Below are 72089 nucleotides of genomic sequence, written 5' to 3'. Positions count from 1 at the left end.
GCTATCATTATAGAATACGCATAAAATGCATCCTCCAATTGCAACGTCTGCCTAAGCCCACATATATTGTTTAAATAAAATGTAAGATTTTTAATACCCTCAAACAGGCTAATTTCAAAATAGACCATCATCACTGTCAATCAGGAATTATAATTCTTCAGGTTTTACCAGTGAAACATCCAAACTGCATCTCCATACCAATCATTAGATTGATCTCAATCAGTTTCCTGGGAATATGCATTTAGATCTGCTTGAATTACTTTTTCGTAAGCGAATTAGAGCAGATGGTGTTAAACTATTAGCGTTTCTTGTATTTTATTTCAATCAAATAAATAGTATGTCCTGCCTAGTGGTTGTGGCGACTTTTGGGGAATGATAAAATATATTTGACTCTTCAGCTTCAGCTAACCATCCTAAAATCTCATTAGAAATTAGGGGTTTTTGGTGTAACAGTAAAGTTATAGGCCTATGCTATGGTATTATATTTGGTTATGTTATGTAAAATGCTAATGAATCATGATGTGATCTTGCGAGACATTGATTCATTGATCTAACTTTACTAAACCATTGTGAGAAGTGCTAATCTTCCATTTGTAATAATAATAAATATACTACTAAGTGATGAGTATGACATAGATGTAGGCAACAGAACTTGATGAGATGTAATTTTAAGCAGTTGGAACACCTTTCGTGGTGCTGAAAGGAAAGTGCCAGGTTTACGCAATGTTAAAGAAGTTGAACCAACTTGGTGCTGAAAGATAGCTGGTGCTGAAAGATAGCTGAAGGATAGCTCTGTCATTCGGCAAGTTCAGGAACAAACAACAATACAACTACGTGATATAGCTATTTGTAGACTATAGCCTAATGTAAATACAAATGCATATAGCTTCAGTAGCTTAATATCCTTGCACTGTATGCGAGGAGAGATGTATTGCGAGCAGGCATTTCCTTGTATTTTTTATCTTACACGTTGTATCATAAATAAACTTTGATTTTGATTACATTGAACATATTACAAAATACCATATTACAGAATAAAAGAAAACAGAGAGGTAAACTATCAATTCATATAATTTATTTGCATAGATTTAACATGCAATCAAAACAAATGACAAAGTAGTGAAAAAAATCTTTACTACGTAGAATTGCAAGACCGTTGTAAAACAGCCATAAAATCAAGCTTTGGTGTGGTGTATTGATTGTCATTCAAAATCCTATTTTCCCTAACCCCTAGCCCTAAACCTACCCCTAACCCTTAACCTAACTTTAACTTTAACTCCAACCCTAACCTTAACCGCAAACCAATAACCCTAACTCCTAACCCCTAATTCTAACCCTAACCTTGAACCTAACCCCTAAGCCTCAAATAGCCTATTTCCTTGTGGATAGGCGAAATGTACCCACTTGTCCGAATTGTCCTTGTTTTACTATCCTTGTGATGACTTCTGGTCCCCACAAGGATAGTAAAACAAAACAAAAAACACACACACACACACACACACACACACACACGCACACACACACACACACACACACACACACACACACATGTGAAATTCACATAGCCTCAGAGCCCCCACCTGCACTTATCCCCTGATCCCATTTATACCCCTATAGTCCCTCCTGCACAGCTCCCTTCTATCCTAGCCTGGCTGCCTGTGTGGCTGCCTGTGTGGCTGCCAGTGTGGCTTAGAAAGGCTCATGCCATACATTATTCCCAGGCAGGAGAGCATTAAATATTAATCTGAGCGGCTCCAGCTCAAAGGGGAAGACTCTGACCCCTGGAACAGCTGCTGAATTATGGAGAAAGCTAATAAAGTTGTTTGCCTTTGATCTGATTCCCAGCCTCTTCCAGGTGAATGAGATGTACAGCACACACACACACACACACACACACACACACACACACACACACACACACACACACACACACACACACACACACACACACACACACACACACACACGAAACACACACGTTACCAGAAAAACATATACTCGCACAGACACACAGACAAATGCCTGCAGACATACACACACACACACAGGCACACACACACACAGGCACACACACACACTGTCTTCAGAGGATGATGATGATAACATTCAGTTGCTTTTCCCAAGCTCCATGGGTGTACACCCTCACCCTGGACCCAATTATGAAGCAGGTTTGAACTGGACAACAGTTAAGAGGAGAACACCTAGCTAGATGGGGGAAAATATTTGCTGTAAATGATTAAATTGTACCTGTTCCCATCCCACAAAGCCCATTATCCTCCTCCTTACATGTGCAAACTGCACATCTTCAGGTTTTACTCATGTGGATTGCTGCTGTTAGTTTCCAGGGATACAGGTAGCAGAAAAATCTGAGGATACAGGATTGTTTCCTAATTAATGGGGTGTGACCATACCTCACTGGGTGTTGTGTTTTGTTGTCAACAGACTGCATGCCTTCTCTCATGAATTTTGGTGGTGCTGAAAAGTTCAAACAACACACCAAAATGAGTATGTCTACACATCAGCACACATGCACGCGAACAAGAACACAAACACAGACACAAACACAAACAACAACACATGCACACAACCTCTCCCTGACCGAGTCTGTAATAACTACATGTTTCAAGCAGACCACCATTGTTCCTGTGCGCAAGATTGCCAAGGTAACCTGGCTAAATGACTATCGCCCCTTAGCACTCAAATCTGTAGCAATGAAATACTTTAACAGACTGGTCATGGCTCACATCAACACCATCATCCCAAAAACCCTGGACCCAGTCCAATTCGCATACCGCCCCAACAGATCCACAGACGACACAATCTCTATTGCACTTGACACTGCCCTTTCCCAGCCTACAGCGAGAAACAGCCTACAGCGAGGAGGTCAGAGACCTAGCAGTGTGGTGCCAGGACAACAACCTCTCCCTCAACGTCAGCAAGACAAATGAGCTGATTGTGGACTAGATGGAAAGGAGGGCCGAGCACGCCCCCATTCACATCGACAGGGATGTAGTGGAGGGAGTCAAGAGCTTCAAGTTCCTCGATGTCCACATCATTAAGGACCTATAATGGTCCAAACACACCAACACAGTCGTGAAGAGGGCACTACAAAGCCTCTTCCCCCTCAGGAGGCTGAAAAGATTTGGCTTAAGGCCTCAGATTCTCAAAAAGTTATACAGCTGTACCATTGAGAGCATCTTGACTGGCTGCTTCACTGCTTGGTATGGCAACTGCTTGGCATCCGACCGCAAAGCACTTCAGAGACTAGTGCGTACGGCCCAGTACATGACTGGGGCTGAGCTCCCTGCCATCCAGGACCTCTATACCAGGCGGTCTCAGACGAAGGCCCAAAGAATTGTCAAAGACTCCAGCCACCCAAGTCACAGACTGTTCTCTCTGCTTCTGCACGGCAAGCGGTACTGGAGCGCCAAGTCTGGGACCAAAAGGCTCCTGAACAGCTTCTACCCCCAAGCCACTACCTTCTTGCATTTGCTCTATGCACAGTCACTGTACTCTTATACGTACTACACTGACACTCCAGCACAGACATACACACACACACTCACTCACACACTAAATACGCTCATGCCCACAAAACACGCACACAAACATGCATATTGACGCCAAACATACATACACAAACACATAGACACACATTCACACTGTTTCAGACTCTTTACATATGCTGCTGCTACTCTGTTTATTATGTATCCTGATTGCCTAGTCACTTCTACCCCTACCTGCATGTACACGTTACCTCAATTACCAACTACCTCGTACCCCTGAACGTTGACCCGTTATTGTTATTTTATTGTGTTTCTATTTACTTTTTTATTTAATAAATTTTTCTTACTTTTACACTCTGAATTGAGAATATACAGACTACACCTATTGTATTCAGCGCATGTGACAAATACATTTGATTTGATTTGAAACGCACCCACACACTCCTGGAGTAACTAATTCCCTGTTCAGTTGTTACCAGCCAGGCAGGCCAGCTAGTGTGTAGTGTGTAATGTGTGGTGTGTAGTGTGGTGGTAGTGTGTACTGTGTAGTGTGGATGCCACTAAAGGTCGGTTGTTGTTGTGGAGGAGCTCAGAGATTTTGGAACCAACAGAAGTCTGGGCACTGGGAGCCTGATTCCTACACATAACAAGATGGATACTGAGTGATAAATTATCTGGTCAAGGGCATGTTCTTGGCAAGAGGGGAGCACCAGGTGTGGGGAGAGTTTGTTAGGTGACCAGAGGGTAGCGAGGTTGGGGGGATGATGGTGTCTAGTGCTGTGCCTGCTGAAGCAAAGCAGGAAAAACAAGGTGATAAAAAAAGACATATGTTCCAAGGGACAATTATTTGTGCCATCAGAGGGACGAAAGTCAACCTTCCAATGTCAGGTGATTCAGTCTGGGGATTCACTGTGACTTTTTATGTATGTGTGTTGGGTTTTATCCCAGAGGTGCCCTGACTTAACATTTTTTACATGACTTAAGAGCTAAGAAAGATGACACAGTCAAAGTTAACTTTGTATCTTGTTTCGGAAGTGGGCTATATGACCACAACAAAAGCATGCTTTTTTTGTAAACCTGATTTCGCTTACCCTGATACATTCATTATTTAGCATATTGTGACATCACTGTCAACATATTTGCAGTAGAAATAAGAGGCAACAGAAGACATTTCAAAATCCTATGAGTTAGTATAAGCATACATATTGCCAATACAAATTGTCCCCATATCATTCCAACGTTTTCATGGTGTAGGCTATATGGCTGGAATGTGTGACTGGGATACATGTCATCCTCTATTGTTGATATCATAATAAGTCTATCATGTTTCATGTGCGGCCTATTGTGCACTGTGTTTTTATATATGGGAGCCATATATTACAGTCCAATAGCGTCCGCAGCATTCCACTCAGAGAGGAAGAGGCCATGTGTGTAATAAAGGACAGCTTGATGTCTCTAGAGCCTGTATGTATGGCCCATGTAGACCACTACACATTAAAAGACGATGGAACCATGAGGGAGGGGAAAAGACAATGTGTTGTGATCAGTAGTGGTGCGTGTGTAAAATCACTTGGGAAGCCAAGCCCCCCGTCATAAAAGCCATATTACAACCTATGTGTTGTGATAATTGCGTTGTTTGCTCTAGAACCTGTTAGCTCATATGTCTTGCGACCATGAAATATAGGCCTAAAGGCAGAGACAAATAAAATAAAATAAAAACAATAAGAAGACACAGTGGCAGAATAAATTCAACCTCACCTTTGTTTTATCGCAAAACCGGATAGCAACCTCTGTCCAGTGAAGTCCACAAAGCATATTGCATGTACAGTAACAGACCATTACATGAGCTACAGCATGGTCAAGCAAGTTAATGTTTCCTGCATTTTCGTACGACTAAACAACTATTGATTTAGAACCACAGAGATTTACCGCAAGTCGCAAAGAAAACAGGAGCTGCCTCCACTAATCCAGCACCATTTCAGCATCATCAAATCATTTCTGCTGAGTCTAATACAGTGAGAACTAAAAGATACCAAAAACAATGTAGTCCAGTCAACGTAAGCTAAATATGATATGGCTGTCCATAGTTCTGATTTCTGTGTGTGTGTGTGTGTGTGTACGTGTGCACTTGTGCAAGTAGAAAAACATTTTGACTCACCCTACTTGTAGAGAAAGGCCAATGCCATCCTCCTTTCTTTCATGTTAACGAGACAGTCTAGCACTCTGTCATACAGTACACACTTGTATTTTTTGTTATCCTAGGCTACCTGGCAAAAATGCGTGCTCGCTAGCCTAACTTACATTCACGGGCAATGTTAGCTAGTTCACATTAGCCTTCTACATCTAGCTACGCTTTGACGTTCCATCCTCTCAGGCCAGGGGCACAACAATGTATGAATTAATGGTTGGATCAGAATCGCCGTTAAATTCATTGGCCAGTATGGAGAATTATGTAAAACCACAAGTCCAAATCCCTATCTCCATCCATGGCTAATTTAGGAAACGGTCAATGTTAGCTAGCTGGCTAGCTAGCCACCGGAGGACAACACAACGAGATGTAACAATTCAAGTTTTTCTATCAATGACGTATGCTCTCAATGGGATTTGATAGGAGTGACGCAAAATCCAAGCTGGCTTCCTTTGACAGTTTTTTTGGTGCGCCAGGATCATTCACAGTTGAGCTCACTCAGTTTAGCTCAATGCTGATTGGCAAATTTGTTATAATTTTTTTGTGAAGGGAGGCCAGATGCTCGCTGGCTTCCCTTGCTTTCAATGCTATGGGTGGCAAAAATGTCATAATTGTTTGGACCAGAAAGCCTTAGATAGATAGCCTACACATAGAGAGACAGAGGGGCGCTGTTTTGCTTTCTTGGATGCTTTCTCCTGTGAGATACATTCAGCCTCTTGCGAATTGAAGGAAAATGATCAAACACAGAGATGAAAGATTACAAAAAATGAATTGGTACATTTTCTTACAATGCCTGGCATCCCTTGGCACCATGAATACACACCACTGGTGGTGAACACACTACTGCAGTGTGAAAGAGTGTCATAAATAATTATTTTGTATCTTTAACTCTGCATTGTTGGAAAAGGACCTGTAAGTAAGCATTTCCTATTAGTTTACACCTGTTGTCTATGGGGCATGTGACAAACAAAATTTGATTTGATTTGACTTACAGAATGGAAGGGAGTCATTCGGTTTACACGTTATTTTCTAAAGCTGGCTTGAAAGACAAAAGTGGTAACACTTTCTTGACAGTCTAAATGTACAGATATGTGCAGTGGGTGACACCAACTGGGAGGTGATAGAGATGAATGTCAAATGTTCCAATTAATTGGGATGCAAGGTGTTTTTAATTTAACATTTACCAATTTGTTTGTTAATCTGGAAATCATGGGAAAAATGTCCTAAAGATATTAAAGTACAGAATTATAACAACAAGCTAGTTATTCTATGCTTTAAATTGCAACTGACATATTAAAATATTATCAGTATGATAATATATTGATATGACAGTGATATTCTATGCTCATTCCATTTAATAATCATATATTAAGTTGAAAATGTTACTGTGCATGCATCATCATTCTCAGTAATAGTCTCTTTACGTTTAGGCTGTATTAAGTTGATTAGGTAGGGTATAGAGTGGGAATCATTCACCAGCACTCATATCTAACCATCAGCTCTTTAACTTGCATAATAATGTGTGTTGCTTGAATCAGCAGTATGTCTAATGTAATTGGAGTCAGGCAGAAGTGCAGGTAAATAGATAAAAAGTCATTCTGGGTTTTATGTTTCCAATAAATGTACCATTCAGAATGGTTTATAACAAAGCCTGTCCTATATAGCTTGATGGATCCAGGTTTTACAATATTGTATGGCTCCTAACGTGAAGGGAATAGACTGTATGCAGCCGCAATGTCACACTGAAGGTCATAAACAGTGTTGCAGCTTAGATGATAATTGTGTTGACGGCAGTTTCCACTCTCTCAACACCTCACCCCTACTCCTACGTCAAGCAGCCACAACATCGAACATAGTATTAATTTTTTCTAAGTGTATGTGTGTGTGTGTGTGTGTGTGTGTGTGTGTGTGTGTGTGTGTGTGTGTGTGTGTGTGTGTGTGTGTGTGTGTGTGTGTGTGTGTGTGTGTGTGTGTGTGTGTGTGTGTGTGTGTGTGTGTGTGTGTGTGTGTGTGTGTGTGTGTGTGTTCTGTGAGTGTTTACAGCCTCGTGGAGTCAACCCCAGATGGTCCCCCTTTCGAAATGTCTGCTTTTGTCACCCTAATCTGTAAAATAATTACAAAGCAAATGTATTTAATTTGATTACTGTGGGGCAATGGTTCCTAAATGGCGCATGCGATAGCGCTATCTCCATGGCCATCTGATAGAAGGAGAGTATGTTTCAGGTCATATGAGCCTACAAGACCCAATCATAACCACCTAAGGTATATACTCTCACTGCACAGTACAGTAGGCTACAAGCAAAGACAATGGACAAAGTGAGATGAGCTTAGACTCTCAGACCAAATTCAATATCTGTCTGTTCTAGCTTCAGTTATATAACATGCTGGTTATTTGACACCAAAATCAGGGAGTTGAAAAAATTCATGTAGTCCTTTTTTTGAATAAGACCTATTCAGTCTGTCAAGTTCATACCTGACATGATAAAGACAGTTAGGCAGGTAGCTTGTGACACGTGGTTACATTATATTAATGTTAGGTAGCTGCCATGCATCTGCCAGTGTTCAGCACATGTCCTCTATACAAATAATGTATTGTCTCCAGCCCAGTGAGTCAATACTTCCTGGTCAACCTCTTAATATTGTTCCATAATTCCTGTCCTCTGAACTGGGTGATTCTGAGACAGTGTTCCCCTAGCCTGCGGGCACAGGCAGGATTACCCTTTTGTGGATGGCTTTTACACTAATAACAGAGCTTTCCTGAATTATATTGATATCCATCTCCATAACGACCTAACCTTTCCAGATATCCACTAATAATATTACCTTTCCCCCCTCCTCGTGGGGCGTGGCAAGTGGGCTGCAAGGCTGCTTACTAGCCTGAGCTTAGGGACTCTTTAATATGAGTTAATATCAGAGCAAGAGCCCAGCACACTGACATGCAATCACACAAACACACACAAACACACACAGAGATAGGTACTCGCACACACACACACACCTCTCAGATCAATGTGATAAGGATCTCAGAACAATTGCCTGGCTCTACTGGGAAAATAAAGACGAAGAGGGTAAAATGGAGTGAGATGAATGAAGAACGTGAGAGAGATAGAGATTGTGTGAGTGAGAGAGAGAGACAGAGAGAAAGAGAGCAAGAGAGAGAGAGAGCCCTCAAGCCATACCATAAATAGTAACTCATTCTGCTTTCTGCTTGATATACAGTACAACTATGTTTCCCATGGTATCCCATGGATCAAGTCAGAATCACAATCACTTTATTTCCCAAGTGCATTTACACATAACCAGAATTTGACTTAGTGAATAGGTGCTGCCAGCAATAGACAATGTACAAACAGAATACAGACACAAGTCAACATAGTCAACATACAGAATATACAATATTAAAGGGATTCATAGGCATACTTCCCCAGAGTCAGATAAACTCGTGGATACCATTTTTATGTCTCTGTGTCCAGTATGAAGGAAGTTAGAGGTAGTTTCGCAAGCCAATGCTAATTAGCATTAGCACAATCACTGGAAGTCTATGGGTATATGCTAGCATGCTAAAGGACCACATTGCCAAAATCCCAAAGAATCCCTTTAATACACTAAACATAAAACATAAAACTCTGCAGTTTAAGTTGATTTACAGTGAGGATATACAATTTACAGAGGGGATGCACTGTATCTCTATATGCCAAGGGAGGGATACTGCCATATAAATATATACAGTGCAGTATTGTTCAGAGGTGTACAGTGAATAGTGTAAATGCAGTATAGTACAGTTATTAGCATTACAGGTCAGTGATGACAAGGTGCAGTGATCAGCTCAAATGCAAAGTCTCGTAGTCTCTTTGAGCCTGATAGCCGGTTGATGAGGGCCACAGCATGGGGAAAGCAACTTGATGGAGGGCAGGTGACAGCCAATGATCCTCTCAGTAGATCGGACAATGCAAACTAACACAAGTAAGTCACTGCAGTGAAAACATCCCCTAAATAATATCTGGCTTTGTCAAAGTGCCTAGGGAAGTACACAGGATGCTGGTGAAAGTGGCCGATGATGGAGAAGCTTCTCCCTAAGCCTGGCGCACTGCATGTTATCATGAGTAAGAATAGCATGCTCCTCCACTCGAGCACATCAATGCTCAAATAAATGGGTTTCCTGGAAAAAAAGATAATGCTATAGTTCAATAGAGGAATAATTGTATTTGTTGCCTTGTGGAGGTGTTATTACTGTGGGGGTGTTAGTCATTTGTGGGGAATGAAGAGGGACATCATAAAGCGTCTGTCTTCCAATCTCCTGCCCCCTTCTCCTGTTATCTTCCATGGGATCAAGGATAATGATTCTCAGAGGGACGTTTCTGGAAGTTGGTCATTATGTAGCCATGGTGAACAAGCCGCTAATACAGCATCCCTGTTTACCAAGAAACATTCTGACATGAGCTGTTGGAAAACAACTTTGCACTTAGCCTATAGCACGTATAGATTATGTCCTTTTTACAGAGATACACATGCACACACAAGCAAGCACACAAGCATGCACCAACAGACACATGCACCCATACATGCATGCATGCACACACAGACACACACACACACACACACACACACACAAACACCATTTACTATGTACTATAGATGTAAATGAAACAACTACTGCTCTACCCATTCATCCGTCCCTGAAACACTGCTGGTTGCATCTCCACACGTCTCCCATTGAGGCTTCATGTTTATAAATCACCAGCAGGAAGATGCTTGGAGAGACAGAGAGGGATTTCTCCTGTGTTTTTACTAGAAGCACTCAGCTCCACACTCATTCCCTACCATCCCTGTTGCGATCAGGGATGTGGTCGTAAGAAAACGATAGTTACTGTAGATGCTGAATACAGGTTGAGATTATTTCTGAAACAGATGATGAAAACATAATGCCTGATCTATATTTTAACAATTAATATTCCTTTATAATTCAGCACGTATGACATTGGTTTAAGGCCTCTGCACTGGCGGCCTATGAGTTTAGAATACATTTTAATTTCTATTGGTTTTTAAATCAATCCACGATTGTGCAACCCAATGTATGTCAGACATGCTTTTAAGTTATGTAGCCAGTAGGTCCCTCAGGTCCTCTGGCACTGGCCTTTAACTATCCCAAAGCCTAGAACAAAGAGGCATGGAGAGGCAGCCTTTAGTTATTATGTCCCCAGCCTCTGCAATAGCCTGCCCGAGTACCTGAGGGGGCCGCTTTGCTTTTCCTTAGGGAGCTTTTTATTTGTTCAGTTTGTGTCATTCTTTTTATCCTCTTATGTTTGTTGTGTGGTAAATATTTCAGCTTTTATTTGAAAAAAAATGTGTTTGTTTTTTTCCCCTGTAAAGCACATTGCCTTGCATTCCATGTCTGAATGTCCTTTATAAATTAAGCTTGATTTGACCCGTTGTTTTGTAGTTTGTCCTTGGGTGAGTGTGGTACCTCTCTCCCTCCATACAGCAGTAAGCTGATGAATGGAGAGCCTTTTAAAAGCTATACGCCTTTAAGATGGACCAGCTCTCTTTCCCCAGCAGAAACACAGCAAACACCATTATCACCCAGGCTGTTAAGGCTGCTGTTAGCTGCTCTGCTCTGTCCTTTCAGCCCAGCGGGACTCAACCTGACACCAGAAGGCCAAGATCAGAGAAGTGAAAACAGCATGGTGGCCAGAGATGTGTGGCTGTAATTTAACAGGTTGGGCGGTATGTGGGATTGATAGGACAAGTCTGGATGGTTGATTAGTCTTTCATTGTGTTGCCACATGACGAAAGAGCAGAAGTGTATGTGTCTCCATTATTATGCATTTGATCTGAATTGTGTTGCACCCATTTCTATTGGTGTCTTTCTTTACATACTAGTTCTACACAGATCTAATGTGCTACCAAGTTGGCCCCCATACCTCACATAGTAACACAGCAGAGTTGATGAGTATGGAAACAAGGAGAGACTTACAGACACGCACACATGCATTTAAACAGACATTCACGTGAGCACTCCTTTCCGACAGTTACAACAAAAGCCGCAGGCAAGGCTGTGCCACGTACACTTAGTTCTCACCGTCTTTCTTTTATTATACACCCTCCCACAGGGCAGCACTCAGAGACAACCAACTCCCAAACACTTATTTACGGAGTTTGTTTTAGCAAGCCACAGACAGTGAGGTGTTGGGTTGTGACAGGCTGTCATCTGCAGGCTTTTCCTGTGTTTATGGACGATTAAAACATTTGGACCTCGGGCCAGGCACAGCTGTGACAAGACTATCAGACTTCACAGGCTGACCGCAATACGAACAAAATAAAACCTAATGAACCTTTTAAACCCCCTTGACCGCCTGTAGGCCAGAGGGAGCATGTGTGGGACAGTGATGCTGGGAGACAAGGGGAGAATAGATCTGTTAACAGGGAACAGAGAGGGTAGAGGGGCTGTCACTGACTTGTCAAACACCATGATCTACCTCGGAGGGGACAGATGCTTTAGAGGTGGCAAACTGTGGCTGGAGAGGGTGGATGGGTATTTGTGATTGTGTGTGTGTGTGTGTGTGTGTGCGTGTGTGTGTGCGTGCGTGCGTGCATGCGCGATATCATGGCAATATTTGCTTCACGATTGATTTTAACAAGATCCTTTTCATTCAATTCCTACATTTCTCTAATGTACAAACTCTCCACCAAACTAGTATGGCTTCCCCAACAAAAAACTGTTTTTATTCTATAGATGCATTGCACACCACACTTTCCCCACCCATGCATGGAGCTGCTGCTTTGAGCTTGTCTCCTTTCTGACAAGGACAGGCTATCACCCACTCCCTGTCAGGATAACTACTACAAATTAGGCAACTCCAACCTCCCTTCACCCAGCTCCACTATGTCCAACTTTCAGGCCCCAAAATGTTGTCCATTATCCAAAGTTTTACTGTTGTGGTCTGTGTGCTTTGTTGTTCCCATGAGCACCGACAAGATATTTTCTCAAAGGAAGAGAGAGGGTTGATGGCAGCTAGTGAGGGAAAAAGAGAGGGGGAAAAAATAGGGAGGGAGAAAAAAAGAGAGGAGTAACAGAGGGAGAGAGGGGTGTAAAGAGAAAGTAGCAATGTGTTTACTATAAGAAAGTGAGTGTAAGGTGAATGACTGGCTGGCTCCCCCTGGCACAGGTCCTCTAGTTGAACAAGATCTCATAGTTTCCCTTCAAAATTCGAAGTATTATGGATGAACGTCTATTTTTGAGGCATTAATTTTGCAAGTTACAGGGTTAATTCCACGGGGTTACAGGGTTAAAACAGAAACAACTCAAAAGGTTAACAGTTTAGACATTCATTTCGAGAGAATAAGGCTATGGTTCGGGATAGCTTAAAACAAAATAATAAAAAATGACTCTCCATTACCATCAAGTATTCTCACATCTTGCCAGACCATTGTGAACTGTTGTGACACAATGGTCTGAGCAGCAAGCTTATGCTCTGAGCATCACAAGTTCACACCCAGCGCTTGTCAATCATTTAAACATTTTGTGTGAGTGCAGAGGAAAGCATATACCTTTTCAAACATCCGAAATCGAAGTCTATTTCTAGCGATCAGGCTGCTCTAGTTACGGGGGATCTGCTCAAAGCCAGGCTCTACTGGCACAGGCTCAATTATTCCTTACCTGTCATCCCTCGTACGCTGGACATCCACTCCCCTCCACTCCCTTCTGCTCCCTACACTCCCTCTCTCCTTTGCTATGGTTCATTTTCAGCACCATGAAATACCTAAAATCCGTAAGGACATTCAGCTAGGCACACACTCTAAAGCACACACACACACACACACACACACACACACACACACACACACACACACACACACACACACACACACACACACACACACACACACACACACACACACACACACACAGCTTAAAGTAGTCCAAGCCATTAAAGTCATGGAATAGGACCTCTCAACTGCAACAATACCCTTTTGTTAAAGGGGCCAAAATCAATGATGGATTACCAAGATGGCATAGCAGTCTGTTTTGTCTTGTCTTGTCCCGTCCTGTGTATATATCCTTTTCTTCGTATATTTTTTTATATTTTTAATCTCAATTTACATCTACGGACTGAACATACTCTCCTGCAACCCGCCCCACACAATGTAGTATGGATCTGCAATTTTTTATACAAGCTACTAGCTTGTAGTCAGTTAGCCAATGCTAGTGTTCATCACCGTTAACTTGGACATCAGCCAGCCTCAGCCCAGTCAATTCCTGCCAGTCTGCACAGCGCGATATCAACCCAGAGAATGTCGGATTGCTTTTTCTACCACATCTCCGGATTCCCTCCGCAAGCTCTGAACCTTTACACAGGATCATCGCAGCTAGCTAGCTGCTATCCGAGTGGCTACTCCTGGCTAACGTCTCTGTCCCGAAGCAAATACCAGTTAGCATGGAGCAAGCCTCGAGCTAGGCCCATATCCCGGCTAGCCGAAGAGATCCATCAGACAAATTCTGGGCTTCAATACCTCTTTTGTCAATTGGCCTGGACCCTCTGCTAGCCTGCTAGCCCCGGCCTGCTAGGTGTCTGAATCGCTGTGTCTCCAGCTCACCTAGCTACTCACTGGACCCTATGATCACTCAGCTATGCATGCCTTTTCCTAATGTCAATATGCTTGTCTATTGCTGTTTTGGTTAGTGATTATTGTCATATTTCACTGTAGAGCCTCCAGCCCTGCTCAATATGTCTTAGCTAGCTCTTTTGTTCCACTCCCCATAAATGCGGTGACCTAACCTGGCTTAAATGGTGCCTCTAGGGACAAAACCTCTCTCATCGTCACCCAATGCCTAGGTTTACCTCCAGTGCACTCACATCCTACCATACATTGTCTGTACATTATGCCTTGAATCTATTCTTCCGCGCCCAGAAATGTGCTCCTTTTACTCTCTGTTCTGAACGCACTAGACAACCAGTTCCTATAGCCTTTAGTCGTACCCTTATCCTACTTCTCCTCTGTTCCTCTGGTGATGTAGAGGTTGACCCAGGCCCTGCAGCCCCCAGCATCACTCCCATTCCCCAGGCGATCTCATTTGTTGACTTCTGTAAGCGTAAAAGTCTTGGTTTCATGCATGTAAACATAAGAAGCCTCCTCCCTAAGTTTGTTTTATTCACTGCTTTAGCACACTCCGCCAACCCGGATGTCCTAGCCATGTCTGAATCCTGGCTTAGGAAGGCCACCAAAAACCCTGAAACGTATAACATTTTCTGACAAGATAGAACTGCCAAAGGGGCCGGAGTTGCAATCTACTGCAGAGATAGCCTGCAGAGTTCTGTCATACGATCCAGGTCTGTGCCCAAACAATTCGAGGTTCTACTTTTAAAAATCCACCTTTCCAGAAACAAGTCTCTCACCGTTGCCGCATGTTATAGACCCCCTTCAGCCCCCAGCTGTGCCCTATACACCATATGTGAATGGATGGCCCCACATCAATCTTCATAGTTCGTACTGTTAGGTGACCTAAACTGGTACATGCTTAACACCCCTGCCGTCCTACAATATAAGCTAAATGACCTCAATCTCCCACAAATTATCAAGGAACCTACCAGGTACAAGACTAAATGGTTCACCCCAGACTTGACTGCCCTTGACCTGCACAAAAAACATCCTGTGGCGTTCTGCATTAGCATCCAATAGCCCCCGCGATATGCAACTTTTCAGTGAAGTCAGGAGCCAATATACTCAGTCAGTTAGGAAAGCTAAGGCTAGCTTTTTCAATCAGAAATTTGTTTGCTGTAGCATTAATTTCAAAAAGTTTTGGGACACTGTAAAGTCCATAGAGAATGAGAGCACCTCCTCCCAGCTGCCCACTGCACTGAGGATAGGAAACACTGTCACCACCGATAAATCTACGATAATCAATCATTTCAATAAGCATTTTTCTACGGCTCGCCATGCTATCCACCTGGCTACCCCTATCCCAGCCAACATCTCAGCACCGCCTGCAGCAACTTGCCCAGCCCCCCCCGCTTCTCCTTCACCCAAATCCAGACAGCTGATGTTCCGAAAGAGCGGCAAAATCTGGATCCCTACAAATCAGCTGGGCTAGACAATCTGGACGATCTCATTATAAAATGATCTGCCGAAATTGTTGCAATCCCTTTTACGAGCCTATTCAACCTCTCTTTCGTATCGCCTGAGATCCCCAAAGATTGGAAAGCTGCCGCAGTCATCCCCTCTTCAATGGGGGAGACACTCTAGACCCAAACTTTCATAGACCTATATCCATCCTGCCCTGCCTTTCTAAAGTCTTCGAAAGCCAAGTTAACAACCATTTTGAATCCCTCCGTTCCTTCTCCACTATGCAATCTGGTTTCCAAGCTGGTCAAGGGTGCACCTCAGCCACGCTCAAGGTCCTAAACGATATCATAACCACCATTGATAAAAGACAGTACTGTGCAGCCGTCTTCATCGACCTGGCCAAGGCTGTCAACTCTGTCAATCACCGCATTCTTATCATCAGACTCAATAGCCTTGGCTTCTCAAATGACTGCCTCACTTGGTTCATCAACTACTTCGCAGACAGAATTCAGTGTGTCAAATCGGAGGGCCTGTTGTCCGGACCTCTGGCAGTCTCTATGGGGTGCCACAGGGTGGCAATTCTTGGGCCGACTCTTTTCTCTGTATATATCAATGATGTCGCTCTTGCTGGTGGAGATTCTCTGATTGACCTTTACGCAGACGCCGCCATTCTGCATACATCTGGCCCTTCTTTGGACACTGTGCTAACAAACTTCCAAACGAGCTTCAATGTCATACAACACTCCTTCCATGGCCTCCAACTGCTTTTAAATGCTAGTAAAACTAAGTGCCTGCTCTTCAACTGATTGCTGCCCACACCCGCCCGCCCAACTAGCATCACTACTCTGGACGGATCTGATCTAGAATATGTGGACAACTACAAATACCTAGGTGTCTTGTTAGACCGTAAACTCTCCTTCCAGACTCACATGAAGCATCTCCAATCCAAAATTAAATCTAGAATCGGCTTCCTATTTCAAAACAAAACCTCCTTCACTCAGAGGAGGAAGAGGAGGAACTTCTTGATGCAATTAAAGCCTTTAAGGCTGGGAAAACTCCAGGGCTGGATGGCATACCAGTGGAAGTATACCAAACTTTTTTTGATATACTCAGAGGACCTTTGTTAGCATGTTTTAACCACTCCTATATAAATGGTAGATTATCAAACACGCAACAAGAAGGTCTGATATCATTATTACTGTAACAGGACCCAAGTGGTATATTTAAAGATCCAGTCCACTTAAAAAATTGGAGATCTCTTACACTTCAGTGTTGTGATGCAAAAATCTTAGCAAAATGGCGCATAGAATTAAAAAAGTATTGTCAGATATTTTTCATCCTAATCAGACAGGTTTTTTACATGGACGATACATTGGAGATAATATAAGACAAGTACTGGAAACAATAGAATACTATGAATTATCGGGGACACCAGCCCTGGTTTTTATAGCTGATTTTGAAAAGCATTTTGATAAAGTACGACTGGAGTTTATATATAAATGCCTAGAATATTTCAATTTTTGGGAATCTCTTATAAAATGGGTAAAATGTATGTATAGTAACCCTAGGTGTAAAATAGTAAATAATGGCTACATCTCAGAAAGTTTTAAACTATCTAGAGGAGTAAAACAAAGTTGTCCACTATCGGCATATCTTTTTATTATTGCCATCGAAATGTTAGCTGTTAAAATTAGATCAAACAATAATATTAAGGGATTAGAAATCCGTGGCTTAAAATTTACGGTGTCATTGTACGCTGATGATTCCTGTTTTCTTTTAAAACCACAATTAGAATCTCTCCACTGCCTCATAGAGGATCTAGATACTTTTGCTATCCTTTCTGGATTAAAACCAAATTATTACGTATTGGATCACAAAAAAATGCAAATTTTACATTACCATGTAGTTTACCTATTAAATGGTCTGACGGAGATGTGGACATACTCGGTATACAAATCCCAAAAGAAAGAAAGGATCTCACTACAATAAATATTTTATAGAAAGTTAGCAAAAATAGATAAGCTCTTGCTACCATGGAAAGGAAAATACCTGTCTATGTGTGGAAAAATCACCCTGATTAACTCTTTAGTCATATCACAGTACCTATTTGCTTATGGTTTTGCCTACACCTAGTGACCTGCTTTTTAAATTATATGAACAAAAAATATTAAATTTTAGTTGGAACGGCAAGCCAGACAAAAATTAAAAGGGCCTATTTATGGAAATGTCTGCTCTACCCAAAATTACAACCAATTAATTGCAGCATTACCACAAAAATGGAAGAGGCAAGTAGAAGTGGAAAAAAGTAAGGAACTTGTATGTCGGCCCTGTATTAAAGAACATAAATGGTTAAAGAAAAGTGTGATAGATAAAAATATATACCAATTTCATTTAAGGACCAAACAACTGACAGCTGTGCCATATAAATTGCAAATAGTTGGGAAGAGATTTTCGATGAACCCATTCCATGGCACATGGTGTATGAATTGATACGCAAAACAACGCCGGATTCAAAACTTCAATTTTTTTTTTTACTATACAAAATTCTTGAGAAGGCAGAGCCATTAGATCATTTATTTTGGTATTGTCCATATGTAGCTCATTTTTGGTCACAGGTCCAGGAATGGCTGAACATTTGCCTACGTAGAACTTACGCTGCAGATAGCAATACTGGGTGATTTGAAAAGCTGTAGCCAATCAATCAATAAAAGAATTATTATTTTAGCCAAAATGTTTATTTGTAATTTACAATCTGTAGAAGCTATGAGAATAGAAAGGCTCAGTACTTTTGTGAAGCATCACAGCACAGTTGAGAAATAAATGGCAAATATAAATAAAAAATGGATGATGTTGAGAGATAGATGGGAGGGGTTGAATGGAGCTGAAGGGTGGGACTAATAACAAGATAACCAATGTAAAACATACGGGGTCTGTAAAATGTATATAGGTTCAGAAATGTTGTGAAATAGCACAGTTCAAATAGAAATCAAACTGGATGGACAACAGAAATAGAGGAAGTATTAAAAACAAACCAAATATAATTATTGTAAAATAGATTGTGCCTGTAAAATGTGTATACGATGTATAAACTGAAGGTAAAAGCCTAAGTGTTTATTAGTTTACTCCAATGGGTGAAGGGTGGTAGGGTTTGTGGGGAATAATAAAGGTATATTCTTAAAAAAGTATGTATATCTATATAGGTATGTGTATGTTTTTATGTGTATATGTATGCATGCATGTGTGTATGTATATGGATATATATTTACCCCAAAAATATATGGGGGATTGGAAATGATGCAGACAATTACATTTGACGGAAGCAACAATCTTTTCGCACTATTTTAAGCTGATCCACCCCCTTTAGAAAAAAAAAAAATAAAAGAAAAATTAATGCTGCCAAACATACCCTCGTAAAACTGCCACTCATGCTGCCAAACATACCCTCATAAAACGGACTATCGTACCGATCCTTGACTTCGGCGATGTCATTTACAAAATATCCTCTAACACTCTACTCAGCAAACTGGATGTAGTCTATCACAGTGCCATCTGTTTTGTCACCAAAGCCCCATATACAGTACTACCCACCATTGCGACCTGTATGCTCTCGTTGGCTGGCCCTCACTACATATTCATCGCCAAACCCACTGGCTCCAGGTCATCTATAAGTCTTTGCTAGGTAAAGCCCCGCCTTATCTCAGCTCACTGGTCACCATAGCAACACCCACCCGTAGCACACGCTCCAGCAGGTATATTTCACTGGTCATCCCCAAAGCCAACACTTCCTTTGGCCGCCTTTCCTTCCAGTTCTCTGCTGCCAACGACTGGAACGAATTGCAAAAATCACCGAAGCTGGAGTCTAATATTTCCCTCTCTAACTTTAAGTATCAGCTGTCAGTGCAGCTTACCAATCACTGTACCTGTACACAGTCAATCTGTAAATAGCACACACACGACTACCTCATCCCCATATTTTTACTTACCCTCTTGCTCTTTTGCACCCCAGTATCTCTACTTGTCCATCATCATCTGCACATCTATCACTCCAGTGTTAATGCTAAATTGTAATTATTTTGCCTCTATGGCCTATTTATTGCCTACCTCCCTACTCTTCTACATTTGCACGCACTGTACATAGATTTTTCTATTGTGTTATTGACTGTACGTTTGTTTATGTGTAACTCTGTCATGTTGTTTTTTTCGCACTGCTTTGCTTTATCTTGGCCAGATCGCAGTTATAAATGAGAACTTGTTCTCAACTGGCCTACCTGGTTAAATAAAGGTTAAATAAAAATAAATAAATTACAGTTATGGTGGTCAATGGTGACGATGAGGAAGAGTAGGTCATTTGAAAAAAAATTCTCTCTCTAACCTGCATGAGGCCTTTTATGTCCACTGTGCCCTTATTTAGGGCTGTCAGTCATGGACCCTTGTGGTTACCCTACCTCCACTACATTCCCTCCCTCCTTCTCTACCTCAATATTTCTCTATCATCCACAGTACAGAAGGAATACAAAGGTTCCTGAGAGAGGGAGGGCAGAGAGAGCAGGCAGGATGAAGTAAGGTAATTTCTGTTGTCTCACCTCAGCGCTTTTCCTCATTCAACTTTGATTAGCTCCAATAATGTATATCAGTCTTTTCAGCTGTTTGCAAAGATAGGGTGAACGGAGAAGACTGAGAGAAGTGAGAGAGTGAAGGACATGTCCCCTCCATCTATCCCCTTCCTCCTCTTTCCTCCCTCCATCTTTCAGAAAAGAGGTCTGTGAAATACTGATTCTGCTGTTCTCATTTGTACCCATAAGAACTGCACCACATAGTGGGAATGTAATGTCTGAATCCCTCTGGGGAGTGATACCTTTGGGAATGATGGTTAGGTGGTTAGATAGCTAGGTAATGTCCCTGAACCTGGTAATCCATTGCACTTGAATGGATTCCACCCAAATCTTGAATATTCTTGAGCGACACATCAATGATACGTCAATGACACCAAAGGGTATGGCTATAACATTTGGGCATTGGTATTGGAACTCAGATTCCATACTGAAGCTATTGGTGGGATTATTGCTATATCACTCTGTTTTACATTTCACTATAGCGCTACACAATCTGCTAGTTTCAACTCTAGTTAATTTGTATCCGTAGATAAACAATTAATCAAACTACAATTAAATAAATATACTGTTAGATGTTGTTCTGGTCTTGAGGGAAAAGCAGTGTTTCACTGCCAGATAATCGTTGTTATGATAATCTATGTGAGCAAAAAGTCATTCCACAACCAGCTAAAAGTGATTTGTAAAACAGAGAAACCCGAGGAGAGAATGTATCCTCAGTCAGTCAGTCAGTCACGACAACACACATAATTAGTTACCTGACTCACCCGTGCTAATTGTTCCTCTCATCATATCCCTCCTCTCTCTCCTATTCAATCTCGGTTTTCTCCTTTTCTCCACTCTGTCCCTCTAGACCACCTTCTGTGCAATACCACTTTTAGCCAAAAAAGAAAGATAGAACAGAGAGAGGGGGGTAGCACTGGGAGAGCTTCAACATCTGCCGTGAGATAGAGTACTTCATCAGTCATTTACCATCATGAATATAGAGCAGCAGTGGAAACAGACAAAACAAAAGCCACCAAAGCATTTTGTTGTTTGCCCTCTTTATAATCCCATTGTTCTGTTCTGTACATTGTACTATTCTGCAGCATTGTTTAACCACTTCTCACATATTGCAGACTGACACAAAACACCATCACATTAACTTTTAATTGTAGCCAACATGTTTCATAGCTAAACTGTTCTGTTTCACTGAGTTGCCCAAAAATATGGTATTCCCCAAACTCTCAACAGACACAAAGCAAAAAGAAAAGGAAACCTCTCAACACAGTCTCTTTTGGCCTAATTTGCTTCCCTTGCATTTATGTCTGGAAGTTAGCATGTTGTAGTGCAACAGAACAGCATGCAAGGGTATGACTTCTACTATTATTGTCTTGTCCAGTTCTTCTCATAACTACTAAGCTACTTCTGAGATGCTTCTTCATTGTTTCAAGCCTTCTCTTCCTGGGCTGTGGTACTATGTTGGATCCAACCAGGGGAGGTATACAGTCTGTTTGATCTAGTGGTATGCTACTAGCTGGGTCAGAGAGAGGCAGTTGTTGGGCCTGGGGCAGATATATGTGGTGGCTTGTCTCTGAGTTTGGTTAATTTAAACACAGGGGGCTGGCTGGAGCTTTAGTAGGACAAAAATACAACCTCACACACATCGATAATCTCTCTCTTTCCTTTTCCTTCCTCTCTCTATCATTAGGAAAAGTATCTCCGAATAGGAGAATCACAGGAATCAGATGCCTTCATGAAGTACGAGTTAGACACAGTATTAGACTGTACTGAATCATCATTATTTATTCATTATGTCACATGAATAGCGCATCCCAGGGTATGGTTCCTGAATGCATGTGTGACTAGAAGCACATGCAGTGGCATCATCACTTATTTATTGTCATTTCAGATGCATCTGTGTCTCTCTTCCTTGGGCCCTCCATGTTTTCAGAAATCCGCTGCTGTTCCTGAGACAACAGTGTCACCTATGGGTTTATGGGGGAGCCACACTCTCACAGTCCAGGTAACAGTCTTCCAACCTAGACTAACAAAGACACTGTGACAAAATATTTGAAATCATTGGTACTCTCAATACAGGGACCTGACCTGTCATAATATGTAACATACACGCATGCACACACGCACAAACATACACAGGCATGCACACACACACTACCAGTGTTCTTTCACTCTCTTTTTAACCCATTCATCCTGTTAAACATTTAACAAAGAGACCAGCTCCATATTCACTAGAGAAAGAGGAAAGATTCTGAATAATTCACTCTTCTCTTGCGGTGCTCATTACTGTAATTATACAGCCATTGTTCTCTCTCATTCTCTGGGAGAGAAAAAACGACAAATTACAATTGAGCCAGAGAAATCGTCATTTGTAGCTGTAATTGACGGTAATAAAATTATTCATATTTTTCCCCCGTGGATCATATGCTTATCAAAATGTGAATTTTTAAAGATGACACTAACAGGCATGATAAGCTGTTAATGAGCGAGGGAGGGGAAAGGAGGACCAGGGGATGTGTTCCGTGCTCGTTAGAGCATTGCGACAGCTCCTGTACCCACCCTTCCACTCCAGTCTCGCCTGGACGGACTGACTGACAGCTATCTTGGCCATGATGACCATGACCACTGACTGTAATTAGTTATTAGGGGCTTCAGAGAGGACCCTATAGAGGGCTGTATTACTGTTCCTTAGGTCTGTTATACAGTGCATTTGGAAAGTATTCAGATCCCTTCACATGTTCCTCATTTTGTTACAATACAGCCTTATTCTTATTTTTAAAAGTCCCTCATCAATCTCCACAAAATACCCCACAATGACAAATCAAAAACAGGTTTTTAGAAATTTGGGAAAATGTATTAAATTAAAACAAACTGCAATATCACATTTAGATAAGTATTCAGACCCTTTAGTACTTTTTTGAAGCACCTTTGGCAGTGATTACAGCCTTAAGCCTTCTTGGATACACCTGTATTTGTGGGAGTTTCCCCCATTCTTCTTTGCAGATCCTCTCAAGCTCTGCCAGGTTGGATGGGGAGCGTCGCTGCACAGCTATTTTCAGGTCTCTCCAGAGATGTTCAAACGAGTTCAAGTCCGGGCTCTGGCTGGGCCACTCAAGGACATTCAGATACTTGTCCTGAAGCCACTCCTGCGTTCTCTTGGCTTTGTGTTTATGGTCGTTGTCCTGTTGGAAGGTAAACCTTTGCCCAGTCTGAGGTCCTGGGGGCTCTGGAGCAGGTTTTCATCAAGCATCTACCTGTACTTTGCACCGTTTATCTTTCCCTCGATTCGGAATAATCTCTCAGTCCCTACCGCTGAAAAACATCCCCACAGCATGTTGCTGCCACCACCATACTTCACTGTAGGGATGGCATTGGCCAGGTGATGAGTGGTGCCTGGTTTCCTCCAGGCATGGCGCTTGGCATTCAGGTCAAAGAGTTCAATCTTGGTTTCATCAGACCAGAGAATCTTGTTTCTCATGGTCTGAGAGTCCTTTAGGTGCCTTTTGGCAAACTCCAAGCGGACTGTCATTCCCCTTTTACTTTGGACTGGCTTCCATCTGGCCACTCTACCATAAAGGCCTGATTTGTGGAGTACTGCAGAGATGGTTGTCTTTCTGGAAGGTTCTCCCATCTCCACAGAGGAACTCTGGAGCTCTGTCAGAGTGACCATCAGGTTCTTGGTCACCTCCCTGACCAAGGCCCTTCTTCCCCGATTGCTCAGTTTGGCCGGGCGGCCAGCTCTGGGAAGAGTCTTGGTGGTTCCAAACTTCTTCCATTTAAGAATGGTGGAGGCCACTGTGTTCTTGGAGACCTTCAGACCAGGCATTTTATGGTACCCTTCCCCAGATCTGTGCCTTGATACAATCCTGTCTCGGGAACTTTACAGATAATTCCTTTGACCTCATGGCTTGGTTTTTGCTCTGGCATGCACTGTCAACTGTGGGACCGTATATAGACAGGTGTGTGCCTTTCCAAATCATGTCCAATCAATTGAATTTACCACAGGTGGAATCGAATTAAGTTGTAGAAACATCTCAAGGATGATCTATGGAAACAGGATGCACCTGAGCTCAATTTCGAATCTCATAGCAAAGGGTCTTATCTAAATAACGTATTTCTGTTTTTCTATTTTATACATTTGCAAACATTTCTGAAACCTGTTTTCACTTTGTCATTATGGGGTATTGTGTGTAGATTGATGAGACTTTTTTTTTTTAAATACATTTTAGAATAAGGCTGTAACGTAACAAAATGTGGTAAAAGTGAAGGGGTCTGAATACTTTCCGAATGCACTGTATGATTAAATGTTGTAGAACTGTAGCGCTGTATACTTTCATATAGGAATATGTGTATCTATTTAAAATCTAGAAGTATGAAGTGAAAGAAGTAGTATGTACAGTTTATCACTCTACTTTTCACTCCTTTGGTATGGCAATTCACACAGCCTCCAAAGAGTTGATATAACAGACTTTGATCTCTCCTTCTCTGTCTCTCTTTTCTCTCTCCTATTTTCCCCAATGGACCTCTGTATCATCAACCGACCCCCATCCACCCGGAAAAGGCGGAACAGAGATGCATGAAATGAGCTGCCAAATACTCGACTCTTCTCCCGACGGAGTGAAAGCAAGACTTGAACACAGGGGAAAGAAGGGATAAAGTTGAGAGGGAGAGAGGGGAAAAACAGGCCAAGCCATCGGCTGTAATGAATAGCTTGCGACTCCAGTTCACCGCTGATGTGCGTATTAATCTTACAAAAGTCAAATCTGGTCAGCCGTACATAGTTGGACGGCACCAAGCACGACTTAAGCCCCCAAATTACACCCTGGAGGGACTTTACCCTTTACAAGTAAGATGAAAACTGCTCCAAAACAGCCGGCAAACAGCACCTGTGTTACAAATAGGCAGCGGAGGGTAGCTGGGGAGTTGAGCTGGAGATCAGCAATAGTGGGTTTTCCCAACCAGGCTGAATAGCTTGGGGACACAGGGACGGGGACAGGGGACGGAGGAAGGGGGACAGGGGGGTTCTCAGAGACCATCATGGCAATGCTGGGTTTCCTCATTCATTACCTCAGAGGCAGCAGTGTCATGGGAACTGGTACCAGTCACATGTAGTAGAGAACTGCAGAGAGTTACCTAAGCCAGCAGAGGGCAGCAATCCACCCTGCTCCTCCCAGGACTAAGGCCAGGTACAGTACAGTACATGGCCAAATGTATGTGGACACATGCTCGTCGAACATCTTATTCCAAAATCATGGCCATTAATATGGAGTTGGTCCCCCATTTGCTGCTATAACAGACCTCACTCTTCTGGGAAGGCTTTCCGCTAAATGTTGGAACATTGCTGGAACAATCTCAACAAACCATTACTGTATGGACCTCGCTTTGTGCACGGGGGTATTCTGAAACTGAAAGGGCCTTTCCCAAACTGTTGCCACAAAGTTGGAAGCACAGAATCATCTAGAATGTCATTGTATGCTATAGTGTTAAGATTTCCCTTCACTGGAAAGGGGCCTAGCCCGAAACATTATTCTTCCTCCACCAAACTTTACATTTGGCACTGTGCGTTCGGGCAAGTAGTGCTCTCCTCGCCCAGATTCACTTTTTAAACCCAGATGCGTCCGTCGGAGTGCCAGACGGTGAAGCGTGATTCATCAGTCAAGAGAATGTTTCCACTGCTCCAGACTCCAATGGTAGCGAGCATTACATCACTCCAGCCAACGCTTGACGTTGCACATGGTGATCTTAGGCTTGTGTGCGGCTTCTCGGCCATGAAAACCCATTTCTTAAGTCTCCAGACTAACAGTTATTTTGCTGACGTTGCTTCCAGAGGCAGTTTGGAACTTGGTAGTGAGTGACCTCGGTAGTGAGGACAGATGTTTTTTACACACTGCAGCACTCAGTGGTCCCGTTCTGTGAGCTTGTATGGCCTACTACTTCGTTGCTGAGACGTTGCTGCTCCTAAACGTTTCCACTTCACAATAACAGCCCTTACAGTTGACAATGGCAGCTCTAGCAGGGTAGAAATGTATAAATCTGACTTGTTGGAAAGATGGCATCCTATGATTGTGCCACGTTGAAAGTCATGAGCTCCTTAATACGGGCCATTCTACTGCCAATGTTTGTCTACGGAGATTGCATAGCTGTGTGCTTGATTTTATACACCAGACAGAAACAGGTGTGGCTGAAATAGCCCAATCCTCTAATTTGAAGGGGTGTCCACATACTTTTGGCTATGTAGTGTATGTCCCCATGGGCAATACGGAGAGAACAACATCTACAGTGAATTAGACCAACAGAGAGAAGGAGAGAACAAAATCTACAGTGAATTAGACCAACAGAGAGAAGGAGAGAACAAAATCTACAGTGAATTAGACCAACAGAGAGAAGGAGAGAACAAAATCTACAGTTAATTAGACCAACAGAGAGAAGGAGAGAACAAAATCTACAGTGAATTAGACCAACAGAGAGAAGGAGAGAACAAACTCTACAGTGAATTAGACCAACAGAGAGAAGGAGAGAACAAAATCTACAGTGAATTAGACCAACAGAGAGAAGGAGAGAACAAAATCTACAGTGAATTAGACCAACAGAGAGAAGGAGAGAACAAAATCTACAGTTAATTAGACCAACAGAGAGGAGAGAACAAAATCTACAGTGAATTAGACCAACAGAGAGAAGAGAACAAAATCTACAGTTAATTAGACCAACGGGAAGGAGAGAACAATATCTACAGTTAATTAGACCAACAGAGAGAAGGAGAGAACCAATTCTACAGTTAATTAGACCAACAGAGAGAAGGAGAGAACAAAATCTACAGTGAATTAGACCAACAGAGAGAAGGAGAGAACAAAATCTAGGGGGACCAACAGGGGAAGGGGAAAACTGATTTGAAACATAGAAAACCTGTGTTGTATTGATTTATACATGTAATGACATACGTTACATACTGCGATTTTTTTCTTGTAGGACTGAATAAGTTGGCCTACAAGTTGTTATTATTGTCATTAATATCAAACAGTTCTGTCCCTCCCTTACCATAAGGAAAGAGTTTTGTTGGAGAATGATAGCTTTGCTTAGGTAAACATGTGACTCATGTATGACATGGATAGACTTTGTTGGAAGAAACTTGACATATACTTCCCTCTCTGACTTTCCTTGCTTCAGCCTATTAGACAGTTTCAGCGTTTCTAAATGTTCAGTCAACGACATGAAGCTCTTAGTTCTCCAATCTAAGCTCTGCTGAACTCCAAAGAGAGTTATCTGTGTGCTTTAAGAACATAGATGAGTGTGGCAATGTTACATTTGTCAAAACCCTAATTGGCAACAAGCAAAAAAAGACTATTTGTACTTCTTCTGATCATTTTCAAAAAACAACTACTGCAAGTAAAAGGGTGACATGGTTGACTAAAGAGCTGCATGTGATGAACTGAATTCTCTATACACAGTATTCTGATTGTATTTACTGTTGTGTTATTCAAACTATGTTTGTAGAGATCAAAGTAAGATACATCAAATATAAATCTCAAAGGCATGAAGTCACTCAAACATTGAACTGTCTAATTAGCCAGTAATTCATGTTCTGTTAGATAATTAGGTTGCCCGGGCAACAGGGTTTGGTGGATTTGAATAGAGGCATGATAGGATCTCTGAATAACACAGTAATATGACTATCTCTATCTCTATCAATCAGCTAATGCGGTTTCCATGGAACAGACAAAGAGAATCACATGATAAGAGCAGCAGGAGAAGCTCTCAGCATGTCACACATCAGCTCTAACAAAGGCACCAGCAGCAATTAGATCATATTGAACAATCATCTCACTATGCTCATGTGTTTTTCTGGTGTCTGTGTCAGACAGAAGAAAACAACTAGGTTGAAGTGTAAACATATAGGTAGAAGCTCTGAGCACCGCATGGTGTGTCACCTTCAAACTGCTGGTGCTGGTAGGAGAACAGAGTATCCACAACACAGGACTGGTCAAAGCATCTTCCACTCTCCAGCCACAGTGCTCTCCTGTTGAGATGAGACATTGTAGTGTCCTAGACACACAGATCAGTTTTCCCCCTTTTTTTCTTTCTTCATCAGAAGAAACATCAGATAATGGGAATTTTGTTACTGTAGCAAACAGTATGTTTACACTGATTCAATGTCCCAAAGTATTCATATGAACACAGGGTTCTCTAATGGACAATTAGTCGAAGGAAATCTAATTATGCGTAAGGACGTTAAAAAAAAGTAAGTGTATAAGTAATACAAAAGGAACATGTTGGCCATCGTTCTTGCTGTTAGCTTCGAAAGGGTTAGTAAAATATATTTTCAGAGTCTATCTTTAGCCAAATGTTCTGAGAACAGAAACATCATCAGGTTTGAGACAATGTGAACTTCATGCCACCTTGCGACATTTTGTGTTTGTATGTGTGTGTGGCCGTGCATGTGAGAAACAAAGAGAGAGAGAGAGAAAGAGAGAGAGAGAGAGAGAGAGAGAGAGAGAGAGAGCGAGAGAGTGACCAGAGACCAGAATAGAGAGAGAGCCCAAAGAGTGAAAGTAACACCTACAGTATGTCAGATGTTGTAATTCACTCAGCTATTCGTATGCAAATTCCTACCTGTCCCGAACATGTCCTGGTAGCCAATTGGGGAGGGATAAGGATAGGACAAGGAAGCTGACAGCATAAAATAACCACTGCTGGGGCAGCACCTTGGTGTGTGTGTGGGCTGGAACTTTTTTAAAGTTTTGGGAAGCAAAAGAGTACAGCTTCTAGCACTGAAAATAACACTCCACTCATTTGTGTAGAGAAACACAGCTAGCTACCTCACCTACCTGAAGTCAACTGAGAGGAGAGAGAGAGAGAGAGAGAGAGAGAGAGACGACACCTCCCATCCTGGTCGGAACCCAGTCCATAGCTCTGGTAGGAAACCATGCTGAGCATTGCTAGGCAACCAGCTTTGCTTCTATGTGTGTTAGTCGCTGTTATACTGACACAATAGCGCAATCAAAACAATGGTTGAAATGGCTAGGCTTAGAAGTGAATTGGTGTTTTGGCTATGCAGACAGTGGGTATTCGAACTGTAACAAAGCAATGTAGGCACAACTTTAGGTGTCTTTCAGACTAGAATGTGATGGTTTGATTCATTTGTCTAACTGTGTGTCAAGCTTTGATTGCCTGTAATGCTCATTGAGCATTAGAAAAAACTGTTACAGTGCCGTACATACAGCGTTAAAGAAGATGACTGAATATACATTAGGCTTTAAATAACTGTGTGGCTTGCATTTGAAGTCCTAAAATAAATGGCATACACTTTTGTTTACAAAGTAAATGTGATCATGGACAAATGTACTCCTCATGGGATCTGTTTTGTTTTGAGATACAAACTGCCCCTTTGAAAGAGAAGTAAAACAAATGTTGGTAAGCTCCTTTTATAATCAAATCCAATTGTAATGGTCACATATACATGGTTAGCAGATGTTATTGCGAATGTAGTGAAATGCTTGTATATCATAGTAATATGTGACAAGGTGCAGTACATCTACACACTAGTGTACTGTAATCACCTCACATGGGTTGTAACTTAAATCCGTTGAGATAAAACTCCACAGAGGGATTCTCCAGAAGCTTCAGTATAGGAAAGTGTGACCTGCCTGCACTTGTTTACTGCTTACCAAAAGTTACATTGGTCAGTGATCATTTGTTTGTCTGTTTACTTCCTTCATCTGTAAGCCTATCATCATGATTGTAGGTAATTATCTATACAATTCGTTTTTTATTTTTTGGGCTGATAAGATGCACAGGTAGTGAATATTGATCAGGGGCAAGTTTCCCAAAAGCTTTGTCTAGCTAACATGGAACTGTATTACTCACTACTGAATAGTTCACACATTGGATCATTAATAAGTTAATCTTGAACAGACCAGGAGATTGTAGTAAATAGAAACTGCTACCTGATGATAGGGACATGCCAAACTAAACGGTCAGGAAATACAATACCTGCAGTCTACGTCCATGAAGACAAGCAGTCTTCAGACTACTCAGACCAGACGGTAGGCAGACAAATAGTAGACAGCACTGAGAGTTAACACAAAGCATGCAGGTGGTGAGACTTGGCATCCTGAGCTGAACCAAAGCCATGGCCTAAACTGCCAAGTGCCACATACCTCTAGTGAAATCTCACTCGGGGATCTTGTTCTTGGGAAACTGCTTTTGTTTAGAATTGAGGAAGACTTGGTATAATTTATGTTTCTCATTCAGCTTGTCACTGTGCCCACATAGGTCATGTACTGTAAAACATGGTGTTGTACAGTTATTTGGTGTCATTGTTTTTATTGGCCATCATAATCCAGCCTTTTCCAGGTAGTGGTCAATAAAGAGAAGCTGAATATAGGTCACAGTATAAAGAGCTGAGTATATTGTTTGTCAAACTGAAGCTGCAGATGAGCACTATGACAACTTTTCCCAGACAGACCATATTTGTTTATAATACGCTCCTACAATATAATAAAGCAGATTACATTGTCACATTAAATATTCAATCCAAAATTAAGATGTTTTCAGATTTCAAAAGTGTGCTGATTTTGAGATGAGCTGTCCCTGGAAGCACCTATCACTGAACAATAATTGATCTCAAATTATACATTTACTATAGATGCTCCAAAAGTTAGACTCCAGGTAGGCATTCTCTTCCACAAAGTCGAGATAAATGCACTACAGTCTAGACAACAGTAAAACATGTGACCAGGCCATTACAAGTACAGTGCTGCAACAACTCCACCTTGTCATTGGCCTCAGTGCCGACCTGCAATTCTAATGTACTGTATATTTACATATAACATGCAAATATAGTTGTGGTGAAGTATTTTCTCAACAACAGTTAAATGAATGTAGCCATGTTGTTGGCACACTATTAACATTTCACGGGCAGTCCTTTATGGTGGGGTTACGGAGAAGATACAGTGGTTCACCTGCTGTGCACTACAGACGTCTTCCCATAGATATTCAAATAACTAATGATTGATACTATTTATGTTGTATTTACTTTTACAATAACACTTCATTACCAATTCTTTAGAACTTTATTTGAACTTGTTTTTAAACTTTAAACGTGTCATTACAGTCAAAGTTGATCTGATCATGGCATTGGGAAGTGTTTTATTTCTTCATTTATTTCTCCAGTATACAGAACTATAACGGCTATTGTCTACCCTATTGAATAAGCATATTGCATATTGCATACTCGATGAAGCATTCCTTCATATGTATACTATTCATTAATTGGCATTAGCAACTATAATTACCTGAGTATCATTTTTTACATTTACATTTTAGTCATTTAGCAGACGCTCTTATCCAGAGCGACTTACAGTAGTGAATGCATACATTTCATAATTTTTTTTTTTTTCTGTGCTGGTCCCCCGTGGGAATCGAACCCACAACCCTGGTGTTGCAAACACCATGCTCTACCAACTGAGCTACAGGGAAGGTATCACAGCACTATTAATATGTGTTGACATCCTAAGGGGATGTAGTTCTGAAAAAAAGGAACTGCACTGTAACCTAATATATTTAAAACATAGACATGTAATTTATAGGAAGAGCTTGTTGTATCTGGGTTGTCAATCATGCATGTCCTGCAGGCGTTTCTGCACTAAATTGTCGAGTTCTCCGGTATTAACACATCATTGTGTGACTGACTCATTTCATTCAACTATCAGAAGAACAAATAGGCCTTTATGTATGCAAAACAGACAGACATACAGATCCATCACTTTGCAAATACACGTTAAGGACGGCGAGCATGTCACCCAATCACTCCCATGCTGTCTTCACACTGACTCTCTTTGTCATCCTGTTTCACATCTGTCAATGTCGTCATATAGAAACATACCCTATCTCAACTCAGATACCCAGATTTGGGAAAGACACAGTTTGTTTGCACCGTGTGTGATTACAATGTAACCTACCAATCATCTTGTTCAGGGTTTTACTCCATACTGAATGTATGTGTCTTCTCCCCCAGCTCTGGACCATGGTCCGTCATACCACCTGTATCATGAGCATCCCTTCCACTGCCAGCATTGAGAGCCAGCTGCCGACAACATGGAGCTCCTACCCCTGCTCAGACAGTGAGGACTAGTTTGGTTGCTCAATTCAGTGAATTGCTCTGCTGGTTTAATTATTTACAAATACCTGGGCTAGCCAGAGTTCAAATGTTTTTGTTACACCCCCAACACATTCAAAGTATGAAAAATAACACTTAATCTCTACCTTTACCCCTAACTCCAGTTTCCACAGTGATGCCTGGTTACACCAGTCGCCTGTGGTCCCAGGACTCCCAGCCTCAGTATTGGTCGAAGTATCAGGTGTGGGAGTGGCTGCAGCAGATGCTGGATATGCACCAGATCGACGCTGCCACCATCCCTTTCCAGAACTTTGATGTGGACGGACGTCAGCTGTGCAGCATGACCTACCAGGACTTCACCCGTGCTGCGGGCACCGTGGGGCCTATCCTCTACCACAGCCTCACCGAGCTCAAATGGAGCGGTGGGTTCACACACTGGGCTGTAATGTCCTCTGTTATTGTTATGTTTATCAGAATGAACGCCAGGTCAGGCCATGCATTGTTGAAACATACTGTGATAGATTAGGTCATCAAATGTTGAATGGTAGTATTTCATTTCAGTTAACACTTGAGGCGGTTAGAATACCACAAAAAAACAGGAACAGCAAATTGTACCAGCGTAGGAGGATCAAGGATTTAGGAATTCAATATCAAGTTTGATTAACACTAAATAATGAAAGCCCATGTTGTTACTGTACGTGTAATGGTATTGCCCTTAAATGACCCCTTGTTTTTCCATGTCATCCCTACACAGGTCAGTATCCTGGTGTGGAGTTTTCACCGCTGGACGTTATCAAATCAGAGCCAGATGGTAAAAGCACCATAGACAAACACTGGCATGCATGAACACACAGAGTCATGTTCTTCAAGTCATCCCTAAGAAACTCCTCCAGTTATTACATATCTATGCATGTCTCAACTTGTTTGACACTAGTTAATTAATAAATGATGTAAGTTGAAACTAGTCTGTGATTAGACTAAACTCTTCAGATGGGCGGCAGGTAGTCTAAAGGTTAAGAGTGTTGGGCCAGTAACCAAAAGGTTGCTGGTTTGAATCTCCGAGCCTACTGGGTGAAAAATCTGACGATGTGCCCTTGAGCCATAGGCACGTAACTCTAGTTGCTCTGGATAAGAGTGTCTGCTAAAATGTTAAATGAATGTAATGCCTCTTAAGTGTACATGCAAGCTTAATGTGCTCTCCTGTTTTAGTAGATTTCCCTTGCCCATTCACAGAACCTAGCATCTATCCTGCAGGTAGGTACCACATTGGAATGGATAGAATTTTGGAGAAAGGTACAATTTTTAACTAACTTACAGACAGCATCATTTTTTACTTGTTGATATTTCTTTACTTTTTAGATATTTACGATCCCTCGTTTCAATCCCTTGCACCTGTGGCCTCACCCACTCCCTCCAGTCCAGGTAAGAAACAAGACCAAAGATGAGGACTGAAAACCTACAAAACATTATGTAAACACACTAATTGGAACGAGCAGCGATCCAAGGGATGACATCGACCTACAATAGCTTAGTCCCCAAAGAAAATATGACTTCATCGTGGTCCTTTGAAGTTCAATTGCTAGAGCATTGCGCTTGTAACGCCAGGATAGTGAGTTCATTTCCTGGGACCACCCATACGTAAAATGTATGCATGCATGACTGTAAGTCGCTTTGGATAAAAGCGTCTGCTAAATGGCATATATTATTATATTACTGAGCAAACAGAGTGGCAATACAAGGCTATTGAGTAAAGTCCATGAACGTTCAGTGATCATTTTGGGAAAGAGGCAGCTGAGTCTACTCCTTATCACCAAACTACATCACCACAACGTCACTGAGCAAACAATATATGACAATATAACTGAACAAACTCATCCTGTTTATGTTCCCCACACCCATGTAATTGTACAGTGTTGGGCTCCATGGAATTAATCTGAAATGCGTAAGACAGTGGTACAAAGGTTAGGCTAACATGTGTGGATTATTGATGGGGAAAAATCGATTCAATTACATATCGCAATATTATTTATTTGACTCCAAGTATTGATTTGTAAAAAAATAAAAACTATATCTACTGTAGGTAGCAATAGCTAGCGCTAATGGGCTGTACCTCCGCCGTATAGCCGGTATGTTTAATCCTATAACTTCCTCTTCAATGTAATGGCAAAATGTAGATTTCCGCCTAAATAGACACACTCAAAAGTAACTGCTATTCATGTTTAATTACATGATTACGACATGCAAAAACTTGCCATATTTGGAAAGAAGACATCTGGGAGATTGTGAGGAAATGATCAGAAGATAGGTAGGAGTTACACAGTTCAGAATTCACAAGATCAAGCACACACTAAATAAATAAAAAATTAAGTAATCTTTCATTGACAAGCTATAATTGAATTACTGATACTCAGAGCTGGAAACACATCAGATGGCTTCCACAAATTGTGAACAATATCTGAAAAAAATGGGATCGGTAGATCTAACAACTAGAAATGGGCAGATGTTTAAGTAAGTGGTGTCAGGTGTGGTAACGGGACGTTTCCAAGTCTCGGAGCCAGCTAGCAATAGTTCATATTACGCATTAAAGGTTCTAGGCCTTGCTTTGTCCCACCCAGGTCAACTGCATATCCTGGAAAGCGTTTTGCATATCCCAACTCCCCCTGAGAGTGGGGTCACAGCCAGGGTCTGCTATTGTCAAGTGCTACTCTGGAGCACTTAGGGTTAAGTACCTTGCTCAAGGGCATATCGACAGATTATTTCACCTTGGGGATTCAAATTAGTGACCTTTTGGGTACTGGACCAATGCTCTAACCACTCGGCTACCTGCTGCTGTAGGTTAGTTGGTTGGACTACTATGATGCTAGACCAACTTGTGGGTTCGATTGCCACCTTTACCAAATGTATTAAATGTCTTAATTTTTATTTGTTTTAAGCATCTGCTAAATTACCATATCTGTGTATTAAATTTACTTTCAGACACAAATAGATCTCACAGTCGCCCTCATCAGGTCAAAAAACACAGTGAGTAGTATTTACATGAACATCTTCAATACAATCGAATCATATATTTTAATATAAATGCTCAACATTTCGCCAATGCTATAACTGATAGTAGATGGCAGTAGATGGTTCTAATTTCCACCACCTCTGTGTTTTTCCTCAGACCCCCGGGGGACCCACCTGTGGGAGTTCATTAGGGACATTCTGCTGAACCCAGAGCGGAACCCAGGCCTGATCAAGTGGGAGGATCGGACAGAGGGCGTCTTCCGCTTCCTCAAGTCAGAGGCCGTGGCTCAGCTGTGGGGCAAGAAGAAGAACAATAGCAGCATGACCTACGAGAAGCTCAGCCGAGCTATGAGGTAGAGACTGAAAGGATTAGGGTGGTTTCATGTTTATTTCCTGGTTCACATGTTAAGAAGGAAGTCATTTTGCTGTTCCGTTAAGGTCCCTGTTTATATCATTCCAGATATTACTACAAACGGGAAATCCTGGAACGTGTAGATGGACGAAGGCTGGTCTACAAGTTTGGAAGGAATGCACGAGGATGGAGGGAGTCAGAGAAGTGAAAGAGGACACCTCTCCACCATTTTGTGCCTTTTTTTAACCACCATGTGAAGATGTCTATTTATGTTATTTTGTTGGATTTTAATGTGTCGCTGTGATGTTTTACTATATATGTTGTTTCTTTTACAAAGAGGAGCAGAAAGCCTCATTGCAACTCTTGACATTTTTGGGAGTTTCTGTACGATATATTTACATATGGTTAAGAAAGACCATATTTTACATTTGACTGCTTACATTTTCCTGTTCAAAGAGTGATAACTATTTGCACTGAAAGCTATTTTTGATTGAACAGCAAAAGCATTGACATATGGGGCGGCAGGTAGCCTAGTGGTTAGAGCGTTGGGCCAGTAACCGAAAGGTTGCTAGATTGAATCCCTGAGCTGTCAAGGTACAAATCTGTCGTTCTGCCCCTGACAAGGCAGTAAATCCACTGTTCCTAGGCCGTCATTGTAAATAAGCATGTGTTCTTAACTGACTTGCCTGGTTAACTCAAAAAATTGTAAAACTATAGATGCGTTATTTTAAATATTTCCAGCTTGTTGTACACATTTAAACTGTATAATGTTCTTTCCGAAGTATGTTTGATTGATGTGTTACGCAAGACATCTCCTTTAGTAAATATGAAACTCTTGTCTTCTTTGCATTCATCCTCTTCAAATTTGTTTTAGTTATGAATATGTAACAGATCTCACAATAGAACCACAACTTCCCTATTCATGTCAAGGATAAACAGAGAACTGTTTGGCCCAAACACAATGGCAGCTCAGGATAGTACGATAGAGCACATTCAGATGCAACAATGGGACATGCTGAAATTAGAGGATGTTCTGTGTGTGTTCTTCAAGATCTGATGCTGAGAAATGTCTTCTCATTTTGCCATGTCAACTCGTCTTCACCCATTTACTACGCTATGCTGTAAAAAGAAATGTGTAAATATCATATATGTATTTTAAATAATAAAGGATTTGTGTTTTTGAAATAACAGACGAAAGCCTGCCTGTGTGTCATTATTTGTGTGAGCTAGATGAACATCCCACTGGGCAAAAACTGGTTGAATCAACGTTGATTCCACATCATAAAAACATTTCATAATTCGTATTTTTTTGTTAATTTCACGTTGGATTTACATTAGTTGACAACTCAACCAAATGTTAAAATGTTTCACTGTGAACTGACATCTGTGCCGAGTGGGATGATTATCACACAAATCAGTTGACTGACAACTCTTCCTGTTGAGCTCTTCATGTCAATCTGAACTTTATTGACTGCTATCATGCAAATGTAACAAGAATCCCAGCTGAGTTTTGCTATTTTCTTTTTTTTAATAATCAAGCAGTCTTATCTGACTCAAGTTTTCACTTTTAACTGCCAATTGCATTTTGGGCTGTTTCAATTTTAGCTAGATGGGATCAGTACCCATTTGTCAACAGAGAGCAGGGAACCAGGCCTTCATACAGAGGTGTTGGATGAGACTCAAATCTCTCTCTCTCTCTCGCTCTTTCTTTCTCTCTATGCCTGCCTATGAGAAGCCATACGTTTTAGAGATAGGACATGACATTGCTGTCTTATCCGGTGCATGTCATGGCCGTTCTGCTGACACCTCAGGGTGATGGACAGATGACTCGCCTCTGATGCCCGCTCAGATAAGAAAAGCGACACTCAATGCCCCCTTTCTCACGCCCTGTGTTCGCAGTCAAATCTCTGTCCATGCCTCCACCCCTGCTCTGTGCAATTCATGTTTTTTTAATCCTCCACCTTTACATAACACTGATTGCTGTGTCATTCTTTTGGTGTATTTTTTGAAGTCCACAAAATGTACGCATCTTTGAAAATGTTATCAATGTTCACTCTCTCTGCTTTCACACCCACTGTTGTACTACTTTATATAACTGGAGTTTCAGTTTGACATTGGAGCGAGGACTGTATTTTTTAAATGTTATGAAAAGGAAATGAAGTAAAGAGGGAAGCAAATGTCTTCATTTCAACATCAACAGCCGAACATCAGGGCTAGCATATCAAACTGGCCAAAACTTCAACATTTCTTCCGATATGATCTGGTCCCAGTTGACAGTTCAAGATATTTTTCATAAGACTTTTTGATAAATTGACATACTGAGATATTATGCAGACGGCTGTTAGTGTCAACGTTTGATTGGACCCCCATGAATAAGGACAATGTAAATTAAGTTTAACAATGCAAACCATTTTATATTAAACCATAACTTGCATCATATAGGTGGAATGTAAACTGAGTTGTTAAATGAACATCAAGTAGAGAAAGCACACCTTATTACTGATTCACCTTGCTCATCCATGAATTCTGAAGTGCTGCACAATGCATATCTGCATGCATACACTATCACATCCTGATAAGCCATCCTGAATGCATACAGTATCACAACTACAGTAGATAAAGAGGTGATATTGATGATTGTATCTGTTTAAATCAGCAACATTACTGGTCTGTGTGAACGGCTGGAATCCGGTCTGATTTTACTGTTGTGTTTGTTGATGTTGCTGCGAGTCTGATACATAGGGAAATGTGTGAATATGGGTCTCAGAGAGATTACTCAGCAGTTAGGCAAATGGTCTAGACTGACATAACCTCTGTTGTGCAAAGAAACTGGAGGCTGATTTCCCTAACCGACTACTGGCCAGTGAATGCAAAGGAGGGAAATAGACAAAGTACCCAGTATAGTTACAGAATATTGGGGTCTGGTAAAAAGAATCTCCTGGTATGCAGATGTTTTGCTGAGTACGACATGTGCATATGTGCAAGTACTCTATACAGTGAGGGGAAAAAGTATTTGATCCCTTGCTGATTTTGTACATTTGCCCACTGACAAAGAAATTATTAGTCTATAATTTTAATGGTAGGTTTATTTGAACAGTGAGAGACAGAATAACAACAAAAAATACAGAAAAAACGCATGTCAAAAATGTTATAAATTGATTTGCATTTTAATGAGGGAAATAAGTATTTGACCACCTCTCAATCAGAAAGATTTCTGGCTCCCAGGGGTCTTTTATACAGGTAACGAGCTGAGATTAGGAGCACACTCTTTAAGGGAGTGCTCCTAATCTCAGTTTGTTACCTGTATAAAAGACACCTGTCCACAGAAGCAATCAATCAATCAGATTACAAACTCTCCACCCTGGCCAAGACCAAAGAGCTCTCCAAGGATGTCAGGGACAAGATTGTAGACCTACACAAGGCTGGAATGGGCTACAAGACCATCGCCAAGCAGCTTGGTGAGAAGGTGACAACAGTTGGTGCGATTATTTGCAAATGGAAGAAACACAAAATAACTGTCAATCTCCCTCGGCCTGGGGCTCCATGCAAGATCTCACCTCGTGGAGTTGCAATGATCATGAGAACGGTGAGGAATCAGCCCAGAACTACACGGGAGGATCTTGTCAATGATCTCAAGGCAGCTGGGACCATAGTCACCAAGAAAACAATTGGTAACACACTACGCCGTGAAGGACTGAAATCCTGCAGCGCCCTCAAGGTCCCCCTGCTCAAGGAAGCACATATACATGATACATGCCCGTCTGAAGTTTGCCAATGAACATCTGAATGATTCAGAGGACAACTGGGTGAAAGTGTTGTGATCAGATGAGACCAAAATGGAGCTCTTTGGCATCAACTCAACTCACTGTTTTTGGAGGAGGAGGAATGCTGCTTATGACCCCAAGAACACCATCCCCACCGTCAAACATTTACATTTTACATTTTAGTCATTTAGCAGACGCTCTTATCCAGAGCGACTTACAGTAGTGAACGCATACATTTCATTTCATGCATTTTTTGGGGGGGTACTGGCCCCCCGTGGGAATCGAACCCACAACCCTGGCGTTGCACACACCATGCTGGCGTTGCAAACACCATGCTCTACCAACTGAGCCACATAGGTGGAAATATGCTTTGGGGGTGTTTTTCTGCTAAGGGAACAGGATAACTTCACCACATCAAAGGGACAATGGACGGGGCCATGTACCGTCAAATCTTGGGTGAGAACCACCTTCCCTCAGCCAGGGCATTGAAAATGGGTCGTGGATGGGTATTCCAGTATGACAATGACCCAAAACACACGGCCAAGGCAACAAAGGAGTGGCTCAAGAAGAAGCACATTAAGGTCCTGGAGTGGCCTTGCCAGTCTCCAGACCTTAATCCCATAGAAAATCTGTGGAGGGAGCTGAAGGTTTGAGTTGCCAAACGTCAGCCTTGAAACCTTAATGACTTGGAGAAGATCTGCAAAGAGGAGTGGGACAAAATCCCTCCTGAGATGTGTGCAAACCTGGTGGCCAACTACAAGAAACATCTGACCTCTGTGATTGCCAACAAGGGTTTTGCCACCAAGTACTAAGTCATGTTTTGCAGAGGGGTCAAATACTTATTTCCCTCATTAAAATGCAAACCGTTTTATAACATTTTTGACATGCGTTTTTCTGGATTTTTGTTGTTGTTATTCTGTCTCTCACTGTTCAAATAAAACTACCATTAAAATTATAGACTGATCATTTCGTTGTCAGTGGGCAAACGTACAAAATCAGCAGGGGATCAAATACTTTTTTCCCTCACTGTATATTTATGTTTGTGTTCAAGCTACGGTCAAAAAAAAGTGTATGAGGATCCTGAGTAAGAAAGTGTAGGACATAATGATAGTAAATCTAATGGATCAAGTGTGCAGTTAAAGACACATCTAGGTTTTGAGGTGGCAAAGTGAAAGAGGTTTGAGGAAAGTGTTGGTGAACCGGCCAAACAAGGTCTCCCACGCAAGGTTAAACTCTTGGCACATGGGCACCAACCAACGGCACCTGGCAGACAAACCTGACAAACCTGAACTGGTTGTAATGCATCCTCAAGAGATGCTTATACTCTCAAGAACAAAGGTGAGTGTGCACATACACACTCACATACACGTACATGCCTGTGCATTGTGCTGCATTCATAGGCACTGTAGTGATATTTTGTCCTCATGTCTCGCTCTGAAAGTGTCTGGTTTCAAACCAACATAAAAGCACAATATGACCTAGAAGAAGAACAGACTCAGTTGTCTTAGTCCATGTCACAAAGACATGGTGCAGTAGATGGACTAAGCCTAGGTGGAAATAGCTTGTAACAGATGGCTTTGGCCCAGACTTACTGTCTGGATCCATGTCTGTTTGAGAATCTTGCAATTGTACCCTAATGGGAAACTGAATTTAACAGATTATGGATAATGGAGAGAACAATGCATAATGGCTGTATGGCTGGCTTAGTCTGTCTGAGATATTGTATTTGTGCACTTCAAGTGATCAGTTTCACAGTGGAATGGTATGTTGAAACACCTTTGTGTTCAGGATCAGGAACAACATAGTTTAAAATGGAATGCCAACAAACACATTTTCAGTGATAAAACTGTCACAGGAATACTTTGTTTTAAATCAATGTGAATGCCTTATAAGAGCCTATATCTGGTTAGATTGACTGGATAACTTATCCACATTGTTTCATTGGAGGCTGGGAATCTCCCACAATGGTATAGTACAGTATGTATCAGCTATAACCCATGCAATCCCTGTTCTCTGGCTCTTCATATCTTGTCGCAGTGGAAAGATTATATCCCAATTTGAATGAGCCATGAGGGAGACATTTTATTATTTAAAAGAGAAGACATTAATGCTATCAGATAGATGGTGGATGAAGAACAAGGAAGTGATGAGTGATAACCACAGGCATAAAGACAAACCCAGCAGGCTCTCTGTCTCTGTCCCATTACCTGTTCACTGGAGGTATTGTATTCTCACAGCAGATACCCAATCACAGCTTATCAAAGCCTCTTATCACTCTCAGCCCACACCAACGGGGCCATCGAAGGCATACGGTCCAAGGCACAAGTCGGACATATTCCTTAGTGGACTGTGAATATATCTCACTATGCAAAACACACACTTAAAAAACAGGTACCATATGACTTCATCTGAAAGCAGCAATGTGTGTTTGGAAACACTGTTTGTCCTCTACCAGAAGATACACTTGAACTTTTTGTTTTACCACAGGGTCCTTTGAGAGGGTCCTTTGCGTAGCCAGGGGGATAAAATATGGAAACAACTTTTAAACATGCCAGACTATCCACAACACACCATCCAGACAGGAAAAACTAAACAAAGAAGTATTTGTATTTTATTATGGATCCCCATTAGCTGTCGCCAAGGCAGCAGCTACTCTTCCTGGGGTCCAGCAATATAAAGGCAATTTACATAAAGTTAAAACATTACACGTCACAACACATTATTACACACTACTACAACATATATATAATACAAAATCCATATGCACGTGTGTAGAGTGCGTGTGTTAGCATGTGTGTGTGTATGCGTGTGTCTCTGCCTGTGTATGTGTGTCTCTTCACAGTCCCCGCTGTTCCATAAGGTGTAGTTGTATCTGTGCTTTTTTTTTACTGATTTTACTGCTTGTATCTGTTACTTGATGTGGAATAGAGTTCCATGAAGTCATGGCTCTATGTAGTACTGTGCGTTTCTCAGGGTCTGTTTTGGACTTGGGGACTGTGAAGAGACCTCTGGTGGCATGTCTTGTGGGGTATGCATAGGTGTTTGAGCTGTGTGCTAGTCGTTTAAACAGACAGCTCGGTGCATACAACATGTCAATCCTCCTCACAAATACAAGTTGTGAAGATGTCAATCTCTCCTCCACTTTGGGGCAGGAGAGATTGACAGGCATATTTTTAATGTTAGCCCTCTGTGTATATTGAAGGGCCAGCCATACAGCTCCGTTCTTGGACCATTTTAAATTGCCTATGTCCCTCTTTGTGGCACTTGACCATATGACTGGTGTTGTTTGCTTTTCAGAAGTTTGACAGCCACCAACAAAATAATCCGGACAGCTTGTGCCTCCCTGTCCTCAATAGTATCCTGAACAGTATGGCAGGGTCCTAAGGACTGACGTCACCCTTTTTCTACAGGTTGTAAAGATCCGCAAAGAAAAAAATTATATTTGTTGCTCATAACACATCGTCTAACCAGCTCTGCTATGGCAAGTTTAATGGTCAGATTCAAGTATTCTCTCATTTGTGTCTAGCGCTCAAAAACCCTTATTTTCCGTATGTAGGGTTTTCAGCAGTTCAATTAGCCCACTGTTTGCTCCATGTAAACTACACTTCATACTGTGTTTTAACATTTATAAATGTCAATAATCATCACTTTCAAACTGGTTTTAAAAACCTATGCTGATATGCCCCTTCTCTTTCAAATCAGCAAGAATTAGTTTTCAAATAAAAATATACACTTACTGTAGCAGTTTTGGATGTATCCACAAGCTGCGTGTGCATCCAGTTGACAAACTATACTTCCTCCCAGTTACGCTTACACCCAGGTGTTCAGAGCATGCTAGATAGCTAATTAGCATTATGTCTTCTGTAAACAATTACTTTTTTCCACCTTTATTTAACCAGGTAGGCTAGTTGAGAACAAGTTCTCATTTACAACTGCGACCTGGCCAAGATAAAGCAAAGCAGTGCGACACAAGCAACAACACAGAGTTACACATGGAATAAACAAGCGTACAGTCAATAACACAATAGGAAAAACAAATCTGTATACAGTGTGTGCAAATGGCATGAGGAGGTAAGGCAATAAATAGGCCATAGTAGCAAGTAAATACAATTTAGCAAATTAGTGATAGAGTGATAGATGTGCAGATGATAATGTGCAAAAGATATACTGGTGTGCAAAAGAGCAGAAAAGTAAATAAAAACAATATGGGGATGAGGTAGGTAGATTGGGTGGGCTATTTAAAGATGGGCTATGTACAGCTGAAGCGATCGGTTAGCTGCTCGGATAGCTGATGTTTAAAGTTAGTGAGGGAAATATAAGTTTCCAGCTTCAGTGATTTTTGCAATTCATTCCAGTCATTGGCAGCAGAGAACTGGAAGGAAAGGCAGCCAAAGTAGGTGTTGGCTTTGGGGATGACCAGTGAGATATACCAGCTGGAACGTGTGCTACGGTGGGTGTTGTTATCGTGACCAGCGAGCTGAGATAAGGCGGAGCTTTACCTAGCAAAGACATATAGATTACCTGGGGCCAGAGGGTCTGGCGAGGAATATGTAGCGTGGGCCAGCCGACTAGAGCGTACAGGTCGCAGTAGTGGGTGGTATATGGGGCTTTGGTGACAAAACGGATGGCACTGTGATAGACTGGATCCAATTTTTTGAGTAGAGTGTTGGAGGCTATTTTGTAAATCGCGAAGTCGAGGATTAGTAGGATAGTCAGTTTTACGAGGGTATGTTTGGCGGCGTGAGTGAAGGAGACTTTGTTGCAAAACAGAAAGCCGATTCTAGATTTCATTTTGGATTGGAGATGTTTAATATAAGTCTGGAAGGAGAGCTTACAGTCTAGCCAGACACCTAGGTATTTGCAGTTGTCCACATATTCTAAGTCAGAACCGTCCAGAGTAGTGATGATAGTCAGGCGGGCGGGTGTGGGCAGTGAACAGTTGAAAAACATATATTTCCGTTTTACAAGCGTTTAAGAGCAGTTGAGGTCACGGAAGGAGTGTTGCATGGCATTGAAGCTCGTGTGGAAGTTTGTTAACACAGTGTCCAAAGAAGTGCCAGATGTATACAGAATGGTGTCATCTGCATAGAGGTGGATCAGGGAATCACCCGCAACAAGAGCGACATCGTTGATATATACAGAGAAAAGAGTCGGCCCGAGAATTGAACCCTGTGGTACCCCCAAAGAAACTGCCAGAGGTCCGGACAACAGGCCCTCCGATTTGACACTGAACTCTGTCTGAAAAGTAGTTGGTGAACCAGGCGAGGCAGTTATTTGAGAAACAAGGCTGTTCAGTCTGCCGATAAGAATACGATGATTGACAGAGTCGAAAGCCTTGCCCAGGTCAATGAAGACGGCTGCACATTACTGTCTTTTATCTATGACGGTTATGATATCGTTTAGTACCTTGAGCGTGCCTGAGGTGCACCCGTGACCAGCTCGAAACCGGATTGCACAGCGGAGAAGGTACGGTGGGATTCGAAATGGTCAGTGATCTGTTTATTAACTTGGCTTTCGAAGACTTTAGAAAGTCAGGGCAGGATGGATATAGGCCTGTAACAGTTGGGTCTAGAGTGTCACCCCAGATTGTTTAGCCCAGCTGATTTGTATGTGTCCAGGTTTTGCAGCTCTTTCAGACATCTGCTATTTGGATTTGGGTGAAGGAGAAGCTGCGGAGGCTTGGGCCAGTAGTTGCGGTGGGTGCGGAGCTGTTGGCCGGGGTTGGGGTAGCCAGGAGGAAAGCATGGCCAGCCGAGAGAAATGCTTTTGAAATTCTTGATTATCGTGGATTTATCGGTTTTGACAGTGTTTCCTAGCCTCAGTGCAGTGGGCAGCTGGGAGGAGGTGCTCTTATTCTCCATGGACTTTACAGTGTCCCAGAACTTTTTTGAGTTTGTGCTACAGGATGCAAATTTCTGTTTGAAAAAGCTAGCCTTTGCTTTCGTAACTGCTTGTGTATATTGGTTCCTGACTTCCCTGAACAGTTGCATATTGCAGGACTATTCGATGCTATTGCAGTCCGCCACAGGATGTTTTTTGTGCCGGTCGAGGGCAGTCAGTTCTGGAGTGAACCAAGGGCTATATCTGTTCTTAGTTCTACATTTTTTGAAAGGGGCATGCTTATTTAAGATGGTGAGGAAATTACTTTTAAAGAACGACCAGGCATCCTCGACTGACGGGATGAGGTCAATATCCTTCCAGGATACACGGGCCAGGAGATGCCCGGGCCAGGGCCAGAGAGATGTAACATGGAGATTTGGCCGTGTGGGAACATGAACCCTAAACCTATAAAGGTGTGTAGTAATTTTATATTTTTATGTTATTATTATTTCTTGCTGATATGAAAGATATATTCCTTATGTTTCCAAAACGTACTGCAAGCAATGTGTGTTAATGTTTAGACTAGCATTGGGGCACCTAACAAAATTTCCCCAGTCAGAACATACTATCTTCAATAGGCGCTAAAGTAGTTCACGTCTCTGAATTGTGTAGCAAGCTAACCAAATTTAGCCAGTCTTTCTGGAAATGGTTGGTCAGAGTTGAAGTGTTGTTCTGCGATCTGTTTCTGACAATACATTCAGAAACCAAATATCAGAAAACAGATATCAAGATTTGCCATTCAGGGTCCACAGACATAGCAAGAAATAGGAATATCTAGCTACTGTATCTACCTCCTCATTCTAGCAACAATGCTAACTAGCTTTAGATTAGCTTAGTCATCTAGCTAGCTATGTAAAAAAGGTTTGGTGTAATCACCAAGTAACCACCAAGTCTCAAATAATATATTTAGGCCAACCAAAATAACATGTTCTCAAACAGTGTTCTACTTCTTGGTTTCTAAGTTGACACAGTTCCTGAGTCCTCCATTGCACAACCTCTAGTGCCAAAACCAAAATGACTTTTGGAACTTGGAAGCCCCACCAGTTCAGTTAGAAGTCATTGCTACTTTGCTAGCTAGAGATATATTGGTGATTTCGCTAAATTGGGGTAATTATAATATTTTAAGACATTTTGTAGGATGTAATTAGCAAAAACTCAGAATTCACAATTGTATGTTTGACAAAAACCTAGTTGTCAAGGTGTGCACTACTGGTGGAGAAGTCAGGTGCAGGAGAGCAGAGAGTTGTGAACAGGCGCACACTTTATTAAGGCAGAGGCAAATAAAACAGACAGAGGCCACTGCGTCAACATCTCCAGCCAACGGAAAAGTGCAATGCGCGAAACAGTCACAAAAAATGAGCAAATGTTGTACAATAAACATCCCTCGTAAAAAGCCACGGACTAACGGGGAAAAACCAGCCTGGTGCGTACACACGAACACATAACAAAAACAATTTCACACAAAGACATGGGGGAACAAAGGAATAAATACATGCAGTGTGACTAGGGAATGTAAACCAGGTGTGCAGGGAACAAGACAAAACACATGGAACAATGGAAAAATGGAGCAGCAATGGCTAGAAAGCCGGTGACGTCGACCGCTCGAATGCCGCCCGAACAAGGAGAGGAGCCGACTTCGGCGGAAGTCGTGACAGTAGTTGCATTTTGAGTTTCAAAAACGTGTGTTCAATAATCAAAACTGCTCTGGCCAGGTCTGCACTTCCTGTAAAGCTGACGCACATGAAGTATGGCAATTTATATTTAAAGTTTAACATTTTAAAATGTTAAGGTAAATCTGTTTTTATAATGCTAAGCTCTGTTATTGTTTTCCTTTTATATACTGTATATAATAAAGCAAGTAAATATTACATTGAATTTTCTGTTAAAAATACATAGTTACAGTGTACACTGTAGATCCAAGGTGAATAGTAGTTTTTTTGGCTATGGAAAGAAATTGAGGCCTTTATCTGTATTACACTGGTTAAGTAGCACCTATAGATTTCGGCACATGGGACTGTATCATCCTTATCACCAGTTGAGGAATCCTTAGTGCTCACTCAGTAGTATAACCCAGATTCCAATGACTACAACAATCAGAATGTCAGAGGATAATCTGAAAATTATTAAGTGCCAGTATTCCAGTCTATATTTCCTGCTCATCACACTAACCACATAGCAGAGAGGGATTTCCCCTGTCTGTTTACCTTGATGCACGTTTTTTTTAATCACATCCTTGTTCACACTGACTTAAGGAAAATGAAAAAAAGTGTTAATTATCTAAATCAACAGAGGCTATTTCCCTCACTTGTGAAACATGCCCAAATCAAATCAAATCAAATGTTATTTGTCCAGCGCCGAATACCGGTACCGCCGGTACCGGTACAGTCAATGTGCAGAGGCACCGGTGTCGAGGTAATTGAGGTAATATGTACATGTAGGTAGAGTTATTAAAGTGACTATGCATAGATATTAACAGAGAGTAGCAGCAGCATTCCAGAGGGGGGAGGGGGGACAATGCAAATAGTCTGGGTAGCCATTTGATTAGCTGTTCGGGAGTCTTATGGCTTGGGGTAGACGCTATTTAGGAGCCTCTTGGACCTAGACTTGGCGCTCCAGTACCGCTTTGCCGTGCGGTAGCAGCAGTGGCAGATTTAGGTATAGGAGACATGGGCAGCCGCCCAGGGCGATCGGTTTTCTATAGCTCATTTGCACTTCACGCCAATGATATCATGTCACCGTGTGGGACTGTGGGTCAATTAACCTTGTCGCGGAGTGGGCGCCTGATTCTAGTTTGTGAGCTAGGCAGGCTACTGCCTGGGAAGGTCTCCCACTCAGAAGTACGAGATGGGGCACGGGTAGGTTGACCTCAGTGGAAGCCCGAGGTAGGGGGAGCGGGGGAATCAATCAAATAGCACCTCTAACTTTGTACAATACTAATGAAATTAGTAAAATCAGTCACACTACAAAATGCTACCAAATAAACCACAATTAATTCATGATACTGTGAATATATAGTTCTACAGACATATTGCTGCATTTTTTCTGGTTTGTGTGAAATCGTTAAGAATAATATAAAACCAGTCTGCACACCTCCAATGTGTTTTGGTTTAGTCTTGACTCTTGGTTGACAGCGTTGGGGATGGGTAATGTATTGATGCTCGAGTGCCAAATCAACACAAATTTGTTCCTATTTGTCTGTTACTTTTTTTGGTCTTATTTTAGTATATATTTTTATATTCATATCGTTTTAAAATGTTATTATTATTTATTTGTGTTGTTCCAAATGTCTGAATAAAAATTACTGTTGGTGCAGAATGGTGCTTTTTTTGGGGGGGGGCTGAAGGTTATCCCAGGGAGCCATACAAGCTAGAACCGCCGCTGGGTAGCAGAGAACAGTCTGTGATTAGGGTGCCTGGAGTTTTTGACAATTTTTAGGGCCTTCCTCTGACATGGCAGGAAGCTTGGCCCGGGTGATGTACTGGGCCGTACGCATACCCTCTATAGTGCCTTGCGGTTGGAGGCTGAGCAGTGATGCAACCCGTCAGGATGCTCTCAATAGTACTGCTGTAAAACCTTTTGAGGATCTGAAGACCCATGTCAAATGTTTTCAGTCTCCTGAGGGGGAATAGGTTTGTCGTGCCCTCTTCACAACTGTCTTGCTGTGCTTGGACCATGTTAGTTTGTTGGTGATGTGGACGCCAAGGAACTTGAAGCACTCAACCTGCTTGTTGTTGTCCTTGCACCACATGGTCAGGTCTATGACCTCCTCCCTCTAGGCTGTCTCAACGTCGTCGTGTTGTGTTGTGTCATCAGAAAACTTAATGATGGTGTTGGAGTCGTGCCTGGCCTTGCAGTCATGAGTGAACAGGAGGGGACTGAGCACGCACCGCTGAGGGGCCCCGTATTGAGGATCAGCGTGGCAGATGTGTTGTTACCTACCCTTACCTCCGGCGCACGTCAGGAAGTCCAGGATCCAGTTGCAGAGGGAGGTGCTTAGTCCCAGGGTCCTTAGCTTAGTGATGAGCTTTGAGGGCACTATGGTGTTGAACGCTGAGCTGAAGTCAATGAATAGCATCCTTGTGAATGTTGATCTGTTTAAAGTTCTTACTCACATCTCCTGTGGAGAGCGTGATCACACAGTCATCCGAGCAGCTGATGCTCTCATGCATGTTTCAGTGTTGCTTGCCTCGAAGCGAGCACAGAAGTAATTTATCTCGTCTGGTAGGCTCGTATAACTGGGCAGCTCTCGGCTGTGCTTCCCTTGGTAGTCAGTAATAGTTTGCAGGACCTGCCACATCCGACGAGTGTCGGAGCCGGTGTAGTACGATTCGATCTTAGTCCTGTATCGAGGCTTTACCTGTTTGATGGTTAGTCGGAGGGCATAGCGGGATTTCTTAAAAGCTTCCTGGTTAGAGTCCCGCTCCTTGAATGCGGCAGATCTACCCTTTAGCTCAGTGCTAATGTTGCCCGTCATCCATGGCTTCTGGTTGAGGTATGTACGTACAGTCACTGTGGGGATGACGTCCTCAATGCACTTATTGATAAAGCCAGTGACTGATGTGGTGTACTCCTCAATGCCATCAGAAGAATCCCGGAACATATTCCAGTCTGTGCTAGCAAAACAGTCCTGTAGTTTAGCATCTGCTTCATATGATCACTTTTTATAGACCGAGTCACTGGTGCTTACTGCTTTAATCTTTGCTTGTAAGCATGAATCAGAAGGATATAATTATGTCACTACAGAGTCCCTTGACATGAAGTGTTTGAATTATTCCACCATTAGCATAGTTTAACACCTTTCATTGAATTATAGTTAGATGTACTCCAAATAGTCTTACACCTGAGAATGTGTTTTCCCTTGATGATGATTTGGCTATGTAAGCCTGGGTTTAAACTACTTTCTTTTGGTGTTGGGCCAAATATGTAAATAGGGTTGAATTGTTTTTCACCAAGTCATGCTGTTTTTTAGATTGTACTCTTGTTTGGCACATATGTTCACTTGTTGGGACAACCTGTTCTAAGAGCATTTTATATTATTATGTATGTAAATCCGTACACTCCATTTAGTATGATAGGTTATGTTTACTACTGTTACATACAACAAATGGTTACTTAAGGCAAAAACATAATTAGCGTGGATGGTTTGGTGACTCAAATGTCTAGCAACCCAAAGATTGCCTGTTCTAATCTCATCACGGACAACTTTAGCTAATTAGCAACTTTTCAACGACATTACTTTTTAGCTACTTTGCAAATACTTAGCTAACACTTCCCTTAACCTTAACCCTTCACCTAACTCTAACCTTAACCCTTTAGCTAACCTTTCCCCTAACCCAACCCTTTAAACTAATTCCTAAACTTAACCCTAACCCTTTAGCTAACCTTTCCCCTATCCTTAACCCTTTAACCTAACTCCTAAACTTAACCCTAAACTTAACCCTAATCCGTAACCCTAACCCCTAGCCCAGCTAACATTAGCAAGCTAGCTAACATTAGCCACCTAGCTAGAATTTGTATAGTTGAGTATCATATGTTTCGCAAATTGCGAACATATTGTCACGTCCTGACCAGTAAAGGGGTTGTTTGTTATTATAGTTTGGTCAGGACGTGGTAGGGGTGTTTGTTTCATATGGTTTGGGCTATGTTTTTAGGTAGAGGGGTGTTTGGTTTATGTGGTTCGGGGTTTGTTAGTCTATGTTCTATGTTAGTATTTTTCTATGTTCTATCTAGTCTATTGTATTTCTATGTTTAGTTAATTGGGGTTGGACCTTCAATTGGAGGCGGCTGGTTATTGTTGCCTCTGATTTAGGGTCCTATAATTAGGGAGTTTGTTTTTCATGGGTTTTTGTGGGAGATTGTGCTGTGTATAGCTTTGTGCCTTACTGGCCTGTTATTCGTCGTTGTGCTTTCAGATATCGTGATTGATTTGTGTTTTCCTTCTTCACCAATAAAAAGAAGATGAGTATATATTTTCCCGCTGCATCTTGGTCTTTACCCTACGACAACTATGACACATATTGTATGCGTTTTTGCACATTCGTAAAATATAATTTGATTTGTAATTCGAAACATATCATACGAAATGGGTAATGGACATCCACAAATTAATACAGTCTCAGATTTACATACAGAATAATGCAAAACGCTCTGAGACCAGGCTGGGTGGGAAGGCAACTGTCTAGTGGAGAAATAATGACATCATAATATAACCACTATATGAAAATATATTGATCCTAAAAATAATATACATTATAGGATATAGCAGGTTTAGAAAAGTAAACCAAAATAATGAAAAAAAATTCTGCTGTGGTGGACCTTTTTTCTGTGAAAAATAATTAATTGACATAACATCCTCAGCAGGTTACAGCCAATGATGTATATAAACCCAATGGGCAGGCAGGTAGCCTAGTGGTTGCAGCGCTGGGCCAGTAACCGAAAGGTTGTTAGATCGAATCACTGAGCTCACAATGTAAAAATCTGTTGTTCTGCTCCTGAAAAGACCCACTGTTCCTAGGCTGTCATTGTAAATAAGAATTTGTTCTTAACTGACTTGCCTAGTTAAATTTAAAATATATATAAAAATTATTGGCTACAAATTCACTACAAAAGAAGACTTGTCCCTTGGAGAAGGACCTCTCCAAGGGAGAACTTTGGCCTTTTGTTATAAAGAGAAATTACAACTAAAATATAGAATTATTGATAAGTGTATCTGTCTTGGCACCTGGCTTAATTGATACTCTATAAACAAGTCCATGTAATGGCTTTGTGCTATACATTTAATCTATTTACAATCATGTCAGGTATGAGTTTCTCACCGACGGAGGAACGAAAACATGGCGGCCTCCTTACGCCTGGGTCACTATTTGGCCTAATATTTGCAAAGTTTGCTGGACTTCGCATTCGTTTCAGGACAATGTCCAGAACTTCTTTCAATCTCCATATTTATTTGGTAAGCGTTGACACTTCATTTATTTTGCTAGTTGTGGATGACAGCTCAGCACTGCTAGCCAACATTAGCAATGGTAGCTTAACCTCTATTTTATTTTACTTCATCACCCCCAGTTCTTAAAAATATGTTTCAGTCGGAGGTCACTGCATCTATGAGATTATTTATTGAAGTAGCTAATATGGGTTTTATGTTTCATTGGCTTTTCTGAACATTATCAGACACGCTATCGGTTTCCTCCCCCATCTTAGACATACTGTACATTACAGCTGAGCTGTCATGGTTGCGCTTATGTTAGTCATAACAAACAAATCGTTTTTTATTAGCTTTGCTAGCTACAAGTATCCAGCTATATTTAGCGTTTGGGGTATAGCTAGATAGCAACGCTAAAGTTAGACTAAATAGTTTCTCTTACTTAGCTAGGGGTTGGAGGTCGACCTGATTGACCAACCTGAAAATCAAGTTGTTTTTTCTGTATACCACTCCGGTCAATCCAGGCAACATTAGCCCACTCTGTTTCTTGAAATTCACATGTCAGTGATACATTGACTTAAGGTTGATCTGGTCTCTCTATTCAAACCACTCATTCCACCTAGATCTTGTTAGATCAGAGGAGTCATGAGGCCAGCTTTTCAGAATGTTTAGCCCCAACCTCCTAATCCAGATAAAAAGTATCCTGTGTTGTGTTGTATTCTGCTTTTGGGGAAAAAAGAAACAGAACTGAACAAAATATGTTAATTATGATCCAATGTCAATTGGGAGACATGCTAAGTGCACAGGAACAACATTTAATGGGGTAACATCATTTTAAAAATGAAATTGGGACCTTGGTGATGCAGTACAAGAACGTTTGGATCACTGTCATCATTGCTCACACAGAAAGTGCCCCATGCTCCAATGATTTGGCTATTCACAGAAGTATCCAGCAGAAGGCAGCATCATACCATACCGGAGACTGAGTCAAGGAAATCAAGTCTGTTTTGAATAACATTGGAAAGATCTCAATTGCATACTCCTTGCGTCCTCTCTCCTCATCTCCTTCTCAAAACCCATTGGAGGAGATATCAGAGGGGAGGGACCTCTGGCTTTCTCATTCAATGTGTTTTGAGAAGGAGATGAGGAGAGAGGACACGAGAAGTATGCATTTGAGATCTTCCTTAGGTCTTTCTCATTTGGTCTTTGCTAGAATCCTTGTGTCTTCGACAAACCAGAAGTTTAGCTTTCTGTCCTCGCACTTTTCATCTTTCTTTGAGTCCTTGTGTCTTCTCACTTCCTTTTCAAATCGCATTGGATGAGAAGATCCATGTTATCCAAAGCACTTTGAGCAAGAGGAAGCGAGGAATCCAGGAAAGTTGTTGAGAAAGACACACTGTTGCTGGATGATTTGACATGCTAAAACGGATTCATTGTAGTCATACTTGGGAGTCACAATTGGTCAAACTGTCCAAACAGATGGTTTGTTTCCTGGGGCAAAAGGTCACTGATACAGTGCCCTCTGTTCTTCAATCTCTATGTTATGAATAGTTCAGTGATGTATGTCTATGATAGGGCATATTTCATGGCATTTTGAAAATAATATAGACCTGAATTCACATAGCCCACTGGATGGCCTACAGGTGTGGAGGTAATGGTGAGCATGATGGGGCCTTTCGCTTCAGTCGTGCATGTTGCCCTGGAAATGCCTAATGTAAAAAGGAGCTATAGCTATACTCCTTAGGTCATTGAAACTATAAACTAGGGTCTGAAAATGTGGAGAGGATTACCAAAAATGTGCTTGGTAAGATGCTGAAATTAGGATAATCTCACCTCTGATTGAATGCCTGAGCAAAATTACACCCAAAAAGAAAAAAACATAGGCCTAACCAAATTTTGCTACATTTTTTTAAAAATTATTTTTTATTTTACCTTTATTTAACCAGGTAGGCCAGTTGAGAACAAGTTCTCATTTACAACTGCAACCTGGCCAAGATAAAGCAAAGCAGTGCGACAAAAACAATGACACAGAGTTACACATGGGATAAACAAACATACAGTCAATAACACAATAGAAAAAAATCTGTATACAGTGTGTGCAAATGAAGTAAGGAGGTAAGGCAATAAATAGGCCAATAGTGGCGAAGTAATTACAATTTAGCAATTTACACTGGTGTGATATATGGGCAGATGAGGATGTGCAAGTACAAATTCTGGTGTGCAAAAGAGCAGAAAAACAAAAACAAACACAGCGATGAGGTAGGTAGTTGGTTGGATGGTCTATTTACAGATGGGCTGTGTACAGCTGCAGTGATCGGTAAGCTGCTCTGACAGCTGATGCTTAAAGTTAGTGAGGGAGACTTAAGTCTCCAGCTTCAGTGATTTTGCAATTCGTTCCAGTTATTGGCAGCAGAGAACTGGAACGAAAGGTGGCCAAAAGAGGTGTTGGGTTTGGGGATGACCAGTGAAATATACCTGCTGGAGGCGCGTGCTACGGGTGGGTATTGCCATGGTGACCAGTGAGCTGAGATAAGGAGGAGCTATACCTAGCAAAGTCTTACAGATTACCTGGAGCCAGTGGGTTTGGCAACAAATATGTAGCGAGAACCAGCCAACGAGGTATACAGGTCACAGTGGTAGGTAGTATATGGGGCTTTGGTGACAAAACGGATGGCACTGTGATAGACTGCTTCCAATTTTCTGCGTAGAGTGTTGGAGGCTAATTTGTAAATGACATCGCCAATGTCAAGAATCGGTAGGATAGTCCGTTTTCTCGAGGGTAAGTTTGGCCGCATGAGTGAAGGTGGCTTTGTTGAGAAATAGGGAAGCCCAATCTAGATTTAACTTTGGATTGGAGATGCTTAATGTGAGTCTGGAAGGAGAGTTTACAGTCTAGCCAGACACCTAGGTATTTGTAGTTGTCCACATATTCTAAGTCAGAACCGTCCAGAGTAGTGATGCTAGTCGGGGGGCGGATGCGGGCAGCGAACGGTTGAAGAGCATGCATTTCGTTTTACTAGCATTCGTTTTACTGGTGACCAGCTCGGAAACTGGATTGCATAGAGGCAAAGGTGCGGTGGGATTCAAAACGGTCGGTGATCTGTTTGTTCACTTGGCTTTCGAAGACTTTAGAAAGGCAGGGCAGGATGGATATAGGTCTGTAACAGTTTTGGTCTAAAGTGTCTGTCCCTTTGATGAGAGAGATGACCGCAGACACTTTCCAATCTTTAGGAACCTCAGACAATACGAAAGAGAGGTTGAACAGACAAGTAATTGGGGTTGCAACAATGGCGGTGGATCATTTTAGGAAGAGAGGGTTCAGATTGTCTAGCCCAGCTGATTTGTAGGGATCCAGATTTTGCAGCTCTTTCAGAACATCAGCTGTCTGGATTTGGGTGTAGGAGAAACGGAGGGGGGGGGGGCTTGGGCCAGTTGCTGCGTGGGGAGCAGAGCTGTTGGCCGGGGTTGGGGTAGCCAGGTGGAAAGCATGGCCAGACGTAGAGAAATGCTTATTGAAATTCTCAATTATCGTGGATTCATCAGTGGTGACAGTGGGAGGAGGTACTCTTATTCTCCATGGACTTTGCAGTGTCCCTAAAGTTTTTGGCATTATTGCTGCAGGATGCAAATTTCTGTTTGAAAAAAGCTGAATGTTGAAATTAAAACAGAAAACAAAATTAAAACAGAAACCAGACAAATTCTAATTAAAGTTCATTTGAACTAGTGACCTTTCTGCTGTTTGTCTTTACAATCAATGACTAAAAATCTGTGGATCTGATTATGGTAATAGGGCTTTTATAAGGCTGGAGGAAAAATATAATCTATGAAAATAATTTCAGTCAATGATGGGGTGGGGGAGGGCAATGTCTTACAGACAGGCCTCGGGTTGAAAGATCCTGACATAGCAGGCTCTCTCGTTCTCGTTCGCTCACACTAACCCCCCTCAACATTGAACACACACATGCACAGCACACACTCAATTGCACATTGGGTTCCACTGCCTGTTCAGATTAAGTGAGCCAGGCTTATGAATGGGGGTTTCAGCAGGCATGCTTTCAGGGCATTGCTGTGCAGTGATGTGCTCATCCAGACCTGAGGTCCTTACACATGACATGCAGAGCAGGAGACCGTCGTACATGAACGGAAAAATAAACACATGGACAACCACACGAGTGACAGAACATATGACACGAGGTTCCCTCTTTTCTCCCACAGCTTTGGCCCACCTCCTTGTATCATTTGGGTCTTGCAGGACATTTCAAATAGACTAGTGCTATCTTCAGGTCTGAATTCCAGTGAGCATAACATTTTAATACTTAAAACTGTAAACTCCTAGGCTTACAGGGGCAAGGAGGTGACTTAGTTGGGAATTATTTTTCTTTGTGCATTTCTCCTCTAACATTTTGTTCCTATTTTTTTCTCCATAGACCATCTGAATACACTGAGGGTACAACACATTAAGAACACCTGCTCTTTCCATGACGTACTGACCAGGTGAATCCACTTGAAAGCTGTGATCCCTTATTGAGGTCACTTGTTAAATCCACTTCAATCAGTGTAGATGAAGGGGCGGAGACAGGTTAAATAATGATTTTCAAGCCTTGAGACATGGATTGTGTGTACGTGCACCATTCAGAGGGTGAATGGGCAAGTCAAAAGATTTGAGTGCTTTTGAACAGGGTATGGTAGTAGGTAGTTTTGTAGCTTGACTAGAGGAAATAATTTCCCGTTTGGCTCTAGTGAAGATCAGTCTGAGTATTATTGCTGCCTGTGGTCTGACCGGTGTTGGTGTGATGTTGTTCTCCTTCTGTCCTCTAGGGGCTGGCCCACTCAAAGTGGAGATGCCTGCTCTCTCTCCCACCATGGAGGAAGGAAACATCGTCAAATGACTGAAGAAAGAAGGTAAGAGAGAAAAGCCCGCCTGCCTTAATTTGACAGCATTCATAATATACCCCGTTTCTGTATTGCATGTGGACTATAGCACTACATAATATAATCTAGCCTACTATACAAACCCAAAATTGTTGATTTTATATAATCTCCATCCATATACCTTCATCAAGACAGTCATCACCCTGAATGCTTTCTACATTTGAAATGTGAATGTCTGAGTACTTCCATGTCATTTCAGCAAGCAATTTTATTTATTTGACTAGGCAAGTCAGTTAAGAACAAATTCTTATTTACAATTACGCCTACCCCTGCCAAACCCTAACCGACACTGGGCCAATTTGGCGCCACCCTACGGGACTCCCAATCATGGCCGGTTGTGATACAGCCTGGAATTGAACCGGGGTCTGTAGTGACACCTCTTGCACTGAGACGCAGTGCCTTAGACGGCTACGTCATTCGGGGAACTGGTCTTTTCTGTTTTTACTGGTCTTTTCTGTTTTACCATTGAAGACTATTAGAGACCATAACATTTGAAACCATTAGAATTGCTGTAGCCTAATGGTTTGGTTGTTCACCAGGAATGGTCTAACTAATCCAGACCTTTTATGAAGGGAATAAACCACACACAGATGTGTCCTGTATCTGTTTCTTGGACACAGATTAAGCCTAAGAGAATGATGAACAACATAGATTTAATTACATTTTTTTAAATTTATTTCAGCTTTATTTAACCAGGTAGGCTTGTTCTCATTTACAACTGCCACCTGGCCAAGATAAAGCAAAGCAGTGCGACACAAACAACAACACAGAGTTACACATGGAATAAACAAACATACAGTCAATAATACAATAGAGAAAGTCTATATAGAGTGTGTGCAAATGAGGTAGGATAAGGGGGTGAGGCAATAAATAGGCCATAGTGGTGAAATTATTACAGTATGGCAAATTAAACACTGGGGTGATAGATGTGCAGAAGATGAGTGTGGAAGTAGCCGTACTGGGGTGCAAAGGAGCAAAATAAATAACAATATGGTGATGAAGTAGTTGGATGGGCTATTTACAGATTGGCTGTGTACAGGTGCAGTGATCTGTGAGCTGCTCTGACAGCTGGTGCTTAAAGCTAGCGAGGAGATATGAGTCTATAAGTCTTTTTGCAGTTCGGTCCAGTCATTGGCAGCAGAGAACTGGAAGGAAAGGCGGCCGAAGGAGGAATTGGCTTTGGGGGTGACCAGTGAAATATACCTGCTGGAGCGCGTGCTGCGGGTGGGTGCTGCTATGGTGACCAGTGAGCTGAGATAAGGCAAGGCTTTACCTAGCAATGACTTATAGATGACCTGGAGCCAGTGGGTTTGGTAACGGATATGAAGCGAGGGCCAGGCAACGAGAGCATACAGGTCGCAGTGGTGGGTAGTATATGGGCCTTTGGTGACAAAACAGATGGCACTTACATTTATAAATGACATTTATTTTGATACTTAAGTATATATAAAATCAAATACTTTTAGACTTTTACTCAAGTAGTATTTTACTGGGTGACTTTCACTTGAGTCATTTTCCATTAACTGATTAGGAACCCTACTCGGTCCAAAACAAAGAAATACAAAAACATAGAAAAAGGAACATAGAACTCCCACCCAATGTAACACCCTGGCCTAACCAAAATAAAGAACAAAAAACCCTCTCTATGGCCAGGGCGTTACACAGATGCTGGCTTGTGGAAATAAAAGGTGTTCCCAGATGGAATGACCTTGTAGAGCACAGCAATTGGTTTTTCATTGCTGTGTGACGTGAGTGTAGGAGCATGTTTATTTCAAGTGGAGTAGGAACCCTTTTCTGCAGCCCTGTGATTTACGGCTGCAACTCTAATCAAGGCCACCTGTCAATAACAGTGAGGAATTAGTTAGAAACCTAAACAGAAACCCTATCCCATCCCCTTGTATTGTAAGTGTCCAATTTGTGTCACCATTTAGCCTAAGCCTATTGCTATTCCAGTCGGGGGAGAGGTTAAAGAGGTTGACTGTTTAAACTTTAATATTGCACATCACCGGCTAACCCCTTGGGTCACCTGGTGTTCAATACACACACACAAATCTAATTTCGTTCTCCCGGCTCTCTTTAGCTTCTGAGGTCAACACTCACTCCCACCCCTGCCCACTGCTTCTCTCCTTTCCTCTTCCCTTCACTTCCTCTCTCCCATCCTCCCACTAACCTCTCTCTCTCACTCCCACCATTTTCACTTACTCTCTTCCTAAATGTTGAGGTGATCTTTTACTAAGCAGGCCTTTTGGGCTGAGGTTGGTGTGTCCCTGTATGGATGTGCACCTTCTCTCTCCCTGTGTTATTGTCCTGCCCTGAGGTGACCTTTAATACCCTAGGATCGCCTGTTGAAAATAGAGACTGACTCAATGTGTCCCCTGCCCCATAGGCCCCAACCTCATCTGCCTTCTCTGACCTTTCGTCACTTCACTTTTTTAATTAAAGGGCAATTCCATTCTGAGACTGATTTTTCACTTTAGAATGTTTGCCATGTTTATCAAGCCAATGCTTGATAAGTTAAACAAACCATACAACTATATGCACAAAGGTGACTTTTTACAATTTCCACAGATAATTCTACAAAAAATGTTTTACTTCAACAACAGTGAAGATGCGAAGTTTAGTAACAAAATGACAGTTTGTGCTGTTTTTTCTGTGGAAATTGTTATGTCATTGCAATGTAATCATTATTATACTTTTTTTACCTGAGCAAGTCAGTTAAGAACAAAATCTTATTTACATTGATGGCCAATTGTGCACCGCCCAATCACGTCCGGTTGTGATATAGCTGGCTTCGAACTAGGGTGTCTGTGGTGACGCGTCTAGCACTGAGATGCAGTGCCTTAGACCGCTGCGCCACTCTGGAGCACTCTTTGGTTTTAGTTTGACATACATTTTAAAATGGAAAATCGGAGTCTCTGCTGCATTCTGTTACCATGGAATTGCCCAAAAGATATTGAATCATCCCTTTCAGGTTGTGGATTTGATTCACCTGCCCTGTAGGAGACATGAGGTGATATTGGGGAAAACATCCACCAGATCCCAACTTCCCTTCTCTTCCTGTACACCCAGTACTGCTGCTGTCCCCCACTCTTTCTCCTGTGTGTCTGTAGGTGTGATGTGCATAATATGGATGTGGTGTAGGGAAGCAGAGCTTCCTAATTGCAGTCTTTTTTCATTGCTAAGCAGATGTTAATGCCTTCTAGAGATGTAGCCTGCTATCAAACATTCCAGGGATCTCGCCTGGTCTTTTCCATTAAATATTGAGCGTGCTGTTCTTTCGATATTTTCCCGAAACATCTGTTTTTTTAACACCACAAAGTCTGACTAGTTGCTATGGTGCACATTCTGCAGTATGATAGAAACTGACTTATTTAGCATATAGCATAAAGGCATGTGCATTTTGATCATATTGTTAGTCTATATTAGGAAGCAGAGGCAGTGCTTCCTTTCTAACCATAGTTTATTTTTCATATATATATATATATATATATACACTACTCAAAAAATAAAGGGAACACTTAAACAACACAATGTAACTCCAAGTCAATCACACTTTTGTGAAATCAAACTGTCCACTTAGGAAGCAACACTGATTGACAATACATTTCAAATGCTGTTGTGCAAATGGAATAGACAACAGGTGGAAATTATAGGCAATTAGCAAGACACCCCAATAAAGGAGTGGTTCTGCAGGTGGGGACCAAAGACCACTTCTCAGTTCCTATGCTTCCTGGCTGATGTTTTGGTCACTTTTGAATGCTGGCGGTGCTTTCACTCTAGTGGTAGCATGAGACGGAGTCTACAACCCACACAAGTGGCTCAGGTAGTGCAGCTCATCCAGGATGGCACATCAATGCGAGCTGTGGCAAGAAGGTTTGCTGTGTCTGTCAGCGTAGTGTCCAGAGCATGGAGGCGCTACCAGGAGACAGGCCAGTACATCAGGAGACGTGGAGGAGGCTGTAGGAGGGCAACAACCCAGCAGCAGGACCGTTACCTCCGCCTTTGTGCAAGGAGGAGCAGGAGGAGCACTGCCAGAGCCCTGCAAAATGACCTCCAGCAGGCCACAAATGTGCATGTGTCTAGTCAAACGGTCAGAAACAGACTCCATGAGGGTGGTATGAGGGCCCGACGTCCACAGGTCGGGGTTGTGCTTACAGCCCAACACCGTGCAGGACGTTTGGTATTTGCCAGAGAACACCAAGATTGGCAAATTCGCCACTGGCGCCCTGTGCTCTTCACAGATGAAAGCAGGTTCACACTGAGCACGTGACAGACATGACAGAGTCTGGAGACGCCGTGGAGAACGTTCTGCTGCCTGCAACATCCTCCAGCATGACCGGTTTGGCGGTGGGTCAGTCATGGTGTGGGGTGGCATTTCTTTGGGGGCCGCACAGCCCTCCATGTGCTCGCCAGAGGTAGCCTGACTGCCATTAGGTACCGAGATGAGATCCTCAGACCCCTTGTGAGACCATATGCTGGTGCGGTTGGCCATGGGTTCCTCCTAATGCAAGACAATGCTAGACCTCATGTGGCTGGAGTGTGTCAGCAGTTCCTGCAAGAGGAAGGCATTGATGCTATGGACTGGCCCGCTCGTTCCCCAGACCTGAATCCAATTGAGCACATCTGGGACATCATGTCTCGCTCCATCCACCAACGCCACGTTGCACCACAGACTGTCCAGGAGTTGGCGGATGCTTTAGTCCAGGTCTGGGAGGAGATCCCTCAGGAGACCATCCGCCACCTCATCAGGAGCATGCCCAGACGTTGTAGGGAGGTCATACAGGCACGTGGAGGCCACACACACTACTGAGCTTCATTTTGACTTGTTTTAAGGACATTACATCAAAGTTGGATCAGCCTGTAGTGTGGTTTTCCACTTTAATTTTGAGTGTGACTCCAAATCCAGACCTCCATGGGTTGATAAATTGGATTTCCATTGATTATTTTTGTGTGATTGTGTTGTCAGCACATTCAACTATGTAAAGAAAAAACTATTTAATAAGATTATTTCTTTCATTCAGATCTAGGATGTGTTGTTTATTTTTTCCATTTATTTTTTGAGCAGTATATATATATATATATATATATATTGATGTAGCCAGAAATGACCTAATGATCAGGCTGTTACAGCATTCCTTAGAAATTGACTTTCTATACTACGGTCTCTTGCCTATTTTTCATTTATCTTAAATTTCGTATCCCAGTTATTAGCTTAAGTCTTTGATGACAAGTGGTCTGACTGTTGCATGTGTCCTGCAGGTAAGGTGGTGGCAGCTGGCTCTCTGTGAGATCGAGACAGACAAGGCTGTGGTTGCCCTGGAGTCCAACGATGATGGTGTCCTGGCCAAAATACTGGTGAGTGAACAGTGTGGGTGCGTGTGGCAGCTCTTTGGGCTTCCCGCCTCTATAATTGGCAGAACATCACTGATTTACATTTACATTTACATTTACATTTACATTTAAGTCATTTAGCAGACGCTCTTATCCAGAGCGACTTACAAATTGGTGCATTCACCTTATAATATCCAGTGGAACAACCACTTTACAATAGTGCATCTAAATCTTTTAAGGGGGGTTAGAAGGATTACTTTATCCTATCCCAGGTATTCCTTAAAGAGGTGGGGTTTCAGGTGTCTCCGGAAGGTGGTGATTGACTCCGCTGTCCTGGCGTCGTGAGGGAGCTTGTTCCACCATTGGGGTGCCAGAGCAGTGAACAGTTTTGACTGGGCTGAGCGGGAACTGTGCTTCCTCAGAGGTAGGGAGGTGAGCAGGCCAGAGGTGGATGAACGCAGTGCCCTTGTTTGGGTGTAGGGCCTGATCAGAGCCTGAAGGTACGGAGGTGCCGTTCCCCTCACAGCTCCGTAGGCAAGCACCATGGTCTTGTAGCGGATGCGAGCTTCGACTGGAAGCCAGTGGAGAGAGTGGAGGAGCGGGGTGATGTGAGAGAACTTGGGAAGGTTGAACACCAGACGGGCTGCGGCGTTCTGGATGAGTTGTAGGGGTTTAATGGCACAGGCAGGGAGCCCAGCCTACAACGAGTTGCAGTAATCCAGACGGGAGATGACAAGTGCCTGGATTAGGACCTGCGCCGCTTCCTGTGTGAGGCAGGGTCGTACTCTGCGAATGTTGTAGAGCATGAACCTACAGGATCGGGTCACCGCCTTGATGTTAGTGGAGAACGACAGGGTGTTGTATAGGGTCACGCCGAGGCTCTTAGCACTCTGGGAGGAGGACACAAGGGAGTTGTCAACCGTGATGGCGAGATCATGGAACGGGCAGTCCTTCCCCGGGAGGAAGAGCAGCTCCGTCTTGCCGAGGTTCAGCTTGAGGTGGTGATCCGTCATCCACACTGATATGTCTGCCAGACATGCAGAGATGCAATTCGCCACCTGGTTGTCAGAAGGGGGAAAGGAGAAGATTAATTGTGTGTCATCTGCATAGCAATGATATGAGAGACCATGTGAGGATATGACAGAGCCAAGTGACTTGGTGTATAGCGAGAATAGGAGTGGTCCTAGAACAGAGCCCTGGGGACACCAGTGGTGAGAGCACGTGGTGCGGAGACAGATTCTCGCCACGCCACCTGGTAGGAGCGACCTGTCAGGTAGGACGCAATCCAAGCGTGGGCCGCGCCGGAGATGCCCAGCTCGGAGAGGAGGATCTGATGGTTCACAGTATCAAAGGCAGCAGATAGGTCTAGAAGGATGAGAGCAGAGGAGAGAGAGTTAGCTTTAGCAGTGCGGAGAGCCTCCGTGACACAGAGAAGAGCAGTCTCAGTTGAATGCCCAGTCTTGAAACCTGACTGATTAGGATCAAGAAGGTCATTCTGAGAGAGATAGCAAGAGAGCTGGCCAAGGACGGCACGTTCAAGAGTTTTGGAGAGAAAGGAAAGAAGGGATACTGGTCTGTAGTTGTTGACATCGGAGGGATCGAGTGTAGGTTTTTTCAGAAGGGGTGCAACTCTCGCTCTCTTGAAGACGGAAGGGACGTAGCCAGCGGTCAAGGATGAGTTGATGAGCGAGGTGAGGTAGGGGAGAAGGTCTCCGGAAACGGTCTGGAGAAGAGAGGAGGGGATAGGGTCAAGTGGGCAGGTTGTTGGGCGGCCGGCCGTCACAAGACGCAAAATTTCATCTGGAGAGAGAGGGGAGAAAGAGGTCAAAGCACAGGGTAGGGCAGTGTGAGCAGGACCAGCGGTGTCGTTTGACTTAGCAAACGAGGATCGGATGTCGTCAACCATCCGCAGAGAGGGAGGAGGGGGGAGGGGGAGGAGGATTCAGGAGGGAGGAGAAGGTAGCAAAGAGCTTCCTAGGGTTAGAGGCAGATGCTTGGAGTTTAGAGTGGTAGAAAGTGGCTTTAGCAGCAGAGACAGAAGAGGAAAATGTAGAGAGGAGGGAGTGAAAGGATGCCAGGTCCGCAGGGAGACGAGTTTTCCTCCATTTCCGCTCGGCTGCCCGGAGCCCTGTTCTGTGAGCTCGCAGTGAGTCGTCGAGCCACGGAGCAGGAGGGGAGGACCGAGCCGGCCTGGAGGGTAGGGGACAGAGGAAATCAAAGGATGCAGAGAGGGAGGAGAGGAGGGTTGAGGAGGCAGAGTCAGGAGATAGGTTGGAGAAGGTTTGAGCAGATAGAAGAGATGATAGGATGGAAGAGGAGAGAGTAGCGGGAGAGAGAGAGCGAAGGTTGGGACGGCGCAGTACCATCCGAGTAGGGGCAGAGTGAGAAGTGTTGGATGAGAGCGAGAGGGAAAAGGATACAAGGTAGTGGTCGGAGACTTGGAGGGGAGTTGCAATGAGATTAGTGGAAGAACAGCATCTAGTAAAGATGAGGTCAAGCGTATTGCCTGCCTTGTGAGTAGGGGGGGAAGGTGAGAGGGTGAGGTCAAAAGAGGAGAGGAGTGGAAAGAAGGAGGCAGAGAGGAATGAGTCAAAGGTAGACGTGGGGAGGTTAAAGTCACCCAGAACTGTGAGAGGTGAGCCATCCTCAGGAAAGGAACTTATCAAGGCGTCAAGCTCATTGATGAACTCTCCAAGGGAACCTGGAGGGCGATAAATGATAAGGATGTTAAGCTTGAAAGGGCTGGTAACTGTGACGATGGGTCAGGGGAGAAAGAGAGAATGTCCACTTGGGAGAGATGAGGATTCCAGTGCCACCACCCCGCTGGCTCGATGCTCTAGGGGTATGCGAGAACACGTAGGCAGACGAGGAGAGAGCAGTAGGAGTAGCAGTGTTATCTGTGGTAATCCATGTTTCCGTCAGCGCCAGGAAGTCTAGGGACTGGAGGGTAGCATAGGCTGAGATGAACTCAGCCTTGTTGGCCGCAGAACCGGCAGTTCCAGAGGCTGCCGGAGACTTGATGAGGTGTGCTTCATGACAACTCTCTCTCTCTCTCTTACTGTTTCTCTCCCTCTGTTAAAAGCGGAAATATTAATGGTTTTAACAAAAACTGACAGATCAACTGTCTCTCATTAACACTGTGCCACATGTTCGTCCCTCCAAACAGTGTGATGAAAGTCGTTTATCATCTGCTGTCAGATCGATCTGGCAGAGATGGAAAGCACCTTCTATTACATCCTAACAAGAGAGAGGATGTTGATGGGAACTCAGTGTGGTACTGCTATGGCTGGAATACGCTCCCTCCTTTCCTCCATCCTCTTCATTATCAGAGCTAAATGATCCAGCAGCCATAATAACTTATTTGTTGCCCTTTTTAAGTGGAACCCAGCATTCATCAACTAGTTAGGTGACCCTGATTATACACACGCACACACCCATGCCTGTCTTAAAGCTGATGTCATTGTCCCCCCCAGTCAGTCATCCGACCAGTGAGTGTCACATCATTCAGAGCAGTATCCTACTGGCAATTAGCAGTGTAAACCAGGCCGCTTAGCACAGCGCAGCATGCCCATATTGTTTTAGCGGTTCAGGTGTTGTCTATGAGTGTACCCTAAATAAAGAGCGGATATGGAGCTGGTCTACTCTACCACATGTATATTGGAATTACTTAGATCTTCCAATAGGATGGACTAGACCAAGTTATCACTAACAGCAGGGGAAGTGATCTCTCTCATGTATGTACTTTCAATTATTATAATTTGTCTCTCCCTCGGTCATGGCTATAAGGGATCAAGCTTTTGTCAATTTAACGTCAGATTTGACATTTCGTAGCAGGTTAGAAGAACTTAAGCAGCAGGTTTTTTTATTTATTTTTATTTCACTTTTATTTAACCAGGTAGGCCAGTTTTGAACAAGTTCTCATTTACAACTGCGACCTGGCCAAGATAAAGCAAAGTACTGGGACAAAAACAACACAGAGTTACACATGGGAAACAAAAGTACAGTCAACAACACAATAGAAAAGGTCTATGTATAGTGTGCGCAAATGTAGTAAGATTAGGGAGGTAAGGCAATTAATAGGCTATAGTTGTGAAATAATTACAATTTAGCATTAACACTGGAGTGATAGATGTGCAGATGACGATGTGCAACAAGAGATGCAAAAGAGCAACACATTTTTTTAGGAGGTTAGGAGAACTTAACCTCTATGGGCTAGGTGGGACGCTAGCGTGCCACCCGTGGTGCACTCCATCAACAGCAGGTGCATTTCAAGAGCGGCAAATTTGAATCCAAATAAATGTCAAAATTCTAATTTTTCTAAAATACAACTATTTTACACCATTTGAAAGATAAACATCTCCTTAATCTAACCACGTTTTACGATTTCAAAAAGGTTTTACGGCGAAAGCATAAATTTAGAGTATGTTAGGACAGTACATTTACAAGAGTTGTGTGTAATGTTTTGTCAAGTCAAAGACAGGGTCACCAAAACCATAAAACCAGCTAAAATGATGCACTAACCTTTTACAATCTCCATCAGATGACACTCCTAGGACATTATGTTAGACAATGCATGCATTTTTAGTTCTATCAAGTTCATATTTATATCCAAAAACAGCGTTTTACTATGGCATTGATGTTGAGGAAATCGTTTCCCTCCAATAACCGGCAGTCAAGTCAGCGTCACAAATTAAATAATTAAAATTAGAAAACATTGGTAAAATATTATATTGTCATTTAAAGAATTATAGATTTACATCTCTTGAACGCAATCAACTTGCCAGATTTAAAAATAACCTTACTGGGAAATCACACTTTGCAATAATCTGAGCACTGCGCCCAGAAAAATACGCGTTGCGATACAGACTAGACGTCATGTTGGGGAGATCTAAAATCGAAAATACTATGTAAATAATCCATTACCTTTGATTCTCTTCATCAGATGTCACTTCCAGGTATCACAGGTCCATAACGAATGTAGTTTTGTTCAAAAAAGCTCATCATTTATGTCCAAAAATCTCCGTCTTGTTAGCACATGATCTAAGCCAGCCGGACTTCCGTCATGAACGAGGGGAAAAATATATTTACGTTCGTTCAAACATGTCAAACGTTGTATAGCATAAATCATTAGGGCCTTTTTTAACCAGAACATGAATAATATTCAAGGTGGACGAATGCATACTCTTTTATAACGTATTGGAACGAGGGTACCCAACATGAACTCGCGCCAGGTGTCTAATGGGACATCATCGTTCCATGGCTCTTGTTCGGTCAGATCTCCCTCCAGAAGACTCAAAACACTTTGTAAAGGCTGGTGACATCTAGTGGAAGCAATAGGAAGTGCCAAAATATTCCTCAGCCCCTGTGTTTTTCAATGGGATAGGTTTAAAGTCAATACAACACATCAGGTATCCACTTCCTGTCAGAAAATGTCTCAGGGTTTTGCCTGCCAAATGAGTTCTGTTATACTCACAGACACCATTCAAACAGTTTTAGAAACTTTAGAGTGTTTTCTATCCATATATAATAAGTATATGCATATTCTAGTTACTGGGTAGGATTAGTAACCAGATTAAATCGGGTACATTTTTTTTATCCAGACGTGCAAATGCTGCCCCCTAGCCCTAACAGGTTAAGCAGCAGATTAGGAGAACTTAAGCAGCAGGTTAGGAGAACTTAAGCAGCAGGTTAGGAAAAGGGTTATCTAAAATTCTCTCGCTCTCGTTGTAGGTCTGTCTTTTTTAGCCCTTGCTCTATTCCTGTATTGCTCATTCTCTCTCACCCTCATTTTGTATTTTTTATTGCTTTATCTTAATCTCCCCATTTCCATGGCAACGGTCTAGGAGTTGGGGGTAGGGGCTTAGGAGGACTGGGAGCTGGCAGAAAGAGAGAGACGCAGTGAATTAGATAAGCCCCCCCAGGCTCAGACAGTATCCAGATCATCACCCCACTCCACTCCTGAAAAACCCACCCATGAACAACACACTCCAGGCCCAACCTCTAGTGGGCGTGTTGGAGAGGAAGCATACCAGTCTCTTGGTGTGTGTGTTTGTGTGTGAGGGATTTGTTTCTTGGTTGTGTGGGGCAGGGACAGTATGGTCTCTCTTTTCTGTAGGTCATATCAGAGATTTGCCCACAGTGAGTGTAGTATGGTGGTCTCTAAGTATGTACCCACTAGGATTCTAATTTAGCAGCCAGTTTAATGTGCAGCCTGTGGGGATAGGACAGGTTATGGGCTAGTCAGGTTGCCTGCAGAGCTCTACTGGGGATATTTATGAGGGTCAGGCCTTGCTGCATCCTTCAACCTAGCTCCTCTGGCTCCACAGGCTAAATATCTGGTGCCTAATTTATAAATATTGTGTGGATACTATTCTAAAATACTACTTTCAAACAGAATTTAGGATGTTTGTAAGTATAGAAAAAGTGTGATATATCGAACAGTCTTACAGGCATCATATGTACACCGGTAGGAGATAACCGACCATAAATGTTCTCAGCATCAGTGCTTGTGTCACGCTCTGACCTAGAGAGCTGTTTTTTCTCTGTTTAGTTAGGTCAGGGTGTGATAGAGGGTGGGCATTCTATGTTTGTATTTCTATGTTTTGGCCGGGTATGGTTTCCAATCGGAGGCAGCTGTCTATCGTTGTCTCTGATTGGAAGCCATACTTAGGCAGCCTTTTTTCCTTTAGTTTTTGTGGGAAGTTGTTCTCCGTTTACTTCTATGTTGCCTGATGGAACTGTTTGCTGTCATTTTGTTTCTTTTGTATAAGTGTTGGTTTTTCATTAAAATATATTATGAGCACGCAACACGCTGCGCTTTGGTCTCCTCTATACGACGCCCGTGACAGCTTGTGCACGACCTTGGCGATATGAATTTTGTAAACGCTCCTAATTAACCATATATAGTCAATTATCCTTTTAAAGGCCACGGGGAATATACATTGCCATGAAATAAAACTGCACAACCAAGAAAAGTGAAGAAAACAATATAGTTTTCTGATGCTGAAATAGAGGTGGTGGTGTCAGAGATTGAGTACAACCAAAAGGTTTTATTTGGCTCGCTCAGTTGTGGCTTGACCTGGAAAAATAAAAACATTGCTACGAAGAGAACCATTTGGACAATTCAAGTTGCTTTAGCAATGGCAAATATTATACACTTAAAATGAATAGGCAACACTCACCAATAAGCTATCCATCCTCAACAGCTCCCTCCCGTAGGCGTATAGTCCAACATTGCAGTTCTGCAGAATGAACGAGTCATGCGTGCCACCAAAATACCTGCACATTAATTAAGAGCGGAAGCCTTTTCTGTTCACATATTTCAACTTGTTTGGGGATGGTACTTTTATGGCGATGTGGGTGCTGTGCTGTCTATTGCTCCGTTCGTATTTGGGACTGATGGAAAAGAAACACCTGTTGATGTTAACCTGTTGTGCGATAGTGTATGAAATTGTATGTTAGTTTGTTTCGCTGATGATTGCATCCAAAACATTGGTTTATTGAGGGCTGTGAGACATGTTCACAATGGAAATAAAATACAATCCAAAAACAATTTTAATTATTACTCTCACAATTTCACACATTTTCAAAATAGATTTTCCCCGTTCTGCACTTGACAAACAGTTCCCTTATTCCACCACTTGTTGTACGCATGGTCATGGCTGTGCATAAAGTTACACACACTCTCAAGCATATTGACAAATCTAGCACTTTGCCACGCATGGTTTACACACAGATTTGTGCCTATGCATGATTGATAAATGAGACCCCAGGAGAAGGGGATGTTACTCATAGAGGAAGTGGGGTACGCACCAACACCGATTACAGAACCACTACCCCACCCTCTACCCTGACCGTATGGCTTCAATTTGAAAATCTGATCATGATGCAATCAATCACACCACTACACACACATACTGGCTAAAACACAACTAGTATTACTGTGAACCTACAATATGCATGAACACACAAAAGGCTGATATGGCACATGTAGCGATCCCCCACACATTGATTGATGGGTGGATGAAGGGCAGGTAGGGGGGCCTGGATTGAGAGATGGATTGATACTGTGGATAGAATGTATGTCAACGCTTAGCCATCGAGATTACCAGTGGCGAGATGGATAGATGAATAAATGGAGGTAGAAGTGCAAGAAGAAGGAAAGGCTAGATGAAGATATCTGACATGGTCCACAGTGCTTACATGACAACAACCATCATGTAATATATCACTCTCTGCTTCCTCCCTCTATCCCTACACACTTTGTCAGGATACTGTTATTTTAGGATAGATTAATCTAAATTGATTGGACTTGTTGGCTATGACACACATTCATACTACACACACATCACAACTGCTGCTACCAGGCTAGTATTATACTGATCAATTTATACACTTGCCCCCTTCCCCCCCTTCCCCCAATACATTGCCTTTTAGTTTATGTTTTAGTTCATGTTCGTATTCTTATTTTTTGTTGTTGCATTGTTGAGAAGGAACATGCAAGTAAGCATTTCTTTGGACGATGTATACCATGCATATCCCGTAAATACGACTAATAAAACTTGAAACTTGATGTCTCAACTGACAACTTCCCTGCACTGTAACTGGCCAAAGCCTAATGGAGCCCATCATTTGAGATATAGCTATAGTGTTGAGTGATCCCAATGATGGTTTCCATTGGGCTACTTTTTCCCCTCTTTGATCTGGTGAGAATGTGACCCACAGGGTAAAACAAAAAGGGACAATTTCACAATATAGCCTACAGCTATTCCCTCCCTGTCAGTGTAAGTCATGTGCACATTAGAATTGGCTTTAAAGCTTGGCCCAAAAGGAATGACTAACATTGATTCCCATTAATCCCACCTCCTTTTGATCCTATTACAGCTTTTCCCTCCTGGTTGTCTAATCTTTGTGGCGCCCCAGGTGAGAGACCGAGACAGACGGATCAGTGGCTCAGTGACCAGCCAGTTCCTGTGTACGGTATTGTGTGTACCATTTTAAAGGGTCAATCTGCAGTTGCTACATACATTTTTTAACTAATTAATTAATGTATTCATTGATTCTTGAAGAATATAACTATAAATGCCGAATGTACTTCGTTCAACTGTCTTACCCCAAATAAAAACTTGTTTTACTTTAGTGTTTATAAACAAAGTAAATGCAAACACACTGTTTAGCCTCAAACATGGTTAACCTTTTCACCCGTGAGTTCCAAATATTTCTAATGGTCGCCCCAGTGTGAGTTTCTTTATGCGTGTGATGTCAGAATGCACTCACTGTTCCAAAATGTGATTGTTAGGCAACAGGACAGTTCACCCATGCTGCCCTCAAACCAAGACCAACACTACCTGCTAATTATCTATAGGCTATATTTCAACTTGGAAATTTGAAATGAATTTCAAACAACAGTTTGAATTGAGATGTG

At 42.3% G+C, this 72089-nt stretch overlaps 1 protein-coding gene across 2 annotated transcripts; it reads left to right on the top strand.

Annotated features, from left to right (window-relative positions):
* Nucleotides 1-29001: 29001 nt before the first annotated feature.
* On the top strand, nucleotides 29002-37031 carry LOC123724498 (ETS homologous factor). Of its 2 annotated transcripts, none has more exons than XM_045688279.1 (9): nucleotides 29002-29276; nucleotides 32380-32485; nucleotides 32646-32903; nucleotides 33236-33292; nucleotides 33694-33735; nucleotides 33841-33903; nucleotides 35458-35502; nucleotides 35645-35840; nucleotides 35948-37031. In XM_045688279.1, the coding sequence occupies exons 2-9, from the start codon at nucleotides 32389-32391 to the stop codon at nucleotides 36045-36047; spliced, it is 858 nt and encodes a 285-aa protein (XP_045544235.1). In that variant the 5' UTR covers nucleotides 29002-29276; nucleotides 32380-32388; the 3' UTR covers nucleotides 36048-37031. The 2 variants fall into 2 exon arrangements, with proteins under 2 accessions (XP_045544235.1, XP_045544234.1); XM_045688278.1 differs by having other exon boundaries at nucleotides 33691-33735.
* Nucleotides 37032-72089: the final 35058 nt, after the last annotated feature.

This window comes from Salmo salar, chromosome ssa10 (genome assembly GCF_905237065.1).
Source record: "Salmo salar chromosome ssa10, Ssal_v3.1, whole genome shotgun sequence".
Classification (NCBI taxonomy): domain Eukaryota; kingdom Metazoa; phylum Chordata; class Actinopteri; order Salmoniformes; family Salmonidae; genus Salmo; species Salmo salar.
This window is presented reverse-complemented; position numbering and strand designations above follow the sequence as displayed.

Excerpts from the sequence above, each read along its gene's own strand:
- LOC123724498 (XM_045688278.1), top strand. The coding sequence starts at position 32,389 with ATGGTCCGTCATACCACCTGTATCATGAGCATCCCTTCCACTGCCAGC. Across the intron at positions 32,904-33,235 it reads CACCGAGCTCAAATGGAGCG|GTCAGTATCCTGGTGTGGAG; the intron begins GTGGGTTCACAC and ends ATCCCTACACAG. Across the intron at positions 33,904-35,457 it reads ACCCACTCCCTCCAGTCCAG|ACACAAATAGATCTCACAGT; the intron begins GTAAGAAACAAG and ends ATTTACTTTCAG.